General features: G+C 38.1%; 2 protein-coding genes and 1 pseudogene across 2 annotated transcripts; all 3 read left to right on the forward strand.

Moving 5' to 3' along the window:
* Positions 1-1,658: 1,658 nt before the first annotated feature.
* On the forward strand, positions 1,659-6,899 carry LOC141433001 (uncharacterized). Its single transcript, XM_074094840.1, has 2 exons — positions 1,659-2,217; positions 2,908-6,899. The coding sequence occupies exons 1-2, from the start codon at positions 1,659-1,661 to the stop codon at positions 6,897-6,899; spliced, it is 4,551 nt and encodes a 1,516-aa protein (XP_073950941.1).
* A 13,502-nt stretch (positions 6,900-20,401) lies between these two features.
* On the forward strand, positions 20,402-30,613 carry LOC141432365 (beta-mannosidase-like). The gene is made up of 11 exons (XM_074093906.1): positions 20,402-20,542; positions 21,372-21,517; positions 22,420-22,613; positions 23,295-23,550; positions 24,122-24,314; positions 24,610-24,735; positions 25,402-25,576; positions 26,154-26,727; positions 27,581-27,710; positions 28,572-28,957; positions 29,679-30,613. The coding sequence occupies exons 1-11, from the start codon at positions 20,443-20,445 to the stop codon at positions 29,910-29,912; spliced, it is 2,514 nt and encodes an 837-aa protein (XP_073950007.1). The 5' UTR covers positions 20,402-20,442; the 3' UTR covers positions 29,913-30,613.
* Positions 30,614-55,940: 25,327 nt separating this feature from the next.
* Positions 55,941-57,257, forward strand: LOC141432366 (uncharacterized; annotated as a pseudogene).
* Positions 57,258-62,389: the final 5,132 nt, after the last annotated feature.

Below are 62,389 nucleotides of genomic sequence, written 5' to 3' on the forward strand. Positions count from 1 at the left end.
TAAGTTGCTAATTATTAAAGGCGTTCATTTTACAGAAATGAAATCCTTGCGAAATCTAAGATTTACCAAGTTTTCGGACTTGACTTCAGTAGTAACAATACAATGCAAATATTCTTTATTTCTTTTCCAAAATGTCAAAACATTTATGGCAAAAGGATCTGGTCCTACATCCTTCCTCAAATACTAAATGATTTTCCCAGGGCTACAATTGATAAAATAACTAGCAACCCTAAGAACATAAAAAACATAATTAAGAATTTACTTATTAAGGGCAACTCATAGCCTACCAACTAAAATCTTTAAAAATAAAGATTAGCTAGAAATATCATGTAACTAATTGTAAAATTGTTATGAAATAAAGTTATAATTTTTTTTTTATTGCACACCACAAATCAGTACAAAAAATGTATAATATAAACACAAAATCGTAGAAAATATTTTTTCAGTACCTGTCCAATAAGCAAATTATTGAGTATTAAGATTTTACACCTCTCCATTTCTTCCGTGGATGTCGTAAGAGTCGACTGAGGATATAGGTTAAGGTATACCGTAGGCGACAGATTATTGTACCTTTTTTGTCAAACTTAAAGCCAAAAATTGCTAAAAGTGGCTCCGAAGCGGTAACGTTTCGTGTGCTCTGCCTACCCCATTTGGGAATACAGGCGTGATGTTTGTGTGTGTGTAAGATTTTATGGATGCGGGGCATTTTTAACTTTTCTGAAATCTACTAATACATGTTGACTTTTGTATGAATTTAACACTTTTTACCCGACTGCGAAGAAGGAGTGTCTTCTCGTAACTACTCAACGGCTAAACTGATTTTGATAAATGATACGTCATTGGATTCTTCTTAATGACGCGAGTGTTCACGGAATATTTAGTTTATTTAATATCCGATAGATGTCACTGGGATCGAATTAGATGGCGCTATCGTTTGGTTGCCTCAGATCCTATAAAAGGAAGTAGTTGTTTTTTGTTCAATATACTTTGCTACGAATGTAAACTGTATGGAGTTTCATTACATGAACCCTATAGTGGACCTCTTCTTTTTGGATTGTACGGGCATTGTACATGGTCCTTCGAACCGGATATACGGCAAGATTTACTGTGTCCAACTGCTGGCCTACGGTATCAAGGGGCGACGGATTGTCGTCGAGGATACGTCTTCGTCACACAGGAGCAACGAGTGCGAGCGAGAGAGGATATCATCGTGCCCTGTCATCGGACGTCATCATAATCAACCTGAGGCTGAGCGGCGCACAAGTGACGTATAGTGCAGTGTTTTAAATCTTAGAAGAAAAAACTGTGAGTACTCTATGGTTTATTTGTGAAGTGTCATCAGTCAAGCTTGCATGATTCATAACTGACAGCTATCAATTGACTTTGATTTGTTTACAACATAATTGTCAAATATTAACTTAGAAAATAATTGGAACTTTAGAAAAATGGTTAAGATTTTGCAAGTGTTAGAACTAGAAGTAGACTTAGAATAATTTAAGAAAATTTGATGAGACGGGGAATCCATGCCCGTTTTCGGTTAGAAATTTAAAAAAATAAAACACTTGTAAAATTTTACGAATTTTAACGGGACTTAGAAATTTTGCGGCGGTGTTTCAATTTCACTTTGGATTTTAATTTGGCGAGAATAATCATCAACAATGGAGGCAAAGATTAATGTTCAGTTGGATGTTTCTAGTCGTATTAACAAGGCTTATGTCAACTATAAGAAATCACCGAAGGATCGTATTACTGTACCGTATGTTGATGCGCGTTTAGAGGCTTTAGAAAAGTTATGGCAGCAGTTTTCGTCGATGCATGAAAAGTTAGTTGCAGAATCTTCACAGACTGAGTTGGAAAAATCTGTGTATGTCACCCAGGCGATTTACGACGCAACTGACGAGTGTTACCTCGATTACAAATGCGAACTTAAAACGACATTAAGTACTTTAACACCACTGCCATCAAGCGAAAGTTCACCTCAATCATCGTCATCAACGAGTAAAACTATGCAAGTTAGACTGCCAAAGATCACCATCCCTGTGTTTTCGGGGCAATATTCGGAATGGATTAGTTTCAGGGACCTGTTTGTGTCTCTTATTCACGATAACGCAGACATAGATGATGTGCAAAAGATGCACTATCTTAAGGGACACCTCAGAGGCGAAGCGGAGCAACTACTGCGTCATATTCCTATTACTAACAGCAGTTACCAGCAATGTTGGACTTTGTTGAAAAACCGATACAACAATAAACAGTATTTAGTAAATTGCATATTGAATCGTTTTTTCAACCAAAGAAATATTACATCAGAGTCCTCCAGTGCAATTAAGGAATTGTTAGATGTAACCACAGAAACTATGAACGCTTTGTTAAATTTAGGAATTGACACTGAGTCGTGGAGCGTGATTGTCATTTACATTGTAAGCCAGAGGTTGGATCCTGAAAGTAGGAAGCAGTGGGAAGCCAAGGTTAGCGCATGGGTAGCTCTTTCCGATCGATTGCCTTCAATGAAGCAATTTACGGATTTCTTGGAGACAAGGTTTCATTCCTTAGAATTTCTGGATCCAAAATCAGGTGCATCTTACGTACAAAAACAGCGAACCTTTATTCCAAATTTTCACAAAAATAGCAATCCCAAACCTAATCCAATTCACATGCTACATGTCAGTCAAGTGTCTTGTGCATATTGTAAACGGGATCATAATATTAGAAGTTGTAAGGATTTTATAAACAGTGATCTCAACAGCAAGCGTAATTTTGTCCAGACTCACGGACTATGTTTTAACTGTCTAGGAAATAACCACTCGGTGAAATATTGCAAAAACACTACATCTTGCCAAATTTGCAGAGGAAGACACCACTCACTATTGCATCCAAAAGGGGAAACACACTCAGCTGATCCAACAGGTTCACATCCATCAGTTGAGAATCACGGAACACCACTAGCAGGGCATGTGTGCAAAGTATCAAACCAGGAGGCGGGGCCATCAACGGCCACGAGCATCAATAATCATTTTGTGAAAGGAGTAGCACATCAGGTGCTGCTAGCCACAGCGTTAGTTAAAGCTGAGTCACAAAATAAGGGAGAATATCAGCTCTTAAGAGCTCTCATTGATCAAGGGTCTCAAGCATCATTTATCACAAGAGCTTCAGTTCAGTTGCTTGGACTAAAAACAACAGCGGCCAAGGGAGTTATATCAGGATTGGGTGGTGAACAGAACCTTATCACAAGGTCCATGGTAGAAGTTTTAATCACTTCACGCCTCAATCCTGGCTGCGTGTTGCGAGTTTCAGCGTACGTTCTTGACAAACTTACTTCATACTTACCATCGGCTGTAGCATCAATCACATCATGGCCGGAGCTGGAACAGCTTAAACTGGCAGATCCGGAATACCATACTTCTAATAAGATAGACATCTTATTGGGGGCGGAGGTCTACAGCACCATTATAGAAAATGGAATAATCAAATGTCCCTCAGGGTCCCTAGTAGCACAAAACACCACCCTGGGATGGATATTAAGTGGGCAACTAAGGTCAAATGAAGATATATCCTGTAACGTCGTAAACATGCATACTCAAGTAGATCAGCTACTTAGATCTTTCTGGGAAATAGAAGCCGAACCCTGCAACAAAGAAAAAATTCTGTCAGTCGAAGAGCAAAGATGTGAAGACTTCTATGAATCCACAACCACGCGGGACGATCATGGGCGATATATTGTAAGGCTCCCGTTTAGGGATCAAAATCCAGCCTGTGCGGATGGCCATTCAAAGAAAATCGCAACGAAGAGGTTTAGCTTTCTGGAACGGAAGCTGGAGCGGGATCAGCACCTGAAACAAAGATACAAAGAAGTGTTAGATGAGTACCTAAATCTGGATCATATGATACAAATAAATCACAGCGAAGGTGAACAAGCAACGAAGTATACGTATTTACCACACCATGCTGTAATACGAGAAGATAAAGAGACTACTAAAGTAAGGATTGTGTTTGATGCTTCGTGCAAGGGTACGAATGGCGTGTCATTGAATGACGATTTAATGGTGGGACCAACTCTGCAACCAGAGTTGCGTCATATAATAATGCGTTGGCGAACATATCCTATTTGTTTTATAGCGGACATAGTTAAAATGTACCGTCAAATAAAGGTGAATGATGAAGACTCAGAGTATCAGCGCATTCTATGGCGTGACAATCCAGACCAAGAGATAAAAGAATACAAGTTACTCAGAGTAACTTTTGGAACATCAGCAGCTCCATATCTGGCAGTCAAAAGCTTGATTCAGGTAGCAAAGGACGAAGGAAAGGACTTTCCTTTGGCTGCTGAAAGGGTCAAGAATGAGTTTTATATGGATGACCTAATGTCTGGATGTGAGAAAGAAGAAGAAGCAGTTGAAATTTACAAACAAATGACAGAGTTATTAAGAAGAGGTGGATTTGAATTGCAAAAGTGGGCAAGCAATAGTCAAGCGTTATTGGAACAAATACGGGATGCAAATTCAAGAAAGGAGGAGGATAAAAGGATAGAGGTCAAGCAAGAGTCAGTAAATAAAATATTGGGACTTACCTGGAGTAGAAGCCTCGATGAATTTGTATATGCAGTTCAGCTGCCACCGACGACCGGACCTGTAACAAAAAGGAAAGTTATTTCGGATATATCCAAGCTGTACGATCCACAAGGGTGGATAGCACCGAGCATAATCAAAGCAAAAATATTCATACAGAAGCTATGGTTGGCAGGCATTGATTGGGATGATGAGTTACCTCCACCGTTGCTTGAAGAATGGACCGAATATCGTGAAAACCTATCAGAACTTACCAAATTTAGATTGAAACGTTGGGTGTGGTGTAGCTCTGACGCAACGTTAGTGGAACTGCATGGCTTCTGCGATGCGTCAAATTCAGCTTATGCGGCAGTCGTATACATTCGAGTGATAGACGCTGAGGGAAAGGTACATGTTAGTTTGATCACAGCCAAAACGCGAGTAGCGCCGATTAAACAAATATCAATTCCTCGATTGGAATTATCTGGTGCAGTTCTGCTGGCAAAACTACTCGACGAAGTGTCAAAAGTATTGAAGGTACCAAAATCAAACTTACATGCTTGGACCGACTCTGAAGTAGTGCTGGCATGGTTGAGCAGCCATCCTAGTCGATGGAAGACATTCGTTGGAAACAGAGTCTCGGAGATTCTATCAGTGACTTGTCGTAGTCAGTGGTCACACGTACGGTCAGAACACAACCCTGCGGATTGTGCTTCACGGGGGATTAAGCCTTCAGAATTTGTGACCTATGATTTATGGGTAAGAGGACCATCATGGCTACAAGATAAAGTAATTTGTTACAAGAGTTTCACAAAGCCATTAGACACCAATTTGGAAACCAGATCAATTAAAACTCACCTGGCTGACGTAGTTGAGGATCAGTCGAGTGACGAGGACGTCTGGTCGAAGTTTTCGTCGCTCACGAAGTTGCTGAGAGTTGCAGCTTATTGTAGAAGAATCCTGAAAAGACAAAACCATACTTACCTCCTGAAAGAAGAAATAGAAGATGCGTTAGTGATTATGATTAGAAAATGTCAAGGAGAAGCGTTTAGAGAGGAAATTAGCAATATCAAACTAGGTAAAAATATAAGCAAAAAAAGTATACTCACTTCACTGAGTCCTCAGCTAGACGACTCAGACTTACTCCGAGTTGGTGGGCGGTTGCATTTCGCAGAAATTGACAACGACGCAAGGCATCCAATCATATTGCCAAAACAATCATTCCTAACGGAACTCATAATTCGAGATGCACATAAAAAGTCATTACACGGGGGAGTGCAGTTGATGCTTAATTTGCTGCGGTCGAAATATTGGATTATAGGGCTAAAAAACTTAGTGAAACAGCAAATTAGGAAATGTGTCATTTGCACAAGATACGCAACTGCAAATAAAAATCAGTTGATGGGACAACTACCATCGCCGAGAGTGACCATGAGTCGAGCATTTCAACGTAGCGGTGTAGACTACGCAGGGCCCATTAACATAAGGGTTTCAAAGGGTCGCGGCAATCGGGCATACAAAGGGTACATATGCTTGTTTGTTTGTATGGCCACACGTGGAGTTCATTTGGAGGTCGTGAGTGACCTGACGGCTCAGGGATTTTTAGCAGCTTTTAAGCGGTTTGTTGCACGTCGCGGTCATTGTAGCGATTTATACAGTGACAATGGTAGTAATTTTGTGGGAGCAGCCAAGGAGTTGCTAAACTTATTTAATGACGAAAGATCAAGGTTTTTGCCAGAAATAGCTGATTGGCTAGCCACGAACGGCACCCAGTGGCACTTTATACCACCCCACGCGCCAAATTTTGGTGGTTTGTGGGAAGCTGGCATTAAATCCTGCAAATATCATTTGAAAAGAATCATCGGCAATTCAACACTGACATTTGAGGAGATGACGACAGTTTTGGCTCAAATTGAAAGTTGTCTGAATTCACGACCAATGTGTTACATACAGGACCAAGGGGATCCAATGCCTCTAACTCCAGGCCATTTCATTATAGGGGAACCCTTGCTAGTTGCGCCTGATCGTAACTATGAGCAGTCAGCGGTTGGTTCGTTAAGACGGTGGCAATTCTGCCAACGTATGCTACAAGACTTTTGGCGGCGTTGGTCGCAAGAATATTTGACACGGTACATGCAAAGGTACAAGTGGTCGCGTGTTATTCCTGAACCAAATATTGGAGATGTGGTGCTTGTTAAAGAACTGGATTTACCCCCAGCTAGGTGGCTGTTAGGCCAGATTGTAGAAAAGCATCCAGGGTTGGACAATATTACGCGAGTTGTGACGTTGCGTTACAAAGGCTCTTTAATAAAGCGACCAGTGTCAAAACTTTGTGTATTACCTGTCTCAGATTAGAAGTTAATCATATTGTCATATTGTATAAGGAACTTTATTAGAAGATGTTTGTTCTTTTATAATGATAATGTCGTTTGCTGTAAAGGAGGCTTGTTTAAGAACAGTTGTTCTTGGTGGGCGGCATGTTCACGGAATATTTAGTTTATTTAATATCGGATAGATGTCACTGGGATCGAATTAGATGGCGCTATCGTTTGGTTGCCTCAGATCCTATAAAAGGAAGTAGTTGTTTTTTATTCAATATACTTTGCTACGAATGTAAACTGTATGGAGTTTCATTTCATGAACCCTATAGTGGACCTCTTCTTTTTGGATAGTACGGGCATTGTACAGCGAGTGACACCGGATAGGTACATGAAATTCTTAAAAATCAAAATGGCGGTTTTTTGCCTCAAAATTGTAAGTTTTCAAAAAGTGTTTTTTATTCAAACCTATCGAGTGGGGTATCAAATAAAAGCTAATAATTAGCCCATTCTAAATATATATAGGTTATGATCGTTTTAATATACCATTTTCACAGACCCATTTAAATCGTGACGCTCAAAAATTCTTACCTAATGGGTCCCGACTGTTGAACTTTAAGTTAGCTAGTTAACAAAGTTCTAGCCCACTAGATTTGTTTTCTTCTTTTTAGTATTTTTTAAGGCACTCGGGTTTTTTGATTTTTTAAATTTATTGTTTACACTCTTTATTGACGCAGTCGCATTACAGCTAGTATGTAATAAAGCCAAAAACCAAGTGCCTGTGTCTGAACTGTAAACTTTAAAGTACCGTGCTTGCGTGTGTTTAACAAACTATTAAGAGCAACTGAACAAGTAGGTATACGTCTTCAGCAATCACGTAAAATACACATATCATTCCTTAACTACCGTGATTTTGCAATAAACTATATTGCAGTTGAAATTGCAGTACTTGCGTATCATACAATAATCATATGAGATCTCGGTAATGATTCGTGGATTCTTAACTGGATGCTAACCGTATAGTTGCTTGTCGGTATAGTATAGTATAGTATTTATTTATTTGCCAGAATTATGGTGTAGGTACATGAAGATGATAGTACAAAAAATATAAATACATAGCAGCACAATTCACCATTACATAGGCATGCAAATAGATTCTAAGACACATAACACTAACATAACACACATTAACATTTAAATATGTACAATACATTTAGGGGCTGCTGCACCATCCATTGATTAGTGACTGACGGTCAAATGTGATGCCGTCTCCGTCTATTCGAACAAAAAAAATAGAGACTCCATCACATTTAACCGTCAGTTAACACTAATCAATGGATGGTGAAACAGCCCCTAAATGTTAAATGAGTACCTATAATCGGGCTAATTTATGAATTTGGTTGTATAATGTGAAATCACTTGTAGTACTATACGCTTGCGATCATTCAGAAATCAATATGGACGTTTATTTTTATTTTTATTCGACTGGATGGCAAACGAGCAAGTGAGTCTCCTGATGGTTAGAGATCACCGCCGCCCATAAACATCTGCAACACCAGGGGTATTGCAGATGCGTTGCCAACCTAGGGGCCTAACATGGTACCTATACAGGTACCTATCTCAAGTGCCAGTAATTTCACCGGCTGTCTTACTCTCCACGCCGAAACACAACAGTGCAAGCACTGCTGCTTCACGGCAGGATTAGCGAGCAAGATGGTGGTAGCAATCCGGGCGGACCTTGCGCAAGGTCCTACCACCTGCAAATGATGGATGTTAGATGTTGCAGGTTGCTTATTTCTATTTATGTCTGGGTGAGCGGTTGGTTCCGAAAGAATGTTGACGTCTCTCGATGAGAGCGAAACATAGATGTCGCTAGTGCTGCTGCATAAATAGCGTAGTAGAAATTAGCAACCTGAGATATGTATGCATAGGAAAAATTCGTGTCTAAATTCCTGTCCAGCGGTGGTGTAGGGGTTATAGCACGCAGCACGGATTGCTGAGGACCTGGGTTCGATTCCCAGCGCTGGTCTCTTTTTCTGGTTTTTCTGTGCATCCATGTCTCAGTTTGTATTTTCGATATGGTTTCACGGGATACCCGTAAAAGTAACAAATTTGGAGTTGAAATAAAAAATACAAAAAGACTCCAAATAACCAATCATGAAGGAAGTTATGAATCATACTAAGACAAAGTTCTTTGGTGGGTCATTGCTGGTTGAAATGTATGTGAGCTGCAATCATCAAATACAATTGCAGTATGCACGCAGCTGTATGCGTTTATTGGCGGGTGGTAGTTACAGCCATTATGTTCAGAAATAAGTACAGGATAAGTATCTGAATGGAGTGTACCTATGATTAAAATCGTGAATGCGTGGGAGCCCGGATATAGGCAGTTTTATTAAAAAAGAATACTACAATACTTACATTTTTACTGCAGCTTCCCAGGATAAAATGTAGCTTTTTTTTTATTGCCCATTTGTTTGCTTCAAATCTTGCAAGCTAATTTTTATCCACTTCCAACGGTCGGATTAACTTGAAATTTGGTACAGTCGAGTTCATAAATTTGTGAGCAAAAATTTGATCAAAAATATCTGAACTCGATTCTATTCTTAACGGCATAGAAACGTGTTCAGATATTTTTGATCTATTTTTGCTCACAAGTTTATAAACTCGACTGTACACATAATTTAAGTGAAACAAAAAATGAGCAAAAGTAAGCAAAACAAAACTTGTATTTGAGAGTTGCGGGCAACCGATGGATGCAAGTGGCGAGAACCCTTTGTTTAGCAATGGACGTCTTCCAGCTGATGATGGTGATCAAGGGGCGGAATTGTCATAGCAAACATCAAATGTCAAGATTAGAGGGATAGACCATTGTGTTCTATCGACTATCGATGTTTAATTACCAGTTAGCAGGATATGTAATGAAATTAGATCAGTAATGGGGGAGGTCTTTGCCCTGCGTTGAGAAATAGGCTACCAAAAAAATAGAACTGTGTGTTTGTTACAATTTACATATAAAACCAAAATAGAAATGTTAAACAGTGTAACTGTCAGTAGATCCTTCATTCAAAATAACAGAATCGTAATATATATCTGTACTAATTATATTTTCTTCATCTTGTCCGTAGTAATAAAGAATCGTCATTATTTTCTCTACGTGAAATGTCATGTGTGACGTGACGAATAAGGAGATGCAAGTCGCTTATTAAAGAGGTCAAATGTAAGCAGCTAATGTCTAAGAACGGTAACATGCGAAGAATCGATAACTGGAAAAGTCGATAACACACAATGGTCAATCACTCTTGACTTTTGATTTGTGCTATGAAAATTCCGTCCCTTGATGGTGATGATGAAAATCAACCACGAATGATATCAAAAGTTGTTTTCTAGCGAATGGCTGACATGTGACACAACACTTATAATTGTCAAACGTTGACTTTCGATTATTGTCACACGCCTACGTGAAAACTTAATCGTTTGTCGACCCTACCGGAACGCAGCACCTATGAAGGGAGATGCCATAAGCTTTATCTATATTATGTGGCGCGCAGGAAAATGACCTAAATAGATATCTGTTACAAATCTCTTAGGGATATGATCAAATCACGCAGGATGCTAAAATGGCAAATCCATTTTATCATTTGTCTAGAAAAAACAGTCATTTGATCAAATCGAGTCGAGGATTAGTGTAATTTTTGCTTCTTTCTTCGCAATTTTTTTTTTTATTGTTTTTACTGTATAATTTTGAAAATCGTGTTAGGTTCTTATTTGAAGTTATTTTTCCTGTTGTGCTGATTTTCTCAAAATTCAAAGGCAACTTGGTTTTTTATTTCAAGATCAGTTTTAGTGATTTGACGAAACGAACTCGCAAAGTCAACTTGTTTGTTATTTTAGTTTGATAGGTATTCATATTTTACTATGTAAGCCTTCTAACCCTACTGAGGTCCAAATCTAGGGCATCAATCATCATTATTCGATTCATATCCAGGATCGCTACTAGACTATGCGTTCGTCGTTGCCAGTCAATACTTTAGCAAAGGTGAAAGTGCGCATGACCATCTCCGGTGATAAGGACTTTGTCAATCCTACTTGAAATTGAGAACACTCCATGTTATTCATAGCTACAAACAGAATGATATGCCCACAGATACGTTAACCTGATAGATAATGCAACTTTGCGTGTCGAGATACATGCTTTATTTTTCAATGTTTAAATAAATATGGTCATTCCCGTAAACTTATCGTCTAAAGCACGTACGAACACTATTGCAATAACCATTTCAAACGGTGGTAGAAACAGAAAGAAATCGTGAAAGCCAAAACAAAGCAAAGTATTGGCTGTTTGAGTTTATCTAAGTCACTCGAAGTGAATTAAAAAAATAATTACTCTTACTCCCTAGGGACTAAAGGTACTCACTTTACTCGCGCCTCGTAAGGCTATATTAACCAACTTTTAGAGCATGAGAAGTGAAAAATTGTTATTTTTTTCATGTTCATTTGTTTGCTCCTTGTGTTTATAAATAGATTGCTATAGTATATTGTGTCTTAAAGGCGGTAAATAAGGAATTACGAACGAGGGTCTATTACAAGCCCGAAGTCGAAGACTGAGGGCTTTAATGAGTCGATGTTCGTAATTCTAGTACCGCCCGTGCGACATACAATGTTTTTCATTACATTTGCGAGTAAAATTTTATATTTCTAAAATAAAAAATTTAATTCTTCCAAATTATTAAGGTATAGCGCTGCCCTCCCCCTCCCGTAGCATGCATCTGACGTGCGTGTGCAGGTGGGCCTGCAGCAGCAGCGCGCGCAGCAGTATCAGTACGGGCATTGACTCATTTACCGACCTTGGGCTTCATGACAAGAAAATTAGTACGCGTAATGAATCATTTACCAACCACGGGTTTCATGACAAGCACATTAAGGTCAAGGGTTTTATATGGGGGGGTTGCAACCTAGGTAGGTACGTGCAAGTGTGATGAAAAAAAATGTTAGTTTAAATCAAACGCTTTCTTTATAACCCTGTTCCCAGGGCTCAAGATTTTAATTACTTACCCACTTACACATGAGCTTTTACGAGTAAATTTAATTAAAACAAACCTTTCCACTAAATTTAATAAGACAATAAATTAGATCATGGAAATCCAACGAAACCGAAATTCATATACCGAAAATAGATTGTTAATTAATTAACTGTTTGGTTCGGAATTGACTTGTTTAAGTTGAAATTTCACGTGTTCTATTCTAATATTCCCGATTACGAGTATTTATGCTTAAATATTAGCGTGGCAGCCTAGTGGTAACCTATCCTCTGTTTTTCGGAATTTATGTGCAAAATTAAATTCAAATCATTTGTTCAGTAAACAGGCCGCAGTGGGCACTTTTACACGTAATTTTTTAAACTACCAGCGCTTTCGGAAAGACCATCATTGCCAAGAAGAATGCGCCGCAAGAAACTTGGCAGAAAGTCATTTTTTCAAAATAAAATAATTACAAATAAAATACTTAAAAACTACAGTATACAATTAAAGAAAAACATTACAAAACTAAACACTAACTATATCTACGTTCAGTGGAAGTGTAGAATGCTTCCACCATCATAAATAAAATAAAATAAAAACTGAAATATACATTTCAGGTCAAATAACCATTAAGCTTTTGGATTCCGAGCAAGCTCACGTCTGCCGCCCCCAAAGTTAGCTCACACGCACTCTTATCATGCTCTGAAAGCAGAGTGGTACCGAGGACATGGTTATTGCTTCCATTCCCCATAAGGTCTATGGGATCGTCTTGGGAACTTTGACGTCGCGAGCCTGTGACTAGAAATTAAACTAAAAATATACAAGTTTACAATCAATAAGCTTAACAATATACAGCCTTATTTAAATATAGCAAGGGGATGTATAAAGTCCCTGAGTTAATAATAAAATTACTGTATACTTAGCAAGGGGATGTAGAAAGTCCCTGAGTTAATAATAAAATTCCTAATCTAAATAATTCAGAGATGTTATGTTATGTTGATTAGATTTGAAATTTACCACGAGCTTTACGGTGGAGGGAAACACCGTGAGAAAAAAAAACTTATACTTACTATCAGGACGCAAAGACCCACAGTGGATCTTCAACACCAGATTACGCCACGCTTTGCGATCTTGAGCCAGCTCTTGCCAGCCTTCGACCCCGAGGGCCAAAAGGTCTTTCAGGACCTCGTCCCTCCAGCAGTACCTGGGAAGACCAACTCTGGGAAGTAAAAGAAAGGGCCGATCGGTATTTAGGTATAAGTGGGAGCTACCGCCCAAGTCCTTTCATTCTGTGTGGAAACCTGTGCCTTGAAGTGTTACGTACATGGGCTGAGATGAACTTATGCCGGCGGATTCATGTTGTTCCAGAACACCTTCCTATTAGAATTTTGTGAAATTCATCCTTATTTCTTACCTTGTCTGCAATATAAAGGAGACTACTTTGTAAAACAAAATAGCTTTTCAAATCCTAGCAATTGGCGCGTTAGTGAGACAGTCAGTTAGAATTTTAATACTATATTATTTAATAGATATTCAGTATTCCTTAAGTAGGAACCAAAACATAGGTTTTAGGATAAGATTATACAGGAGAACATACAGTAACAATAATGTATATATGGCCTTACCTGTATATATACATGTAGTAAATTCTACAATAATCTGTACAGCCATTTGTTCTTCCATGGTACCGTTGAGTACAAAGATATATGAGACTTGAAATAAATACATAAATATGTATGTATACAGTTTTACACCTTAACTTAAAATTATTTTTTACTTGACTGTGCATTATTATGAGCGTACCTAAGCAATGAGTAAACATTAAATGCTGCTGATTATCTTTATCTGTCAGAAACAATTTCACCCGCCACTACAAAGTCAAAAAAGAAACCAAGTCAAAACAAAAACATAAGCTTTCTCTTACGCATCGTTGTTAAACCGCGTGATTCTATTATTTGAGGACGGACAAACAAATGACGACTGACCATTAGTTACGCATCGGACTTAGTTGATACGGAACTGACTAAACCACCTTTTTATGACTCCTTATAATCGGTGACTTTCAAAAGGGCCTGTCAGAATCATTTGGAAGCGAAAACTAACAAATTATCCACCTTAAGATAATCTCAAGTGAGCTTAGATTGCCATGTGATTGAATACGATGTATCATTAATTTGTTTTTTTTATAATGCTGCCTGTTTTATAATCTCCATTTTCTCGGGCGGTGTGGGCAAAGGCGCTGGTCGATAAAACTCGTGATAGTCGTAAGAGAAAGACCTAATTTTGTAAAGTAATTGAATGGTAACATGTCTCTGTCTGCCTCGATAATGTGCGAGCGAGATTAAAATGCCGCCGTTGAAAAACAATTACTTTTTAGGGCTTATATAATTTCACACAAATTACTTAGTTATTCACAGACATTGTTAAGTTTGTGTTAGCTCAACGTTTGTTTTTTCCAGTCACTTTAATATTATTTTATCTTTGCCAAACACAAAGTTAAACCAGAATTAAAATTACAACGCCAGCTCCTGCTTGTAACAATATAAGTACTTCTAGATATGGTGAGAGGTTAAAATTTCTTATATTAAGACGATTCAGCACTTACTCTACACTTTAAATGTTCTCTCAGCAATGAAAAGCAATGATTTTGACGAGAAACAAGATTTTTGGATTATAGTGACGACCAGATATCTAAGAAGTAGAATTATTTTTTACGTATTATAATGGAAGAACCATAGTCTAAAACCTTGAAAAAGAGTGTAATTTTTTAAGAGAAAACAAAAAGACCATAATACCTCAAAAAAAGGTGCTTTTACGAAACCTAAATTCACTACTGTAGAACATCTTTAGTGTCCTGCTCTGTCCACAGTTCACAACACAAATTATCCGTTAATTAGCATGCACATAAATATGTGTCCTTATAATAGTTTCTATTAGGATCGAGAGTGACATTTTAATTCCTTTCTTCAGAATCCTGGCCGTGTTGTGTCACATTAAGCCGTAAAAGTAAATTAGCCATTGAAACGATTGAATTTAAATCGCCTCGTCCTTTTAGTTTAAGAAATTCCATGAAATCTGCAATTTAGACCACCGTCTGAACTAAAACGATATTATTTCCTACAAAACCGATTAAGTGCGTATTTGAAACGTGTTTACGCAATCACGGAACGGTTAAATACTACCTGTTGTCCGCACCCTTAAATGTATATAAAGTGTTCATTAAATAACTGAAATCCAGAAAGTAGTTTGCTTTGAATCGAGAGTAGAATCGATTACACTTAACTATGTTTCAAATCAGTTTGTGTTTTCATGTCCCTTTTTATTATGTCCAGTTTAAAAGTTACGGATAGGGACAAGATGCGCTAGTTAAATGTTTAGCGAGGTTGCATACTATTTAGATAATTTAATACTGTACCCTTAGTGTTAGTTTTCGGTTACAAAATACGTCTCGATCGCGTTCGCGTTAAAATCTCAATTTGTATGGAAACACGAACATCGCAAACGTTCCGCTAGAGGCGAAAACTTACACTAAGGGTATTGGTCGTATTAGTGTCGCTTAAGAGGGTCGCTGGCGGCGGATGGATGCGAGGGGCTGAAGACAGAGTGTTATGGCGCGCCGTGGAAGAGGCCTAGGTCCAGCAGTGGACTGCTATAGGCTGATGATGATGATGGTTTTTTAGTGTCAGTTTTATTTTGTTATAATAACGTCGAAGTGCAAACTGACAAATACAAATTATGAGTGTAGAGTTAGAAATAAGTATAATTACTAACTTAGCGAAACACGCGAATATTTTTTGAAATAATGCAAGTATTCGAAAATAAATGCAATCAAGGTAACTTAAAATGAAAAAATACTTTAAGGGTGTCTGAGGTTTTCAGCAAAATTGTAGTCTTCAGAAGTACTTACTTTCAACAGTTACGCTAAAGCGAATATAGGATCAAACATTCATGAAGCGACAGCATAAAGCTTTGATACTATGTAAAATCGTTTATATGAGTATGTACCCAGACTATCCAAATAATAAAACGTCCCTGCAATGTAATAACGTTTACCATGAAGCTCAACGTTTCTCCCATATAACAAAGTGCTAAGAAGATTGCCAAGTTTACAACACGCATTCATGTAAATTTATTCGGTTTAACAACGGGCCTATACTTTATTTTCGTTCTTTATGTTACTTGTATACTTTATTTACTGGTCTATAACTAATTTAGCCTTGCCTACGTAAACAGTGACACAATAATCTATATTTTCAAGATGAATTAACTAACTAAGATTACATAACTGAAATATGTACTCTCTTTCATTGCATTCTTATCAAATCAAGCCTTTCGAACCCAGCCGATACGGACTTATATTGGAATTTGACATGGATTGTACATAAAGTCTACTGTCGTAACTCTTTTCATACTCGGCTGGGTTCGAAAGGGTAAAAGAACCTAAATCTAGACACTTTTGACTCTTATTTATAGCAAATATTTTTAATGTGATGTTGATAGCTTAGTCTGTATACCTATACTTGGTTTCTAAGCTTGGTGTGGATAGGTATTTGACTAAATGTAAACAAACTTCAGCTGCCAGCTTTGGTCCATTCAAGGATTTTAAACATTTTACTTATCTATCTTTGTAATAGAAACTAAACTAGTGTATTTCAATACAGAAGTGTAAATGTTTAGATAGTTTAATGGGGGAATTTCAATATTTCAGACACCAATAAAATTGACGTTGTTTTGTTTATTACATTTAGTTAAAAATACCTATCCAAACCAAGTATAACTAATATCATTTTAGGCGTATTGATTTTAGCTGACTGTCCTAGTGCAACACGATTCAGAAAACAAATACTTCACCCCAATAAACACTGCTCGACAGCCGATAACCTAGTTTATGCCGCGACATGCCTTGGCGACCACCCAAACTTCGTGGCTACGGAATACTGTCCACCACATTTCAAGCGAAGCTATTTTTACAGACGAAAGTATAATAATGTATACAGTTAACCACTGTTAACACGATATAAACTGGGTATGAAGACTGTTTTTCTGTCTAAATAAAATCACCTTACAGTTTTCAAACTGTTGAGACTTATTTCAAGCTACCAACATTGTAAAAACACAGTTATATAATAAAGCTTATTTCTATTTCTATTTCACTTACTGTTCGCCTATCTTTAAGTTTTCCTTTCCTGTTTAGGTTAGCTTGAAAAGATCCCTTTTAGGGATAAGTTCGCCATTGTACTCTTTTGTTTTGTTGTTTTCTTTTTGTATTATTTTTGTGTTTTATGTACAATAAAGTATTTACATACATTTACATACATTCACCAATCAGTTACAATGTATAAGTCGCAGGGAAATTATCAAAGCAGAGACTTGAACAAATGTACCTCTAAGGATGCGTTTAGACGAAGCACCGGAATAATTTTCACGTACAAAAAACGTTTGAACGTACAAAAAATCGTATGCGGGATAGGGTCCTTAAGAACAAAATTGATCATGAAAACCAGCCGAGTGCATATTGGGCCACATGCAGTTTAGGATACTATTATTATATGCAGCAAATATTCACAATTAAGTTTTAAATTACAATTTTAGTACCAGACAATTTTTCATGTCGTGCCCACATTGCGTACATTTTGCTTAGGAGCTCTGCTAACATTGGATAGTCATAGATAGCTACAAATTTGTAAGTAACCCTTAGCGCGTATTTCTGCCTCGCACTTTGCCGGTTTTTCAAGGCTGTTTATAGAGTTTTTAGAAGGTACACTTTAGTAGGTATCGTTTTTATTACTTCCGCCATCGGGGATTTACAGGTTAGGATTTTTTTTTTTTTATTTGACTGGTTGGAAAACGAGCAAATGGGTCTCCTGATGGTAAGAGATCACCACCGCCCATAAACATCTGCAACACCAGGGGTACTGCAGACGCGTTGCCAACCTAGAGGCCTAAGATGGGATACCTCACGTGCCAGTAATTTCACCGGCTGTCTTACTCTCCACGCCGAAACACAACAGTGCAAGCACTGCTGCTTCACGGCAGGATTAGCGAGCAAGATGGTGGTAGCAATCCGGGCGGACCTTGCACAAGGTCCTACCACCTGCAAAAATATAGATACATAAATATAGATAGGACCTATGCTGGAGGAGGGAGGAGATCATTGACTGTTGGGTATTATTATATTTATTAATACTAATAAGTAAGTTTACAGGATTTCCTCAAATTCTTCTCGAATATTTAAGAAGCTTATTGGGTTAGTTTGATTAAACGCCCCTGTAAAGGTTTTCCATCGGTATTTTTGAGTCATTGTTGCCTTTGACGTGATAGACTTTGAACATCACGTACAATTTGCCAGCCATAATTAAAATACACACTTTCCATTGACGTTCAGTCAAATGAACCCAAATACCTACTGAAATTTTCCGAAAGAATTCGAAGACACATTGTAACACCAAAGGAAACTTCCCTATACAGTGTCATTATCCAAGCCTCATTTGGAGTGGGATCTCGGTATCATTTTGCCGCATATCAAAGCCTGAACGTATCGTTTTAAAGTCCTTTGTAACTGTACACGTCTAAGTCATGCCAGTCCCAAGTTGACTCCCAACACCATCCTAAAAATGATATCGGACAAACCCGACTGTCATATAATGCTACACTGTGCGGGACTACATTCCCCTGCCAGCTCAATACAGTGGTAGCTAAAATTATCATTTCTTTAGTTATAAGTATGTATGTGTATGTTACTAACCTCTTCTTAAATGTATTTACTAATATATTATGTGTTTTGTTACATGAAATAAATGATTGAATTGAATTGAATTACCCTCATCTTGCCTCTGAGATATTGTTTAGGATTTTTTACATCAAGTGTTGTAGCTTTTGTTTCTTTTTTTCTGTCCAACCCTCTTCCCAGTTTAAATGAGATTGAGCCTTTTGTTTATTCAAATACTTACTTAATGAAAGACTGATTATCACATTCCAGAAAAACAAACATAGACTATGCCTATCATTTGATTATGATTACCTATACTATGCCGCATAGTGGAGTGGACCAATCCCTTTATATTACGCTAAGGTCCTACGATTCAATCTCAATTGTTAATTGACAATGTGTCAGTCAGTCTATTGTTTTTCTGGTGTAGGAACGGATGAAACAATGTTAAGAACTTACTGAATCAACTGTACATACTTAGTAAAGTAATGAGAGAAGGCAATAATGTCTTCTGCTAACAATACGTACTTGACATGACTTGTAATAGTTGGATACTGAACAGTGATGGGCAGGGCAGGCAATTATAATATCGACTATGGACTGATTTCACGACTTAGGGTTTAAAAAATCAATCGTTATAGCCAGGTTAGAAATGTCGATAGTAATTTTCATACATTTTGACGCTACTTAATCCTGATTTAACAATTGATTCGGAGTCATACCGGGTGTGGCCTGTAATACGAGCAAATAATTAAAACATAGATCGTACTCGTCAAGCTGAACAAAAATTAGTTCAGCGACTTTTAAAAATAATAACTTTTTTAATTTTCATATCGAAAATACAAACTGAAACATAGATGCACAGAAAAACCAGAAAAAGAGAGCAAAAAAGTAAAAAAAGTATCAAAAATTGGAGTTGAAATAAAAAATACAAAAAGACTCCAAAAACCAATCTTACTTATTTTAAGTTTATTCGAAGAAGCAATGTAAAGCAAAATGCTTGATGTTTGATAGCGTGACAGGCGACGTCAGTTGTGTTCTAGGATGGCGTACACTGATAGCAGTATTTAATTTGTATGAAAAAAGGAAAAAAGACTCCATTATTTTTAAAAGTCGCTGAACTAATGTTGTTTAGATTGACGAGGACGATCTATGTTTTAATTTTTTGGTCGTATTATAGGCCACACCCGGTATACTCAGAGTTAACTCTTAAATTTTTGCATTATAAGATATTACCTCTGATTCCTCTGTAATACGTTTATCAATAAACATGTGCAGAATTACAGTTCTTTTGCTGCTTTTTGCTTTGAAGTAATTTCCGTCGGTCTGAAAAAGGTGACAGTTGTAGCTGTAAATAGAAGTAAGTCAGACTCGCCTTGGTACGTATAAACGAAAATAGTATATCCCACGATCTTGAAATTGCGTTAGAAAATACGGTACTCTATTCATCGATATCTTGCGTGTATGTTTATCCAGCACAAGCTATACAGAAACATGCACTTTACGCGCCAATCAATCCGCTGTTAGTTTTGACCAAACAAATGATTGACCAAAACAACTTTAGCTCTTTGACAACAGACGTCGGTATCATGCAGACGTACCTCACATTAATTACCTTTTGGACTTTAGGCAATATAGGCTGTATTACGGTGATCGATCTATCTTCAAAGTCAAACGTTACTTGGTCATTCGTGAACAAAAATGGATGCAAGTATAGTTTTTAACCTTTCACATATTAGAAGTATTATAGCTCGGTTAAGGAAGTTTGATTACGTCTTTTCTAACAATTTTATCAAATTACAGCTGTCAAAGGGTCTGGTTCGGTTCCTGGAGGCATATACTCGGATCTAATGAAAGCGGGTATAATTGGTGACATACTGTCAGGCTTCAACGACGTCGATACGAGATGGGTTGCTTACGATTCCTGGACTTACACTGGACAATTTACAAGTAAGAATACTGACTTATATTTCTAACAAACTTAAATTAAGTATTTTTTTTTGAAACAAAAAACCATTTATTAAATAGAAAATTTACAATGTTATATTATACACATTACCTAATAAACTAAAGATAGGATTAAGTATTTTATATTTAAAACTTACGACCCTTTTTGCAAGTAGTAGTCCCGTGTCTGTTCCAAATTAAAAAAATGGCATAACGTTCCTATCGGTTCCATACACGACTTCATGCAAGATTTTTGTAAACACACTCAAATCTGCTAAACATTATAAGCATATCCAATCTTCTTTAAACGAGCAACTCTTGTATTGGTTTATATTTATTTATTTCGATGATCTCGCAAACGGCTTCAACGATTTCGACCAAATTTGCATCAACATGGGCTAATAATAAATCTTCGCACATGACATCAAAAACTGTCGTAACTCAAAATTTGGGGCTTTTTGAGTTAAGTATACAGAAAAATCGTGAAAAAAATGCTCGATGACGTGAATGGCATGTTTTAAAACATTATGTTTATGTTTTAGAGTTTCTTTTTGTGTAAATTTCACGAGAAATAGATAAGATCCGTTATTTCGATAGGACTGCCATCAGCATGATGGTTCTACAGTTCATGTTTTACATATTCTCCAATAAAACACGATTTAAGAAAAAAAGAAACCCGGGATATTTTCGGTCACCCAGGTAACTACTGACAATTAAAAATTACATTAGAGATGAACGATACTTACTTTTTTTAACCTTTCTGTACTAGGTACGTATGTAGTTACAATCTTGTCTGTTGGGTATTATCTTAGAAAACTTTTTCTCATTTTAGTAGAGGAAGTTCCGGCAACAGGTGTAGTCAACTTGGTGTTGGAAGGCGTGGATACGGTATCTACGATTGAAATGAATACAAGATATATCGGCAGCACAGACAACATGTTTGTCAGATATGTTATTGATGTCAAACCTTACCTTAAGGTGAGATTGAATGAATGGCTAATTTACAAGCGCTTTAAACGTAAGTTATGCGAAGAAACTAAACGGTGAGTTGCTCGTCATGAAATAGATCAGCGATCTCATAATAAATGTCCTTTTGTTTGTACTGTCAGCATCAAAAGTAGCTGCATACTTGTGTACTTTGCCGTTTACAGCAACATAGGTATAACAGCATACAAATTTGACAAATGTGTTAATGCTCACTGTACATGCTTCTTTGTTGATTAAGGTCAAATCTTGCAAGTTGAATTTCACCCAGGTTCTGTGGACATTTGGCATAGGTATATACAAAGGTAACTTGGATGGCAATTAAAGTGCAGATGGTACAAAAGTATAGGCAGCAAAAAAAATTAAACCGCCGAAAAAATTAAAAGCAAAAAATTATACTTAAACCTTTTTTGTTTAACCTTAATCTAGGTACCAGTTTGAAATCAATGCCTCAGCACTAGCCAGGAGGAGTGGACCTGTAGTTGTCTTCCTGATGGGCTTCTATCACTCCTCCTGGCTCGTGCTGAGCTAAGGCACCGGGCCGGAGTGATTTACTGTCTCGATCTGTTTCGATATTTTCGGACGAATGCATGTGAAAAACTATGAAAAAGATCTGATTCCTCCGAAAAGATTGAAACTAATCGGACCGTTCCTGAGTTGAAACGTTTAATTAATAATCTTATCAATACATAAAAAAAAGACAGTTGGGTTCAGTTTAATAAACACCTTGTATGCAGCTGCGCTGAAACTTCTTCTACTGCGCTAGTACTACTAGTACTTAATTATTCGAAACAATTAAACGAAAAACAAACCAAAATTTATTGTATAAGCTTGTGCCGTTTGATTAAATAAATAAATAAAAACTGCCAAACTGCCATTTCTAAATCTTTTTGTAGAATGGCGTCAATGAAATAAAAGTGATCTTCGTTTCGCCGGTTGAGAAAGCTCAAGCGCGGTCGAAGAAATATTTCGCCGCACCCGCGTGTATTCCGCCCTCGTACAACGGGGAATGTCACGTCAATCAACTACGGAAAATGCAAGCGTCATTTGGGTGGGACTGGGGTCCTGCCTTCCCATCAGTGGGACTATGGTGGGTCTGGCTTTGTAACAACGGTTTCTTGTGCCGCATCAATTTCTCATTCTAGCAACTTTTATTCGTCACTATTTTGAAAAAAGCTCGTATTTCAAAATTGATAATCTGGCAAGTTCAGTGTGACATCATCATCTGCCGGAAGACGTCCACTGCTGAACGAGGCCTTTAGAACGGCGCAATGAACGCTATTCGCCACTTGCATCCACGTACCAGCAACTCTCGCGATGTCGGAAGCCCACGCTACGTCTTCTGGTTCGTAGTTGCCACTTCTTTTCTCCCCCAACTGTTATCTGTTCTTCGAGCAACGCGGCCCGCCTATTACCACTTCTTCTTCTAGTCGTTGACTAATAGTTCTTTGGTGAATTTCCGCATTCCGGATGCTATCGCGCAAAGAAACTTCGAGCATAGCTCTTTCTATTGCTCGTTGCGTGACTCTGAGCCTCTCCAAGAGGCCAACAGTAGAGGACCACGTTTCAGCGCCAAAGGCCAGCACTGACAACACACACTGGTTGCAGACACTAGGTCTCAGTGTTTATCTAGATTCAATTTAGTTTACTACTGATTTAAGATACGAGCTTCTTTCAGAGTAGTAACACATTGTTCTTAGTAAACCATGTATTAAAAGAATATAAACTCAACCACAAAAGAGCTGAAGTGTAAGTAATGGTTATATTTTAGGAAACCCGTTTACATCGAAGTCTATAACACTGCAATAATAAGATCAGTGACGGCCCATACGAGCATCGTCGACGACCATTGGCTTCTAAGAATAGTTGCGTATTTAGAGTTCAATAAAGGAAAGCAAGTCCACGGGTATCTTACAGCATCTATAAGTATGAACAACAACCATACTATCGGAACAATGAAAGTTATCGAAACCAATCTCACAGATATCGGAAGTAATGAAGCGGAACTCAATATGACTATCAACAAGGTAGGTACTCACCTCTTTTAGTTTCATATAATTTTTACTTATAGTTTCACCTAGCCCGTCCGTCCTTCCGCGTCTTATGGTAGAGACGTCTCTATGGTAGTGTCTTATATATCTTAGTGGTAGAAAGCTAAAGGCACCTATCTAAATTGAGTGACAATACAAATCTCTGGCAGTGAAATCTTGGTGCTCTGGCTACAACCATCTTCGCAGGACGGAACTCTTTTAACGGTTAATGGCATTGGCTTGAAACTTGGTATTTTATATGATTTGGATGAAAATGCAATTACAGGCAATAAAAATACAGTCAGCAAAAAGCCTATCAACAAATGTTTTTTTTTTAACAGAAACTCATTATTTTACATGCTTTTAATTAAAATATAGGTCAAATAACTAACTCACCTCCACAGATCGGATTAATTTTAAAAAATTAAATATATCTGTAAGTTGAATGACAACGCAAGTAGGTACACTGTACAGTAAATAAAAACAAGAGTCGGCAAATAAAGTTGAATTGAAAATTCCATTCAATTTTTTTACATATCAACTAACAATTTTGTGGTTCCGATTGCAGAAATTCATTAACTGTTGGTGGCCAAATGGATTTGGGGAGCAATCGCTATATAACTTGCACGTGGCTTTCATATCTACTGATTCAAATGAAACATATGTTAAGCACCAACAAATTGGATTCCGCACTGTAGAATTGGTGGAAGAGAACACTTCAGTATTACCTGGTCAGAGATTTGTACGAAACAATGCCTCCAGTAAGTACTGTGAAGCTTTGTATGAACGAATGATATCTGGACTCATGGGTGTGTTTCAGTAAAAGCGATTTTTTTCCCGTGCCTAAACAATGTGTCATGAAGATCGTTCAATTATTTTGCAGTTTTTATGACTTTTCTGTAATTTCACGGAAACTTCGTACTTTTCCGAGTAATGTTTCAATTATTTATGACTTTTCTGTAATTTCACGGAAACTTCGTACTTTTCCGAGTAATGTTTCAATTATTTATGTATATTTTGATGATGGTGATAATGTCATATTAATGTCCTGTGCAGGCAACAGTAGCGCTGGTCGCGGACACACCTTTTATTTTAAAGTAAATGGTTATCCCATCTTCATGAAGGGTTCTAACTGGATACCAGCTCATATTCTTCCTGAACTCGGAGCCGACAAAAATACAGGTAACAACATTTTACATTCGGTAACTCTTGACAAGGAGTGCAACTTTTTTTAAATTGTATTTTCTTACGTACTACAAACTATAGTCCTGTCTTCATAGAGAGCATATTTTGAAGACTAAAACCCTAAAAAAGACCGCATAACCCTGTGGTTATGGGGTTTGAATATAAATGTTTGCACCCAAGTCATGGATATAATATGTTATACATTTAAACGAGCAATTCTTGTGTATACGTACGGAGCAAACTATAGTGTGAGATTCAAATGTATGCAGTACCGCATAACCCTGTGGTTATGGGGTTTGAATATGGGCACAAATATGTTATACATTTAAACGAGCAATTCTTGTGTATACGTACGGAGCGGCAAAAACCTGGCCTTCAAATGTATGCAGTAATGGGTAATTTTGTATCTAGAGTGGGCCAAATTTTGTGCCGCTGAGTATATTTATCGGGGATTTCAGATATGGCTCTAACGATCGATCTATGTAGCTTAATCGGCCTAGCTAGCTCGGTAACGTAAGGTCAGGTAATATATATTACTCTGTAGACTCTCTATACAGTGTATAGTATTTCTACAAATTTTCTCATTATATTTATTGACTTGAAGATGCTTAACACAAATCTACGAAGGAAAATCGGCATTAAAATAAAGTGTGATGTTTACAGTGGATAGACTACTGCTCTCCGCCCGCGAAGTCCACATGGCCATATTACGCGTCTGGGGCGGAGGAGTGTATGAATCAGACTACTTCTACCAGCGCTGCGACCAGCTCGGCATCCTGATATGGCAAGACCTTATGTTCGCCTGCTCTATGTACCCTACTGACTTCGAATTCATTAAGTAAGTTTCAAGATCCATCATAATTCCTCAAGAGATGTGCGAGGGTGTATGTGAGGAGGACGAGGAATATGTTTGTCATGAACAAATAGAAACGCTTCATTTACTTATATCTGTTCTTGCTCAACTGAGTTGTTTCTACTAGAGCTGCGCTGAGTAAGTTCAGGACAAACACATTTATTACATCGCATACCTACTCGTACATCTCTGGTAGAAACGCAACCTAAATTTTAGTTTATCTCCGGCCTGTACACATCCCACTGTAATTCTCACGCAGGCCCAGTGCGGATTGGGAACTTCCCACTTACGACTGAACTGCTGTGAAGGTGTATCCAAGTTTTCCTAACGATGTTAACCTTCACCAAAACGTTCATGGTATTTTTTCAACTTAATTGTGCACGTAATTTTCGAAAAACTCAAATAGTTGGAGCCCTGGTCCGATCCCAGGTCAGGTCAGACCAAAGAACATGGTTCAACCACTTGGCTACTTACGGCTTTTTGAATTTACTATGGATTACTATAGGTAGGGCTTTTTTAAACCACCATGGCTTTTATGTTATTTACTGAATTCAAATTACAGCTCCGTGAAGAAAGAAATAAAACAGAACGTACTTCGTCTGCAGCATCACCCTTCAATAGCCTTATGGGTTGGAAATAATGAAAATGAGGTTGCTCTGCGCCAAAATTGGTACAACACCAAAGAATATTATAGCTTTTACAAAGAAAATTATATAGAACTATACGTGCACACAATAAAACCCATCGTCGAAGGTTTGGATCCGGGTAGACGCTACATTGTGTCTAGTCCATCGAATGGAAGACAATCAGAGCTAGAAGGCTACATAGCACATAATCCTTTCAACTCAAACTTCGGAGACACACATTTTTATAACTATGTTTTAGATGGCTGGAACCAGAATATATATCAAAAAACGAGGTTTGCCTCAGAGTATGGGTATCAATCTTTACCCTCGTTGTCCACAATGAGCACCGCGACACAGAACGTATCAGATTACACGTTGAGTAGTAGATACTCGTTCTATCGGCAGCACTTTCCAACAAGATATGCCAATATCGACATGCAATTAATGCATCATTTCCATTTACACCCCTTTGACCCGAAACATTTCGAACTATATATCTATTACAGTCAAGTAAGTTCATTGTTTTTACCCGACTATCAGAAGAAAGGCTATGTTTTCGCTACTGTTTTCGAGTAACATTACTCGTTGTGGGTGGGTGTGTGGAAGGAGACAAGTCCTTGAGTGGCGACCACGAGTCAGAGGACGAAGCGTTGGCAGACCTCCCACTAGGTGGACTGACGATAGCTTAAGAGTTGCGGGCAACCGGTGGCCATGCAAGTCGCGAGTTGTCGATCATTGTGGCGTTCTAAGGGGGAGGCCTTTGTTTTGCAGTATACGTCTTCTGGCTGATGATAATGATGATGATGATGTATGTAGGTATGTCTATTTCTTTGGTAATCTCTCAGCTTAAACGGCTGGAAGGATTATAACAAATGAGATGCTTTATGTCGTAGTAACATAGAGTATAAGGGTCCACGAAAAAGAAATGGAGGGAGAATTAATAAAAAAAATTGTATTGTAACAATATGAGTATCGAATGAAATCTAATACGAGTAATTAGCTCATTCTAAATATATAGATACATGATATAATAGTTTAAGCTATCGTTTTCACAAAATATCAGAAAAGTAAGCAATAAATAATAAATTTAATAAAAAATCCAAAAACCTGACTGCCTTTAAAAACTAAAAAGGAGAACAACTCAAATGACAGATTTCGCATACAAAAACTGTTCTTTGATTGCGATCGCGAGCGTCAGAAACATAAGGCAATACGGCCTCTGGTCACGATTCTGAATGGGTCTCGACTGTTGACTTTTGAAGGCAGTCGTGATTTTGTTTAAAATTTATTATTTTTATCATTTGAGTATTTTGTATCAAACAATACATTGGTATAATTATAAAACGTTCTGTAACATTCGTAGATATCACAAGCAATGTCGATAAAGGCAGAAACAGAGTTCTACCGACAAAGCCAGGCTGACTGGTATACCATGGGTGCTATGTACTGGCAACTAAACGACGTCTGGCAAGCTCCAACTTGGTCTAGCATTGGTATGTATGCTGTGTGTACCACACCGTGTATTTCTTTATTTCCTTTAACTTCGGCATATGACTTAGTTTATTGTTAAGGGTCAATCAAATTTTTAGTGTACCTGTGTTATTCTGTCCCGTATCTCAGGAGACATCAGTGGTACGGTCGAGTTCTTAAACTTGTGAGCAAAAATTTGATCAAAAATATGCGAAAACGACTATTGTTAACGGCCTATTGTTAGTTTACGAACTTGACCGTACACTTTCTTATAAAAATGTTTGCAATCTATACTATTGGCATGCTTAGGAATTGATCCATGAAGGAATTGCCTTAAAACTGTCACAACTTCTTAACTTTTAGTCGATTTGTATCCCATAAAATCATACATTTAAAAAGTTATCCCGGAGAGATTACCTTGGCAACAAGCTACATAATAAAGTTGAATGACTCAAAAATGCCCGGTAATTAATTTTATGGCCAAATAAAAAAAAATTGTGCATGCATGTCTTTTCATACATGTAATAACTTCACAGTCATTGATACGAGTAAAGGTCAAATTATAAAATTTACAAACTCGACTAGTGACACTGACATTGCACATAAGAGAGATATTCATAAAATATCACTTTTTAACCTTCTTTTGCTAAATATGTTGTGTGAATTAAAACACTTTAGCTGCGAATACTAAAAACCGTCGTAAATTAAAAACCTTTAACTATTTCTGCAAGTAATTAATTATTTTAATTCTTGATTACCTATCCTTCAAACAGCAAGAGTTAGGTCACTAGTGTTTTCTAGTGTTCATGTTCTCTTAAAATTTTTAAATAACAAAATTTCTTAATTTTGAAATGAACAATGTTAGATATTATTTTTATTTACAGAGTACGGAGGCAAATGGAAAATGCTCCATTACTTTGCAAAGACCTTCTTTGCCCCAGTTTTGGTTTCACCCCGACGACTTCAATCAAACAACGTCGATATATACTTACTTAATGACAGACTTGTTCCTATAAATGGTGGAATTGTTACTATAGACTACTTTAACTGGTCCAGTTTGACGCCTATCAAATCGGTGATGTTCGCCGCTAACGCTGAGCCGCTTAGTGCCAAGAAACTTCTTATTAATATTGAACTCTGGAAAGAGAGGTTAGATGAGATATTTTTAAGGTTCTCATTGAAGGCAGTTGGGGTGACTTCATCACCTGACAACTACTTATTTCCCGAACGGCTCAAATATGTGTCTGGGCTAATGAAACCAACTATTCAGGTAATATTACATACAGGTATTATTGTGTTACATGCTACAATGAGGATTTCTGTGACAGGCTATAGATACTTCGTTTTTTTTAGCATTAGAAAAAGGGTAAACAATCTTGAAGTCTTTTTATTGAAAAACGTTTAAAAAACTATTACTTATGATACCAAAAGTACAGATGTGCAAGTTGAGGAAAGTTTCAAAAAAGTTGGAAAAGTTTTCAGAAATTTCTGGAAATTTTCACAAGAAATATACGAAATTAAAATTTAAGAAACGGAAGGTTTCAATCCCCATACAAAATTGTGAGAAGTTTCCGAAATTTTCCTATACGAAAAATTCCGCAATTTTGAAAAGTTTTTTTTGGCACATCAGTAATCAAAAGCATGTAAATGATCATAAATGTCCATGCTAATTGTTACTATATGCTGTAAGTTGTTTTTCAAAAGTCTTTTCGATAAAAAGACGTCAAGATCGCTTAACCTACCTTCTCTTTCTAATACTAAAAAAACGAAGTCTGGTTGACACTAGTATCGTAGTAGGTAATGTCCGCTTAACAACTTCGTCTTCTGCATCACGTTTGTGATTGGTTTAAGGGTGAGTTTCGATCAGAGATGTGCGAGGATTGTGTTGCTAGAAATGTTTTCGTCATGCACCAATGGAAACGCTTAATTTTTATATCCTATTCCTTCACTATGTTGACAGACAGTGTTCAATTGTTTGTTTGTTTTCACAGGTCAAAGTGTCGAACACTACAGAGAGTTTACCGGAAGGGATCCGATACATCATAGACGTTATTGTGGACAGAATCGTGCTTTTCCTGTGGCTGGAAAGCAGTGTCCCAGGGGGACACTTTGTCGATAACGGTTTTATTGTAACAAAACGTATTATTTCCGTACATTACTTAAACCAAAAACATGTTGCACCGCAGCTATTGGAGAGGTCTATTAACTATAGATATTTACTGTAGATAATTTGACCGTAATTAAATTAAAGTTATCATTACAAGCGGATATGTGCATATAACGATTGAATAGGATCATCTTAGCCAATAACATTTGTTTGCGTATCTATTAGAAACACATGCATCGATTGTTTTCAACAAAGTCAAAGCTTTTGCACATTTCGCACCTTTAAAACAACAAAGACATAATTGCATTTTCTTTCCAAAAAAATATTTTATGATAGAGAATGGTTGAAAATCGATCAAAAAGATTTTTTCTGCATTTATAAACCCATAAACCTGTAACATTATCTGTGCATACCATGTTGGAGCAAATAAATGACTGATTAGGGAAGGGGGGGTGAAATCGGATAGCGGGTAAAAGCAGATAGCTTGCTATTTCACATTTCTGCTATCGCTGACTCGCTTAGATACGTTAGGCAACACGGGCAGAGGCCGCTTAGTGTGCGTGCAAATGGCAGTCGGCGAAGTACGTCGTGTTGCGTTGCCGTTGAGAAAAAAAGTAAACAAAGGTTATTGATGTAATATTTCTACTTATTTCATCTCGTATCAAATCACTATCAGTTTAATAATATGCATGATAATGATTTAAGTCGAAATAGTGACTATTTGAGTAATAATTTATAATTTTATTTTTTAATTCGACCGTGAAACTATTGCGTTATTTTTTCCATTTGCAAAATCAAGGCCATTGGATAGAAGCAGACGGGGTGAAATCAGGTATCCGGTTTCCTCCGGATCATCCGGTCATTTATTATATTACCAATTTAAAAATTCCTTAATATTTCCTTGTAACAGATGAGTTTAAAAATGCCGCGAAATTACGTCAAGCATAGAAATGGTATGAGAGCAACAGGGATCATCATTTACTGGTCAAACGCAGGATTCTGATCGATTAAACGACTCTAGCTAGGCACAAAACACCATCACCTCAGCCGTCTTGTTCTAAACATCAAGATGAATTTGTTGTCACACCAAAAGATATAATGTCCATTCCTCACACTGGAGAGAAATAGGAAGCCATCATCTTGCCGGGTTAAAACTGACATATTAACTGCGAGTCTTCTTACAAAACTAATTATACAGATTAAAACTAACCACAAACACCTTCACTCAAGGGAAAAGAAAGAGGAAAAAATCAATAGCTTTTAAAAATACACACAATCAGAAACATAAAGAGAATGTAAATGAGGATGATACTGAATGTCTTATTTGTGATGAAACATATAGTCGTACAAAATATACGGATGCCTGGATTCAATGTACGGTTTGTCTGAAATGTGCCCACGAAGGTTGCACCGGGTGTACTTCACAGGAATTATTGTTTTTCGTATGTGTTGACTGTAAATAATTAGCATCTGTTTTCACCCACATTAAAATTATGGTATCTGGTTATACCCTTACACAAGGGTGTTATCGGATTTACTAAATTTAAGCAAATGTTGATTGATCTCTTAAGTAATAACTTGATCGCGATAAGTTCGTGCCAAATGATAGTCAATTACTAGTTGACTTTGATATTAGATATTATTGAAATATATCTTAGTGTTATAATTAATTATGCTTCTTTTTTCTTAACTATCCTGTTACCCCCTCCTCCCCTACTGATGGTCTCGAATCGAAATGGTGAAAATGTACATTTACGTCAATGTTGCATTATAGGGTGCGATTTATTTATGCTCGAGTTACATATGTAATGTAATGTAATGTAATGTTAATGTTTTGCTCTATTTGTCGAGCCTTATTTTATTACTCTTCTCTACCACTCAAAGGTCCCTTCAGGGACAGTCCGCCTTTGTATGTAGGACTTTTTTTGTAATCGGTTTGTTCCTTTTTGTACAATAAATAGTATAAACAATCATAAAGCTTTATAGAATTTAGTCTTAAAAAATACACGTACATTTAAGTATGTAATATTTTATTCTTTGTACCTCTATATATAAATAGATATACGTCAGACGACAATTTATAGCTAAACTGTAAACTAATTTACCGTACATAATAATAAAATTGTAAAGTCTAGTAAGTACCTATCATAGTCTGGTACAATGAGTTTGAAATATGTATACTTGGTACGGTTAAGTTGTAATTAAGTACCTAGAATCCTGTCTGAAAAACTTGATATATTTTAATAAAGGTAGGTACTACTAGAAGAAACATTCATGTTTCATTAAAATTCTTTTTAAAGATGCCGCTGGCGTTTGAAGTAGAAATCGTTCAACATCGTTCTTTTCGTGTAGTTTCGGCACGGCGGATAGTTGGACAACATTGTTTACTTAGTTCAGTGCGATGCAAACTTCCAGTAGGTAATAATAACCACGTAGAAAGGACTCTGAGGATTCCATTGTACCCAAGCATATTATTGTGTACCTACCATGTTAATTTTCATCACACTTGCTCGTAATCAGTTACTTACCTTTACCTTATGATTGTAATTTAACTTTATTTTACTTTTACAATTAATAATTTTATTTGTTCTTATTCTTATTTTTCTTGTGTTTTATAATCTATGAAATAAAGGTTTGTCTTCTGACGAATGTGATGAAAAACATTGTATATTACGAAGCTTGACTCCGAAAGGCCTGTCTTCAACTTCGGGCTTTTAATAGTCTCGTTCGTAATTCCTTACTTACCGCCCTTAAGGTAAAATGTACTATTAGTAGTAAAAATAATAGTAAAATTAGCAGTATTTTGTACACTCTGAGCTCTTCACCTCTGCAAAAGCCTTGTAACTTATATTTTACCTAGTTATATGTACTTACTTAATACCTTACTTAGGTACTAACTTCTAATGGACTTCTGGCAAGCTAATCACGTTTCGGATGTTCACGGTATATCAAAAAGTACGCAACGCAACGAGTGTGAACGGCGGTACACCACGCTTCCTTGTGTCCACAGTACACAGATTGCGATCAGTAAATTACTAATAGTTTTTACCTAAAGAAATAAATTAAAAGTCGCCGAATAACACTAGATTTTGTACGGGACGTAGACCGTAATTACATTTAACGAACTCCCGTTTAACCTCGATCATAATCATCCTCTTTTATGCATGCATGGCCGATAGAATTATTTTCAGAAGGGTGTATTGCATCCCACATCTGCATCTGGTATCTTAGTTTTGTTCAATGTATTTTAATAAAATAAAACCGTCTAGGTACTTCTTCGCATCCAACCATCGTCAAATCTGATGAAAACAGGTTTAATCTCTATCTTATCATACAAATTCATCAAAAATATTCTGTGGATTGTGCTCCGTGGGGTCGCATTCTTTGCATCCATTGACGTGTGACGTCACACGGGGCAACACCGCTTGACCCTTTTAGGAGAACATTGAGTTGCGACTTAAAACCTTGTTGAAGGTTTCAGAGTGTTTAGTTTTGATCGCAATACGCTAACAAACGTAAAACTCTGTAATATCAATGTTAAGGTGTTGACGGGCTTTAGTTATCCGACGACTAAGTTAGACGATTAGTTGCAGTTGTCTCTTGAATAAGTGTGGTTGTCAGTGTTGAATTAAGATGAAACCTATTGGAAAAAAAACCGTACAGTATTACGGTCATGGCTTTTTGTGATTTTAATGGCTATAATGTCCGTCTGAAATGTTTTTTTTTCAAAGACAGTATATAAGTTAATTAATCTTCTGACCAACTAGTTTAATTAGCGTTAGAAGGATTTACAGTATCCAAACAATTTCGGTTTTTTTTTACTTCGTGAATATATATGTTTAAATCCTGTCTTTGTAGGTATGTCAGTCTCATTTCAATATGTTTGTTAATAAATAACCTTTGGTCCATGTGGATTGTGATGCTTAACTTGAGCTAAATAAATAATAGTATCCTCTTCATGTCTGAAACCCACTTAATCGCACAGCACTCGTAATGTCTTCTAGAATTCTTTTACTTCAATACCATTTATAAAATTCCAAGCATCATCATTCCGTTAACGTAAAAGTCACATAACAGTACCAGGCCACGGCACAAAAATGAGAGAGGTCAAGAAATTTGGGTCAAACGTCATACGAGGTGCACTATTTACGCCGTCCGTAAATTCACCACGACTTACAACGTGCGAGAAACAACTATAAATCATTGTCGCAATTTGTCCGACATAAAACGTATATTGTATGTATCCCGATGCAGTTCAGAACTACTAAGTTAACGCCACAGTCCACACACGATGTTCGGAGAAGGTGACCATAAACAAGCAAGAATGTGAATTGTTCCCGCGGTAGCGAGGGGCGTGTTAGGAACCACAAATCATCTCCGAACATGTGCAGTACACGGCACGTTTTTTTTTAATTTATCGATTTCTCCAACGGACCTGACGAACACCGGCCACTAATTTTTTTAATGGCTTCGGAATATTGATTAGATATAAATAAGGTTAAGAAGCCGAGACAGCTGCGTTTTGTTATTCTGTTGCATGTAAATAAAAACGTAAAATATTGATAGTTACATAGCACGAACAAGTTGATTTAGGTAGTGGCTATACACAAGTTTAAGTCGTTTCTAATAAATAGATGCGCTCAGACAAAACAGAAATAACAGAACGAGAGAAATGAAGACAAATATTTTAACGCTGTGGTTTCTCAAACGATAAATTGAGAAAGTCAAATCTAAGATAACCTCGTTTGTTGACAAAGAAAATCTATTACTTACCCCACTCTGCCTTTATAAAATCATCCATCAAAAAGTTAAGGCCATCCTGTTTAAAAATACAATTTCCGGGCGGAGGTAAGGAACTAAATTGACTTTGAGAACATCGACCACGGACGTCGGAACTATTCGGGCTCCTCAACAATTCATTAAATCTCAAAACAACGCGGGACTGTTTTAGATCAAAATGTTCCCGTAGATTTAGGTTGTGTTTCTCTGTCATAAACAGGAACTTTAGGTCAGGTAAACATTATTGCCGAAACTGGCAAGCTCTGGGATCTTACGTAATGCCCTTAAAACGAATGGTGTGTACATCGCTTGGTACTTAAACAGTGTTGACCTTTTTACGATGTTCAACTGTTATCTACTGTTTTATTGAGATCTGTATCAAAGAGAGAAACGGTTTCGTTAACCTCACTTGGAATTAGTACCAAGTGAGCTTTTTATAGAATCCTTCCATTGTTAATTTACTGTTGAATTACTACCCGGGGGGAGTATGAAATACAAACAAACGGTCGGAACACATAATAAATTTTATTTGCTAACTTTATTTATTTATTGTTTTTATCGCTTGGAATTTCAAAATTCTAATATATTATAGTTTTTTTCCTGAAATCATATTTTACCTTAGGTAAGTACTTTACGTTCTTGCCAATCTGGCCTTAAGTTAAACAGCTTAGGGTTGTTAATCGTCACCCAATACAGTCGCAAAAGTCCGTCACAAATACTGGTACCATCGCTACCATCGTCTACTAAGTATCCAATGATTGTATTGACAATCAACACCCCACTTTCACAATGGTTGGAAATTCGAATCTGTGCTCAATTTGTTGTTGGCAACACCAACAACAAGTTTGTAATCTGTGGGTTCCCCCACTCTTTCTTTCTGCTCCTGTCACCGTACGATATACAACCAGTAAATTTGACCATTTCTTTAATCCTCTAATTTCTCCAATATACCAATAAATCAAGAACCAGAGTTTTCTTTCATCAACAGTTCACACAATTCCCAACATTAACAACAAAAGTCAGTCGCCATTAACATTGAAGCTTCGTTCTTCTTCGTGCTATGTGCATTAACCAGGGATTTTTAATTTCCCAAAAGGGACTTATAAAACTACCGTGAGACTCACTTATATTAAATGAAACGTGGGTAGTTGTGCGCCGGTAGTTATTATTTTCGTCGGGTAGAGCAGAGCGGTAGTGTGCAGTGCGAGTGTTGCAGCAGCCGCCGAGTCGCGTTGCTCCGATAAGAAGGGCTACGAATTAGCCCGAAACATGTCGAGCTAAACTCGATTTACCTAAGACGTGAGTTATCCGGATTAATTTCATTTAATATAAACGTTTTATTGCTGTGCGGTCAAAATCGCAGCTAAGTCGTCGAGTGTAAACCCGACCGCATTGAAGCAAGATTTTTTAGTACTTACTTTAATTCCAGATCTTATTATTTTAAATCCCATGTCATAACAAAGATATCCCAATAGCTTCTTTTATGCCGGCGTTAACAGTATTTTTAATAAGGTTCAGGATTTGCATAAGATTTGCGGATATTTTTTACTTAAATTTGAATAGAATGGTTGTATCATAAAGACCATCTCGTTTTGTAAAGCAAATTAACGTGCGTACGCGGCTTTCCTCGCGGGATAAGTTTCTTTGGAGGTCATTTTAAAAATTCCTTTTTGTTTAAGTGTAATATTGTATGTACATGTACACCATACTTTTTTTCGTAAGGTGACCCGGTATTGTAGCTGGAATGAAATGAAATGAAATTTATTTTATTTGCAAAGCTGGGGGGATATTGTATCTCAGCCGTCTGATGGCGTCCTTACGACGCCATGTTCGCCATGTTCATGTGTGTTGTGTGAAGACTGAAGACAGTCTTCTAGCGAACACAGCGTAAATTGGCCGAGAAGAACATGGCGTCGTAAGGACGCCATCAGACGGCTCAGATACAATATCCCCCCAGCTACAATAGCTCCGGGTCACCTTATGTATTGTATATTGATGATAAAATTTTAATGACACAAAAAATGTTCTCTGGGGAATGTTTCGCGACTACCTACTACTACTTGCGACTTGTAATGCAAGTGGAAGTCTTTGTCTATGAACTAAAACAATAGCTTTGCTCACCCGCGACCTTATGATAGCTACGTTTATGCAAGATATGCTTGTTCACGCAGTTCCTCTACCTCCACACTGTAAGAACTAAGAACACACACCATCCATCATCGCCACCACACTACATTGACGCATTTCGAATTAAACCAGAGCTCATCTTCAGAGCAACACAACCGTACACCATGCTACCAGATGTTACATTAGTTTAACCTCCGCAAAGTAACGCCTGATTCAGTAAATTAGTCTGTGTCTAATAAAATGAGTTAAAAATATACTTCCTCTAGTATTACAAGTCACAAAAGATGCATACCTGTACAAAAAGCATGGAGTTGGTAGAAATGCAAACAATGACGATTATTTATAGAATAACCATTGGTCATTGACATGCAAAGTTTATTAAGTAAGGATTGGTATTATAGCATCTAAAGTCACTGACATAGCTGGAAAAATATCAAATTAAAGTGTCAATGGGCAGGCTATATCGCTCGCTGGGGGAGAAAGGTCTTCGAGTGGCGACCACGAACTGGATGACGAAGCGTTGGCAGGCCTCCCACCAGGTGGACTGACGACATCGTGAGAGTTGCGGGAAACCGGTGGATGCAAGTGGCGAGTTGTCGTTCATTGTGGCGTTCTAAAGGGGAGGCCTTTGTCCAGCAGTGGACGTCTTCCAGCTGATGATGATGATGATCATAACACCTACGAAACGTTCGATGCGTGTCGCGCTTGACAGTCTAAGTTCTGGGACGAGGATTTTTTTCCATTATGAAGTCCTCTGACCAGCTGCGAAGAAAGGCGTCCAGATCGTCCCGCCATCGACGCCTGGGTCTGCCACGCCGCCGAAGTCCGTTTTGTGGTATCCAGTCTTCGCAGCTGGTCAGAGATCGACCTCTACAGGCTTCTAAATAATAATAATGAAGTCCTAGACTTTTCTTTTAACACATTCCCCGTCCGGTAGCCCCCAATGGGGGGCCATGAAGCTTTCTTTTCAGGAGTCCTTGCTTCCACTATTAGTTCACGTAAGCTTTCCAAAAATAGCTTACAGCACATTAACGGCTGTATTGTTTAATATTCTGACGCGATCGCATATTTAGACCATCTCTTTCTACCATTATCTTCTACCGTGTGACAGAAAGAAGTGGTGAAAATGATTGTGATTTCAAGTTACACAATATGGCCTCGCGGGTTTACCTAACCACATTGGCAAATTAAAACTTGATAAGTATCTGAATGTGCTTACAATTTATGCAAACATTGTTGACCCTTTAAAAATAACAGAAGCGCACGTCGTCTTTCAAATGAGATTATTAAATGCGTGTTTACTTGTATGCTGAAAGGATATGCTCGGGTTAATGCATTTGTGTTATTAACATATCTGATACTCCATGAGTAAACAAATTAATTATAATTAAAATTTGATTACTACGATTATGAATATGCGTTTTAGGGTACCGACATGAAAGGCCGATGTTAGATTTCGTTAATTGTTAAAATATGCGTAATTTTGAAATGACCCAACTTAGATACGTAATATAAAATAACAACAATAAATAGGTAAATATTTAAAAAACAAACAAATTAACAATAAATGTTATTTATTTTACTGGTAGGTAAGTGGAGGTACTTAGACTCACGTTACGGAAAATAGTATTGACTTTGCAATATGACATAGTAGTGTGGCAAATAGGAATAATCAAAGATAAGCGCCAAATTCCAAGTCAAATTAACTAAGTAATGTTTAAATTTCAATATCTGAAGCAAACAAACAAATATATTATTAAATAAAATAAAAATTCGCAAAAAGAAAAACTCATTGTAGTTAAAAGCTTACCTAACTATATACCTACCTAAGCAATTAAACAACTAATTAAACAACGGACACACATAGCGTCAAACTTATAACACTCCTCTTTTTGCGTCGGGGGTTAAAAGTCTAAATATTCGCACATCAATATAAAAACAGTGAAGTGAACCTATATTAAGGTTAAGGTTAAGGTTAAATTTGTTATATTCGTTTTATTTTCAACCATATTCACTATAATAAAGCTGCAATTTATGGGTGAGAATATTCCTTTTTTCGAACGTGCCGTGCATGCTTGTACGCATGGAGTAAAAAAATAACTACTTAACACGTTGAAAAAGAAATTCTAAAATCTACATTGAAAGTATCCCGAACAAAGTCACGCGCTTCGACAATCTTCTTGTTTTCAAGTTATTACCCCCGACGCAAAAAGAGGGGTGTTATAAGTTTGACCACTATGTGTGTCTGTCTGTCTGTGGCACCGTAGCTCTTAAACGGGTAGACCGATTTGAATGCGGTTTTTTTTATTTGATATTAAGTTTTCTAGCGTTAGTTCTTAGCCATGTTTTATCAAAATCGGTTTAGCTGTTTTTGAGATATTGAACTTTGAAGTGTCAAAGTCGGGGGTTTTCCAACTTTTTGTTTCGATTTGAATACGCTTTGTGCATACTTTCTGGACCGGAAAGGTCACAGTGGCAAATAATGCGGGATTCTCTCACTTTACGGATCATGTCCACTAAACACATCGACATTTACCCACTCTGCCGTTATGGGAGCGTCATTGTTGGTGTTTCGTCAGCTACTCCAACCACCTACTAAACTCTTAAGTACTTAATCTTGATAAATTTTAAAACACCTGTTTTCCCAACGAGGTCAAATTATTATACTTTAATAGGCGCTTGAACATGGTAATCAAGTGACAAGACCTTTACATTAATTTTCTTATTTCCGAATACTGCTAACTCGGTAAAATCAAATTATACGGTAAAACTGAGATTGTAATGCTGAATACTGGAGCCATTGCATTACATTGCTGTCTGACAGTAATGTTTGCGTAAATGTTTAAAGTTAGAACAGTTTAGCGCTGCGGTGCTACATTCTGTTTCTAATACGACTTCTTATACTTGTACAAGTGACTGTGGTCAGTAAGGTTGAACTCAGATGAACGTAATTTTTGGAGTCGCGTAATTTTGGTTTCATACAATGTGTACGAAAACACAACTACAAAATTTAAAAAAATACGCTCGTTTGGCTCCACCCTATCATCCCAGCCTATATACGTCCCACTGCTGGGCACAGGCCTCCTCTCAGAACAAGAGGACTTGGGCCATAGTTCCCACTCGGGCCCAGTGCGGATTGGGAACTTCGCACGCACCATTGCATCGCTTCGCAGGTTTGTGCAGGTTTCCTCACGATGTTTTCCTTCACCGCAAAGCTCGTGGTAAATTTCAAATGTAATTCCGCACATGAATTTCGAAAAACTCAGAGGTGCGAGCCGGGGTTCGAACCCACGACCCTCTGCTTGAGAGGCGATAGGTCAAACCACTAGGCCACCACGGCTTCACCCTAAAGCCATTATATCAAAATAATGTCCAATGCTGCTATAGGCCTTGCCAAGAAATTCAACGAGGAACAGTTTATTTTTACCAGCTGCTCATGTTTCCCACAATAATTATCAGATCCTCCTTGCACCCTCCTTGCGTGGCTTGATCTATCAACACTTCGCCTTTCAATGCGCTGTCGACAACCATTATAATTCTTCTTAAAGCGTGCTTGAGAAGCTACGACCGTAGTTTTTAGTTCTCAGCGGCATAATTTCTGATTGAATCTAGTAGAGATATTCCAGTAGTTCTTCCTGGTGCTCTTTGAATGGCCTTATTAAAGACTACTGCCATGCTCAAGTTTTAGATATAAAACGTTAAAAAAAATGTGATAAAACGTTCACGGTATATATTTGCGACAAGATATGGCTTACCAAACCTGCCCAGCCGACCCTATAATTTACAAAGGAAGAAAAAATATTGTTTTAAAGTTATTAAAATAAATTCAAGGAATACATTAGTTAGACCTCGATCTGAAACTAACCCTTAATCCTCAGCACTGCGTCTGAGACTTTAATAAAACGTCCATAAAACGTAGCCTTTGTGAGTTGTAAAGAACGGGAGAACAAAATAAAGCAATTTCCTCTCCATCGCGATACAATTTAGGCTACCTTCATAAAATATAGTACCCTATTAAACAATATTCTGATAGTGCTGTTGAATAAAACCTTGGTTTTAATATGGATTGAGCGATAAATTCGCTTGTAAGAAAACCTCTGTTGTGTGATGGATAGGCCTCCCAAGGGTAACACTTCATAAGTTTACATGAAACTCGAATAGGTACCCATACTTAGCCAACAATGCTCAGCTAACAATGTTATGTTTGGATTGGAATGCAATATCATTAATGAACTTAAAATATAGGTAGTAGGTTTATCACGTGAGTAGAGTAAGTACGTACTAAGTTTTTTTAAATGTGTAATAAGTATTCGGACATAAGCTGCCGAACAACTACCAACCGATAATGACTTTTTCAACCTGGACATTGGCGGAATCACCGAAATCGATGGAGCTATATTTAAAAAAAAACTTAAATTGAACGAATGTATTATATGATTGGTTATTTGGAGTCTTTTTGTATTTTTTATTTCAACTCCAAATTTTGTTACTTTTACGGGTTATATTTTGACCAAGCCTTAAATACAAAGGAAAAGTCAAAGTGGCAGATAATTAACTCTTTATTCTCAATGATTCTGCTTCTGAAGTTTGAAATTAAAAAAAGTCCGGTGGCTTCCAGTGGGTTATTAAATAAAACGTATAGTGTGGTTTTCAACCTCGAGGTTATTATCGATAATAATAATATCTATGGAGATAAATATGATCGTCAACATCATCATGTCAGCCGAAAGACGTCCACTGCTGCCACTGCTGGACATAGGCCTGCCCAAGGCTCTCCACTCAGACCGGTCTTGTGCTTATAAATATATATTCAAAAAATTAAATTGATTGATAGAATGTTTAAAATATTCGTCGGTGTATTATGGACGTGTGTATACTCGTATGTACGTGTATTTGAATAAACAACATGCCTTTGTGGCAAAGCTAATTAAGATTTTATCTAGAAATTACCTAATGAAAACGTTACAATCTAAATAATTTACATCAATATTAATTTCAGTGCATGAACTAGAACCAGTTATCTTGTCACTCTCTGCTATCACGGGTTGAAATCAGCTACATTTGTGCAACACCTAATACTTATTTATCTTCATGCTAAAATCCAACTCCTCCACGTCCACCAAACCCAACTATCTATCGTATACCAATGTATTGTATGCACACCCAACTATCATAACACCACACGGTCTAGGGTGCTTTGCCGTTTTACACACATAAGAACACGTCAAACTGATGCTATACAAAGTGTATATGTCCATACCATACCCCTTGTTTGTTTACATACAAAGGTACCGGACGAAGTTGTGACATAGTATTAATATGCCTACACCTGTGGGTGTTATTGCTGCAATCTATCAGAGTCACACATTCTATACATGTTATACAAATTGCTTACATGTCTAGCTTTTAAAAATATTCATGTCATTAATTGAATGTTGGTACAGAATTGCTATCGTAATTGAAAATATTTTCTTTTGTTTTTGTGGTACAGATGTAAAGTTGAATTTACGTTACGAAACTAATATGTAACTAGCGCTACTTTGCGGTGATTGATTGGTCACTTGTAACTCGGTGACTTTGTCAGCCCCGCAATGGAATGCTCGTTGCGTGAAATTAGTTGTAGACCAGTGATTCCCAAAGTGGTCCAGGTGCACCCCCAGGTTTCCACGGGAGACTTGCTGGGGGTCTACGTAGGCGTGAACAAAAAATGGGGGTCCATAAGATGTTAATGGGGGTCCACGAAAATTTATCTGCTTTTGATAGTAAAGAGCCAAAATGTAAGCATAGTTTTTATAAGAGCCTACCTACATTGTTTTAAGTACCTAACTAAGCAGATAATATTTTAATAAGGCAAGCGACTGGACAGAACTCAGAAGCGACACAATTTTTATTTTTGGGCGACTTTAAGAATGTGGTAGAAATGTAGCAGCAGGGGGTCCACCGAAGCCAGTAAAATTTTGAAAGTGGTCCACGAGAAAAATAAGTTTGAGAACTACTGTTGTAGACCTAACCTATGGAGTGAATTCAGGTTTAGAGCGAAGTTTAGATGCAGAAGCGTCCGTTACAACCTTAGTTTTGATATTGTTAACCATCGTCATGACATCTTGCGCTTGCACGACCAACGGCAAGGGATCTGACCCAGCTTTACTTCTTGGGAACGAACGGGTTAGATTATGACTGTCACAGTCTGACGAGCGCAGCCATGCCTTCACGAATCACATAGCTTTCTTCTGCTTAGCATAGAGTTTATGTTACTTTGTCGAAAATACAAACTGAGACATGGATGCACAGAAAAACCAGAAAAACAGACCAGCGCTGGGAATCGAACCCAGGTCCTCAGCAATCCGTGCTGCGTGCTATAACCCCTACACCACCGCTGGACAGGAATCTAGACACGAATTTTTCCTATGCATACATATCTCAGGTTGCTTATTTCTACTATGCTACTTATGCAGCAGCACTAGCGACATCTATCCAGCGCTGGTCTCTTTTTCTGGTTTTTCTGTGCATTCATGTCTCAGTTCGTATTTTCGATATGGTTTCACGGGATACCCGTAAAATTAACAAATTTGGAGTTGAAATAAAAAATACAAAAAGACTCCAAAAAACCAATCATATGTTACTTTGGACTATGCCATAGAATAGATCAAAGAAGCAAGCAAAAGCTGAGGCCTTATTGTCTAACGCACTTGGAATCACATTGGTTTTCATTATCTCTTTCTGTAACACGGCATAAGACGAGGATAGAAAGAGACATTGAATGCGATTGAGACCGTCAGCGCGTTAGACAGTACGGATTTTAGTGATCCTATTTAGGTAGATTTTAACGCTAAGCCTGGCAAAATGGAAAAGTTAGCATGGAACTTTTCGTAAAGATCGTGTTGACTTTTTGATGAATATAATAATATGTTTGTGTGGAAAGGGTTAAATATATAAGAAAGTTTTAGTTAGTTTACTGACCCGTAAATATGATTCTGTACTTCTAAAGGTGATATTACCTTTGATATCTCCTGAATATTGAAAAAAAATGTTTCCAAACTTGCTTCGGGGTTGTAATAATTCTTAGCTTAGGTATTTCTTTACGTTGTAATGTGATAATTGAGGGATAGGTATAATATGAATAATATCGTCCCATGTAAGTATTCGAAGTTATCAAAGCAACCAATAAAATTCAAAAGGGCGAATGACGATAGGGTGACACATTCGTCCTACTTACCATAATTATCTAGGAATCTACCCAGATGGTAATGCTTAGGTACTTCAATTAAAAAATCAAAAAACCCGACTGCCTTAAAAACTTAAAGGAAGAAAATAAGTCTAGTCGTCTAGAGCTCTGTCAAGAAGCTCATTACAGGTTCAACAGTCGGGACCCATTACCAAGATTTTTTGAGCTGGTTACGATTTGAAAGTTACAATCCGTCCAGCCGTTTAGGCTGCAGCGAGGACCAAAGAAATGGACATACATACCCACATACATACATACATACATACATACATACATACATACATACATTCATACGCTCGAAATACATAACCCTCCTTCGGGCAGTCGGGTAAAAAGTTGGAAAACTCACGATATTGTCACTTTAAAGTTCAATATCTCAAAAACGGCTGAACCGATTTTGATGAAACATGTCTATGAACCATTGCTAGAAAACCTAATTTCAAATTTAAAAAAAACGCTTTTAAATCGGTCCACCCGTTTAAAAGCTACGGTGCCACAGACAGACACACACACACATAGCGGTCAAACTTATAACAGCCCTCTTTTTGCGTCGGGGGTTAAAAACTCATTGCATCCACGGTGGCACGAAATCATTCGTGTGCGAACCCGACTCGTACTTGGCCAGTTTCCATACCTTTTCTGGAGGCACTATGGGACTTGAACGTTCATTGAACCCGTCCAATCTACGTGTATGAAACTATAAAGTTCATAATCATGGCTACATTACTAGATTACTACTCGTCTTTTCAAGTCGAAAGTGGTACCTTACAATCTACGTATTTGCATTTCCCTGCTCGATTTGAACCGCGGTTGGCAGCGGCTGTGTTGACACCGTCACACTCTGACAATGGGTAAAGTAAGTGCTGGCTAAACAAACACAATTTACTCGACTAATATTTGGTGTGAGGTGGTGATGAGAAAGGCAGATGTGTGAGTTGTATTCAGAATTTCTATGAGTCGCTAAATTGCAAAGGTTTTAGAAGTGTAGGTTATTGTCATGGTTAAATTATAACGTTTTATGTGACTGGTAATTGATCGGAGCTGGTAATGGGCCTATATATTATTATATTGTCCGCATGGAATTCACGGGAAGTACCCTGTACTGTAGGTTTTGATTCCCTTGCGAGTTTCGAAAATTTGCGGAAATTTGCAGCATAAACGGCTTAGAAGTTTGATTTTTTCACAGCTCCAAGGAACAGTAGACCTCAGTATTTGATATAAATTTCAGCTTGATACCTCCAAGCGTTCCCGAGAAAAAGGGTCTTGATAGACAGACAGACGGACAAAAAGTGATCCTATAAGGGTTCCGTTTTTTCATTTTGAGGTACGGAACCCTAAAAATATACTAATTGACCAGCACCCCTTTTTGATGGCTAAAACCATTGCCTAAAGCGTGTAAATTGGTCTTTAAAATTTGAGAAAAGCCAAATCTCTATGCCTTATTTAGCATAGGGAAGATGTGGACCAATTCCATTAGATCTTCATTCAGCCAACGTGCTCTATCACCGTTAATTAGAAACCCAACAAACCTCGTTTATTACCAGAGTACGTTTTAAAATTTATGGCTTAATCCAGCGATTCGATCAACAAAGGTAAACAGTTTAATTGATAATTCACATGTCGATGCAAGTCCCTGATTATTTTGAATTAATTATTTGCTTCCACGCCCTCGCGAGTTCATGTCAGTTAAACGTCGTAAAATTAATTAAAAATCATAAACGTTCGTTCCCTTAATTAAATTGTGTGCCTACACAGAGACAAAGATACATGGCACATACATGTGTCTCTATCTCTATTATGATACTCGTACTACATAACATCAAGACAGTTTAGGTTCCAATATTATTACTTTTTATTAGCTCAAAAAAATCAAAGGTAATAAATAAAAACATCGATTATGTAAGCTGACCAAGTGTGATTGCTAATAAAAACAAATAATATTAGAAAGATAGCAGAGGAACATCAATTTTTACGTCTTTCCAACTGATTTGGAAGACAGGAGTCATAGTAGTTGACGTGGTCACTATCAATTGGCGTATGCAAGCAATTAAAATTCTCTGTTGATTGGTCGGATTCCCTAGCTAGTGATTGATTTGGTGGAGACGCGGGATCGAATGAGGGCTATCGCGTATGAATTTGCCGCTAGAGGCGCTAGTGTAGCGTGAGGTCTCCGAAATGTCAAATCTCATAGTTTTGGGTGAGCTACGCGGGCTTATTTATAATTAGAATAATTTTGTAAATATTTTGCATTACCTGAAATTAATTATGGCAATTATGCGTTACGGGGCAATGAATGTCTGTGTTTTGAGACAGTTTTGTCTTTCGGAAACTTTTGTCCTCCCTTTTTTCCGAAGAAAACGGGACTACGCAACACTGTGGTTGCTCGATATTTTTATGGTACGGTTTTAAGGTGTATTAAATATGATTTTAATCTAAACTTTGTTTTCACGCCCGTAATAACAGACTTTGAAAGCCACACTATTAAACCTCACGCAACAGTGGCGCCATCTAGAAAGACAAAAAACGATAGCCCTCATTGCGTCCAGTGACCAATTTTTCTATATTTTTTGAGCGTATTATTAAATGTCAATCTTAAAAATTATGGGTGAGAATCTCTATAATTTGAAAGATTACATAGAGGCATCGCATTCAGGTATAGAAAATAAGGTTTAATTCTATTACATCACAGTTTTTATTTTGCCAGACAACGCAGTGATCTTTTAATAAAGTCTGAAAAGCTGTAATCGTCTCTTAATTGAGTCAAGCTACCATAACATTTTATCAGTCTTGTATCGCCAAAAGTGCAGCGAATTAAATGAATATAATTATAAATAATATTATGATTCAGAAAGAAACCTTAACCAAGCGTGAACGTCAGACCCCCATTCAACCAGATTCTGATGGCGATTGTAATTTCAATTTCACACTTCAGCAATTTAATGGGTAATTATTTTTTCGTTCCTTCCCATTTCGTTCCGTGCCCAAATAATGCCATATAGGACTCTCAGGCTGTGCTATCTATCTGTCATAAGGCTGTACCAACATCATCATCTCAGCCGTAGGACGTCCACTGTTGGACATAATTAAGCCTCCCCTATAGACCTCCAGTTGCTTCGGAAGGCTTTATATTTGAATAGAAATAGACAGACACTTGTGTACAACTATTATATTATTATGTATGGCCGTTGTAACAACAAAATGTAATAATCCTACTAACTTAGACAATTTGAAAAATTCCCGACATTATCATAAGTTGGAAGTTGGAATACCACCCCACCATACCTATTATGCCTATTCATTCCTCAAATGGCCGGGGCAACGCATCCGTAACTCAGCTTATCTTATGGATGTCCATGGGCGGCGGTGATTGGTTTCCATCAGGTGACCCGCCTGCTCGTTTTTCCCCCCTATCACATAAAAAAGTGCCTGAACCGATTCCAATGGCACATAGCTAAGAACCACTGCAAGGAAACTCGCTTTCACGTAAAAAAACGCATCCAAATCGATCCATCCGTTTGAGAGCTACGATACCACAGACAGACAGAACAGACCGATAGACGAACAGACATTGGCGTCAAACTTATAACACCCCTCTTTTTAAGTCGGGAGTTAAAACAAAATAAAGTTTTAAATATTTATAGGTCATACAATAAACATGCATTTTTTTTACATTTGTGTTTGATCTTAATATTGAGCTAAATATTGCTTAGTTGATTGTTGAGTCGATATATTATAATCAATTTGTAAATACCATACAATTAAAGAGATCGAGATTAACACTTTGCCAGCAACCAATATTGACTTTTAGTATAATAATTCACATTACTATGACCATAATAACATACCCTACCACTGAATACACATGAACTATTATTAAATATTATTATCAACATACTGTGTGGTCTGTTTCCAAACAAAACATTTTAAGACGTGTTTCAAGACTTGAACCTTATCCTCAGCATCATCGCCTGTCAATTTAATTAAAAAAGAATTCATTTCACCGGTTAAATCTGATGAAAGGGCTTGTTAACCCGTCGTTTCGAACTCATTATCACGATATTTCATCGTAACGAGCGAGTATAAAAGACCGACTAAGTATACAGGGGATTATTCGTAACTGGTCGCGCCTTGTATGGGATGGTGGCAGGTGCTTTATAGTGTCGAATAGCAAAACACAAAAAGGGGTAAGTAGAATAATTACATAACTTTGAAATGAAATTAAATTAAATTTTATTTGCTGTAATTGTAGTACATTATAGGTAGTTATATGAGGTTTTTTGTTTCATACATTTAGACTGTATTAGTCATGCAAATATTATTTTTGATAAATGCATCACATGCTAACAATAATGACTCCCTAGTTGGTGTCAAACGATTCTAGTTGACATCATTCATACATCTTTTAAACTTGGTCTCGTCGTGACAGATTCATCAATGAAATCTCGGTATTATTCCGAAAGCGATTGAAACTGATCGACGCTCTTAACTTTGATATTGACTAGATAAATTAAATGACAATATAACTATTTAATATTATTATTATTTATTTATTTTGTGTCAATGCATTCGGGTTGCCTAATTTTTTTACGTGACGTCCGTGGTGACGTCAGTGATGAGATGACTAGCAGTGGCGAAGCGTCCATAGAACCCCATTCCCACCGGCTTACCCAATATTTACAAAATACGACAACAGGACGCAAATTATTTATGTATGAAGGATGTGGGTGCTCTTTATTTCGGCTTTACCATGGAAATATCTGACGCGCGAGTATGGCAGGATTACCAGCCATGGCTACAGCCAGCCATCATTTAGCTCCACCCAAGGGTCACGTCGTAGAGTCTCGAGGGTAAAACCTACGGTAGCGGTACGTACTATAATTAAATTTCATTTGATTTTGATAAGTCTCTGTACGAGTATCAGCATTATCATGTTAGGATATTCGAAGTAACGCGGTACATTTACAAGATGTTAAATGAATGTTTTCTTGTATTTCTATTATGAAATGGTTTATAAGGGTCACGAAACGACATACTGGACCAAGATTACAATAATTTGATAAATTACCGAGAGATATCTTCAATTGTTGGTAGATGGGATCATAAAACACGCTGTCTCACAATCGCAATATGCAACAGAAGTTCGATTTTATTCACTCACTCTTTTGTTGAGCCATGACAAGATTTCCCACAGAGTCTGGGCTTGTTGAAATGTCTTGAAAACGGAGAAATGCCATTCATCCAAGTTTTGGCAAACACAATTGGAAAACAACGTCGCGTTGCATAGTAGGAGTTGAATCTGGTTGAAATACCTACATACCTAAATAAATGAAGATACATACGAGTACGAGATGGGTTGCGTTATAGGTACGTTAATACTGCGCTTAGTATGCTATTTTGAAGCTTGGTTGCTGTAGGTAGTATTTACAACTTTTTATTTAACTTAATTTAACACAAACTTTTAACAGAAATATATTTTTTTTACCAGAACCTTAGTGAAATTTTTAAAAGAAAATCAAATAATGGGCCGAAAGTAAAATAATTTGCCGAAGTTGCCTTCAGCCACTAGTTTCACCTGTTGGGACCATACTTCTGTGGCGTTGCTAGCTTTACTCTACTGATCCTCTCGCTCTCCTGTGACAAAAATGTAGAAGAATTATTTGTAGCGTAGTTCCCGTAACCGGTTTCATGTGGAATGGTCACTTTCACACAATTCATTCTTTTCAATTCCAGATAATTTGTTCAGCTATCCATATAAAAGGACTTTGGGGGTCTCAATACGGGGTAACTGATAATTATACACTACATACATATTAAAAAAGTTGATGCATAAACCTTTGCGAAAATCGTAACGCAACAGCACAAATTCTTTTTTTTTACTCTTCACAACAAACGCGCGCCTGCATTGTTTTGATCAAACTGTCATGGCATCGCCGACCGCATGCCAAATCATGGCGGCGAGTGTCAAAGCGCCATCTATTAGCGATATCTAGAAAAATTGATTATTCTTCTTACCCGCATTATGCGTTTTTTGATTACCACTCATTTAGATACCTATATTAATATTCAAAAAACGATTGAGTTCTACCAGTAAATATATATAAAATACGAGGGTGCGTGGTCTAACCTGATACTTAAGTCGAAATAATAAAATTTACTGTTGAAAAAAAATCGCTATGTAAAACATCTACATTTAAAATTGCTACTAATTAGATCGACTTGGATATCGGGTTTCACCACACACCCCTATGATATCTGCTTGTGGCATTTAGACAACTCAAAAACATTATATGTTATGGGAACAACCCTATTATAGGATATAATAAACGTCTTTGACCATCCTGGAGGGCTACCACGAAATTCGAAAACCGTAGTTCGTATCGTACCGTCCCTCTCACTCTCGTATTAAATAATATCAACGTCGGCGGGAAGGCAAGCCACAAAGTTCGAATTTTGCACTTCGTAGTTGGTACAGTCACCAGCATTGATATCTGCCACAGCGGAGCGTGCAAAAATATCTGACACGTCCTTCCGGCCCTAGAAAGAGAGTCGTATCAGATATTTATGCACGCTTGTTGTGTCACATTGGTGCTGGTGACTGTATCTATAGAGCTTGATCCGAACCACTAATCCATTTTAACGAATGCGAGTTGAAATATTTCTGGAGTTGGAAAGGAATAGCCGTATTTAGCATAAAAGGTGCTTATTTCAAGCTTCGTTCTGCCTTGGAAGAAGGCTAGCAAAATTAAGTGTAAATTACGTCGGTTTAAATAGGCTTTAAAAAAGACAATCTTACTTACCTAATTAATGAACAGGACAGGTTTGAATTGCCCAAGTATTTTTATGCAGATTACCCAACAGCACAGGAATACTGACAGTATAATGTATTTTAAGCGACAGTAAGTACTTACATTTATTTTAGATTATTACCAGCTCTACATACAAATACATAGTGTGCGGTCTAGTGTGTGATTATTTAAACCAGTACCCCCTTAGTGTAAGTTTTCGGTTACAAAATACGTCTCGATCGCGTTCGCGTTAAAATCACAATTTATATGGAAACACGAATAGCGCCTTAGCGGAACGTTTGCGATGTTCGTGTTTCCATACAAATTGAGATTTTAACGCGAGCGATCGAACGTATGTTTTTAACCGAAAACAACTAAGGGTCAGCTATACTTACTAAAAAGTAGACTGAAGTGTAGCGGCGTCAAGTCGCCTAGCAGCGCGAAGTCCTTTGTAACTACTGGCACTCGTATCACGAACTACCCGCAATTTGGTCATCCCACTATAGTTCTATTAAAGAACTCTATTCTAGTACTGTCAATGGAGCTAGTGCGGGTAGTTCGAAGGACTCGCGCTCCTAGGCAGACTTGACACCCTACACTTCAGTCTACTTGTGACCACGGCCACTGTAATGTGGTTGAAACGTCGAGGTAAATATTACTCGTGTGTTTTAGCATGATAAGTCCCGTTTGTGTTATTTTGACTATAACTGTCAGCTAGTATACATGGGGACCTTTGGCATATTCCTCATTAAGTACTTATGGCACATAACAATTACCTATCTAGTACTATAACAAAAGTAACAGGCTAACCCAGTGGAAATCGACTTTGTTATGGCACCACACCACTGCTAGACAGTTAGTTAAAGGTAGTTCCGCTAGAAGTAAGTACCCATATTTTTTACCAGCACCAAACCAAAGACTCATCATCATCCCAGTCAATATACGTCCCACTGCTGGGTACAGGCTTCCTTTCAGAATGAGATGTATTGGGCCGCAGTTGCCACGCGGGCCTTGTCGATTGAGAACACACGCGTCATAGAATTCCTTCGCAGGTTTCCTCACGATGTTTTCCTTCACGCAGGGTGTGGTAAATTTCAACCGTAATTTTGCACATGCATTCCGAAAACTCAGAGATCCGAGCTCGGGTTTGAACCCACGATCATCTGCTTGAGAGACCATAGCTTAAACGACGATTTTTTAACCCAAAGATTACATCATTATTCAAAAGTTCAGATAAATCGGTGTAAAACTTTATCGCACGATCAGTTCCAGATAACTGCGGGCATTAAAATTCCATGGGGTCCCATTAATTTCCCGATGACGGGGCTCCTGCCCCTTTAAGATTGGGAGATAGTCGAGCGGAACGGAAAGAAAGGATTGTCGGGGAAAAGTCAAACAGGCGTGCGGTCAGGACGATCTGCGACGTATTCTATACTGTGTTATTTTTGATATCCGTTAACTTTAAGCGGACAAGCGGAAAATAAATGCAATCATTTAACTTGAAATGAAAAAAAGATTTTTGGGTGTCTGAGTGTTTCAGTTATTTAATTAACACCTTGTATATGATTAAAGATGCCTCTACTAGGTAGGTAGTGCAGCAGCTCTTTTACCTATATAATTACCTATACACTAGCCTAGCCTATATACTACTGCCACGACTAACCTAGAACTAACTACTGGTGATGCTACCTTAACTACTGTAGTTTGCTTTCATCAAATAAACTATGTATTTATAAGTAACCGGATTGTTTCTGCTATAGTATCAAGCCATTTCAAGAATTCGTAAGTTAGAATGCTGTCGAGCCGACGTCGGTTAAATTATCATATTATCGCCATTTACTTAGGTTTGCTAAATTTGTAGAAAGCTTTTGCTTTTTTAAGATGTATTTATGTTCATGATTAACATTTAAATGTTCTAGTACTTCCTATTAAGTAAGTTGATTTTTAGTCATCATCTGCATTTTGATGTATGATTTGATATTGATAAAAGAACAGGTTTAGGCATTCTTCATTGAATTATTAAATACATATTTAAAATATTACCTTTAGTTGTTCTTTTAGTAGGTAATTCGTAGACTTCGATGAAATTTATAGAATAACTAACAAAAAAAAGAAATGAAAAATCACGATTGTGTGTGAATATAACGACTGAAAACGATGACAAAATAAAGAATGTGATTAAGTGCTGTTGTGTTGTGTGGAATTCAGATTGTGCAGAATTGCGAACAGGATGAATCGCTACTGTACACAAATAATGACTGTGCACAATGGCGAATGTGGTGAAATACTGTGTGGAATTCAGATTGTGCAGAATTGCGAACAGGAAGAATCGCTACTGTACACAAATAACGACTGTGCACAATGGCGAATGTGGTGAAATACTATTGTGTGGAATTCAGATTGTGCAGAATTGCGAACAGGAAGAATCGCTACTGTACACAAATAACGACTGTGCACAATGGCGAATGCGGTGAAATACTATTGTGTGGAATTCAGATTGTGCAGAATTGCGAACAGGAAGAATCGATATTGTGACTGTACAGTCTAACTTTTTATTTATAAACTACAGTTTCACTTTTTACGTATTATTTAATTTGTGCTGCACTCTCCTAGATACACACCAAAGCCATGTATCATGGATTCATCGTTATTTCAGATAATCTAATTATGTACCAGATTGATCTATCAACTTTATGGAATAGGAGATAAAAGTCGTTCTTTCTCACGATAGACATTAATGACCATTCATCAAAACTCGTCTCAGGCGCATACCACCATATGGCTAGGTAGCCATAAAGCGCATCTGTTTTATAATCAATATTGCACCCAACAACCAAATTCTTTAACACTTTATGTAATTTAGAAAGAAAAGTAGTTTTCCTGCATTGTACCAACTGTCAATTGGGTTTTTTCCTGGGTAAAAAAAAATATTATTCCATTAAGTCCGCCAGTTAGATTATCAAAAAATTTGGAACACGTATTTTTATCTTTTGTTCAAAACAAAAATGAAACACAAAATGACAAATATGAAGCGCGTCATAGTTTAGGAGGGGGCCCATGAAATGACGGGCGACATTTTTTAGCATGGCGTGACGTAACGCTGAAATCTTCATTACTTGATTGACAAAAGCTGACAAAAGAAAAAAATTCGTGTCGAATTATTTGGGACTGACCTATTAAGTAGATCTCATTTAATATAGCAATGATTGGTAGTCCGATATACTTGTGTTTCTACCGCCATAAGTATCCTTTCGTGTATTTGAAAAAGCACACCGACCGCGCAAGGATTTTAGACAATAACCTTTATGAAAAACCGTGTAAGAATAAAAAAAACGGTTTTACAATCTTCAAGGAATATGTAGCCAAGCTTCAGGTTTCTAGCTTCAGGGGTTTAGGCTGTCCGTTGTTTATTAGTCATTCGGGGAACCAGGAAGGAGACTCGCCCCGATTTATTTAGAAATATAGCGCGTGCAAAAAATTATCCCCGTCTCCCATTGTAAAGCAGCGTTGCGGCGTGGTTGCGGCTTGCCACACCATTACGTTTAGTGGGGCCAATTTATATTATTCGATATTTATTATCGATTCTTTTTTCCAATATTTTTTTCTGTGCATCGAATTTGTGTAAAAAATGTTTCTAGAGAGAGCTCTATTCATCATACTAATATTATAAATGCGAAAGTGTGTATGTTTGTGTGTTTGTATGTCTGTCCGTCTTTCATGTCGAAACGGAGCAATGGATCGACGTGATTTTAGGCATAGACGTAGTTTATGGGCCCGAGAGTGACATAAGCTACTTTTTTCCCGGAAAAATGCACAGTTCCCGAGGACACAACGCGCGATAACCGAATTCCACGCAGGTGAAACCGCGGGCAAAAGCTAGTATGTAATAATTTCCATGATGATGATGATGAATCGTGTGATTGAACAAGCCATTAACTCCTTACTTAACATTCCTTAACTCCATGTTTACCATCAACCTGTGTTCACCACCTTTCGACGCTGCACCGGAAACAATAAACTGTGATATACATCAGAAAGTTAAGTCCAACAAGTAATTAGGGCTATTTATGTTGCAGGATAAATAAATCATTGATTAAATACGGTAATAAGACAGTTTAAAAATAAATTAAGGTAATTGAGCTTATTTTCTGTGAGGTAATTTTTTTAGGACGTAATCCAATGTAACAATGGTATGACGTGGCATTTTTTTCGTATGCTGCACATGTGCGTTCGGAAGACCTAAGTTAAGATAGCGGCGCAGGATGAAATTCACAAAAACGCATATATGCGTTAGCGTCAGTAAATGCGTTAATTTTGTTTTCATACCCAACATGCAACTGACGAAATGGAAAAGAGAAGTCTGGATGTTTCTGTCCAAATTGTCCACATTTATAAAAAAATATTCCAGCAATCTGCCCAAAAAATACATCCCAGCCTATACACGTCCCACTGATGGGCATAGGCCTCCTCTCAGAACAAGAGGGCTTGGGCCATAGTTCCCACGCGGGCCCAGTGCGGATTGGGAACTTCGCACGCACCATTGAATCGCTTCGCAGGTTTGTGCAGGTTTCCTCATGATGTTTTCCTTCACCGCAAAGCTCGTGGTATTTACCAAATTTTCAAATGTAATTCCGCACATGAATTTCGAAAAAAAAATAGCCCAAAAAATATGTAACAATAAATAAAGATTTTCGTAGAATGACTACCATAAAAATTACTCTTTCACGTTAAAATGGTTAGATGGATTTGGATAACATTTGGTATGCAGATAACTGGATCTTGAAAATAAAACATAAGCTATTATTTCTTCCGATATTCCCTTGCGATTCATATAAAACACTTTAAGCATCAACAAATGTATGGAAACATTTGTCACTCACAATCAACAAATCCTGAAATAAATTCAAACTAAGTGCTCAAATATTCTGAATTCATTTTAAGACAATGTATAATCTCAACGTTAATATCGAGTGCTGTCCTTTAAACTTCCAAAGTGAGCAAGGTCGCACCATTAATTATAATTGATCGCTCTACATCGAGTTCTGAATGAGAATTAATTTCGAAGAACAGATTTTCAGAACAATTATAAAAGCAATGTTAAGAAGTCTTTAATTACTGAAAAAAGAAATTTTCCATATTGATTTCTTAGAAGTTTTTACTGGGAAATATTAAAAAGTATTTACGATTAGAAAGCCCAATTACCCTCGAAACGTTACGAGAAGTACGCGCCTAAATATTTTTTGTCATAATAAAAATAAAACAAAAGTGTTTTCGTCTCTGTTCCTTTAAGTGATTCACAATAACTTTCTAATTAACAACATTCATTGTGCGCGAAGTTTTTAGTGCAGTGTTGTAAAAGAAAAACCACTGTTAATTTTTATTGACCTAGTTACACACTTTAAACTACCCACAACAAAAAAAATAAAAATAAATAAATAAACTCAGCTATGTCCACCAAGTGCGCGGCTTGTGCTAAGTTTACCGGGCGTAGTGGAACCGTCGTGTGCCCAAAATGCAGCGGCCACTACCACTGCACTTGCGTGGGGGTTCCTGCCGGCGCGGTGGTCCCCCGGGAGTGGAGCTGCCCGACGTGCAAGCGGGCCCGGCCGCGCGACAGCCACGCCGACACACGCCGAGACGCCGCTGCGCGTTCCGCCAGCGCTTCGCCCGCTGAATCGGTGCCTCCCGCCGCTGCTAAGGTCTCGTCGGATGCTGGGACGGTGGACTCGCCGGTGTCACTTGGTGATGAGATTCATCTGTTTCGACGGGAGCTCCAGGCCCTGAGACACGAGCTTAGGGAGTTCCGCCAGGAGTTCCAGGATGTCAGGGCCTGCATGGCAGACATCAATGCGAAGGTGGATGCTCTGGAGGGTCGCGTCGATGCTGTGGAAAAAGCGGTCGTCGACAGCGCAGCGTCAGTAGCCACCAAGGCGATGGAGGAGGCCATCGCGACCCTCCAAACGGAGCTGAACGAGCGGGACCAGGAGCTGCTGGTGAACGACGTGCAGCTATCCGGCGTGCCGGAGGAGTCAGGCGAGAGCGCGGTCGGGCTGGTCGTGCGGGTTGCTGCCAAGCTGGGCGTGGAGCTGGACGCGCGGGACGTGGTGTTCGCGCACCGCACGGGCCGCGGCGCGCGGCGGGCCGGCCGCGCCCGCTGGTGGTGCGCCTGGCGCGGCGCGCCGTCCGCGACGAGCTGCTGCGGCAGGCGCGCGTGCGCCGCGGCGCCACCACGGAGGGCCTGGGCCTGGACGCGGCGCCGCAGCGGTTCTACGCCAACGAGCGGCTGACGCCCGCCAACCGCCAGCTGTTCCAGCGCGCTCGAGACGCGGCGCGCACCGCCACCTGGCGCTATGTATGGACCCGCGATGGCAAGATTTTTGCTCGCCAGAGGGATGGACAGCCGTGTCACCGCGTGCGTCGCCCATTCGACCTGGATATTTTTAGGTCCGAGAGTGGCAATCGCAGCGACGCTTAGTTGTTTTTATTATATTTTCTGTATTTGTGCTCGGAAACACTGTAATAGTGAAGTCACTGTAGTAGTATTTCTGTTTTATTCATTTTCTTTTCTATTTGTATTTTAAATAAGTTTTGCTTTCGTGTCATGGCTTTTCTACGTGAAAGTTTTTGTTTCTTTGGTGGCATTGCGGATGTGAATTTTGCACTCATCCACGCACTGTTAGGTAGTTCACTCTGGAACGATATAATTAATATTCTATTTACTTGTATTCACATTACACATACACTTCTCACTCAAGCAACCAATTGTGCTTACGTTACATTTTTTATATTTATCTCAAGTTTCACTTTACTTACATGTATACAGCTGCCCGCTTGTTGTTTTTGTTCCGTAGTTTATTATTATTGTCATGTTCCATTTTAAAAACTTTAAAGTTGGGTTGTATAATGCTGGATCCCTCAGTACGGGGCACGACGAGTTGACTGAAACTATAACTGACACTGACGCAGACGTGGTCTGTATCAATGAGACTTGGCTTCGCTCCGGGCAGGAGGGTCGTGCACCCACCGTGCGCGGTTATCGTTTGCGACACGTGCCGCGGCCACCTGACGTCCGCGCTAGAGGAGGCGGGGTGGGGTTTTATTTACGTCGAGGCATGAACGCGCGTACACTGCCGCATCCTCCGGCCGCGATGGTCGAGCAAATGTGGCTTAAGCTTACAATTAATAGTAAGCAATTAATAGTAGGCACCGCGTATAGACCTCCGTGGCTCAGTGTTGACACTTTTTTTGACGCCATTACTGACTCAGTTACATCGTTTACCAACTATGACCGCTTGATTTTACTTGGGGACTTTAACATAAATTATTCCGATCAAAATGACAGTAAATGTTAACAGTTGATGCAGTTTCTGACTACACTTAACTTGACGCAGTACGTAAATGAACCGACACACTTTACTAGCCATAGTGAAACGACCATAGACCTTGTATGTACTGACGCTCGCGTTGAGAATGTGGAGGTGAGGCATGTTCCGGAACTCGGTGCTCATGCCTTTGTCACAACCGAGTTATGCATTAAAAAGCGAAAACAGACACCAACCATGATCACTTATAGACCCTTAAAAGACATAAACTTTGTTGAATTCTACCGTGACCTTGACGCAATGGACTGGAGCCAGATTTATCGCCTTGAAAACGTTAACGAAATGGTGAGACGCTTTAATGACCTTCTACTGGAACTTTTTGACAAACATGCACCGGAGAAAACGCTTGTGATGAAGGAGGCACCAAAACCATGGCTCACCAGTAATGTGAGGCTTATGATGAGTTTACGAAACGAAGCTCACTCAAGGTTTAAGCGAACCAAGTTGGACTCACATAAACAGTACTACCTGGATTTGAAGCACCTCGTCATTGCAGCAATACACAACGAGAAGCGTGCCTCTTTCGAACAACATATCAATACACAACTGACAGTAAGACTCTCTGGAAAAATTTGAAACGCGCAGTTCTTCCAGAGCCACAAATGCAAAACGACCTGCCTACACATTTTAATGACCCTGACGTAATAAATCGCCATTTTCTTAACGTACCAGGGCAGTCAGAAGTGGCTATTTCAGACTTGACTTTCTACGAATTTCACAGACATGGAGACTCGACTTTTAAACTTACAACAACGACGTCGACGACGGTCGCTAAAATTATTGCTATGATAAAATCTACAGCAAAGGGACTGGACTCGCTTTCTATTGACATGCTTCATTTGACATTCTCAAAGACTTCTGACATTCTGACATACATTATTAACAAAAGTATTACAACTAATACTTTTCCAGAAGATTGGAAAAACGCTCGAGTGACCCCAATTCCTAAGAAACCGAATCCCGCTGACCTATCCGATCTCCGTCCTGTCAGTATCCTCCCTTGTACATCGAAGATAATGGAAAGGGTAATTTGTGATCAGCTCTCGGAATACCTAGAGAAAAACAGCATCTTGCCTAAACTACAGTCGGGTTTTCGCAAGGGTAGATCGACTGCTACTGCGTTACTCGACGTAGTCGATAACATCTTACAGGCGAGGGATGCTGGTAAAAGTACCATTTTGGTTCTTTTGGATTTTTCTAGGGCTTTTGATTGCATCAATTTGCCCTTGCTATTATCTAAGATGTCATATTATGGTTTTGAGGCTACGGCGATTAAGTGGTTTGACAGTTACTTGTCCGGCCGAGCACAAGCGGTTGAGCTGCGGGGAATGCATGGTGGTGCTTTGCGGTCCTCCCTTAGCTCGTTGAGCAGAGGAGTGCCGCAAGGCTCGATCTTGGGTCCACTGCTCTTTATACTTTATAGCGCCGATATCGTTTCTAGTATAGAGAGCAGTAAATACCATCTTTACGCCGATGACTTGCAGCTTTATGCATCTAGTTGCCTTCAGATGCAGTCACAAACGTGGAGAACATTAATGCAGACCTTGATCGCGTTTTCTCTTGGTCGAGGAGGAGCTGTCTGGCTCTTAATCCCCGAAATCCAAGTACCTTATATTTGGATCTAAGCATCAGATTCGTAATACTTTGAAAAATCTGGCTACCAGGGATGTTGCTATTATGGGCGAATCAATAGAAAGGGTAGATGTAGCAAGAAATCTTGGGCTAACTATGGATGGTGAGTTACGCTTCGAGAGCCATATAACTCAATCAGTTAGCAGCTGCTTCTATCGCCTCCGGATTCTTTACAATATTCGTGACTACCTCAGTGTGGATTTGCGTGTCCAACTGTGTGAGTCACTCGTATTGTCTAGATTGAACTATTGCGATGTCGTTTATGATGGTTGTATACTTGGTAGTTCTAGGAGATTGATTCAACGAGTTCAAAACGCATGTGCTCGTTTTTGTTTCAAAGTCCCTCCTCGGTCCCATGTCACTCCGTACTTGAATGCTGCTGATCTGTTAAAAATGCACGCTCGCAGGCGCTTGCACCTTGCGACCCTTTTGTTCGGTTTAGTGCGGCACAAGACACCTTCGTACCTTTTTGAAAAAATCACATGGTCAAAAAGTGTGCGCAGATTTAAGGCTATTGTGCCTCCGCACAGGACGGCGGGCGTTTCGAGGTAGTTCAGATTCGCGGGTTCAGGCGTCTAAGTGCTGGAATGACATACCTCCTCCTATACTCGGAGTGACTAGCAGGTACACCTTTGGGCGAAAGCTTAAAGGCTATTTGTTGGCATTTCAAAAGCTATAATTCCATTAATTCTCTCCCTTCCAGCACTATTACACAAAACTTCTTTTTGTTTCGGTTGTTAATTTCATGTTTCCTTTTAGCTCGCGTACCTAACGGTGTTGTATATTTGGCAAGTGAGTGTATAATAGTTATAATAATTGTTTATGTACTAATGTTAATGTCTTTCAAAGCCATAAAATAATTAATATGTTTCATTGTTTACAAATTTTCTATTTATGTAGTCTTATGTATAGTAATAAAACTGTGTAGTATATCTTTGTAGCGGTCCGAGGTCACCAACGGTGCTGGCTGAAAATCAGCGCTGGGGTGTTTATTATTAACGCTTCAGTATTATGCTGAGCCAGTGTCCGATCACAACCGCAATGACACATACTTTCCTACGTGTTGTCTATTTGTACTTAATACTATTGTTGTGTCTTGTGTTTGAATAAATGTATTTTCTTTCTTTCTTTCTTTCTTTCAATTAACAACGCTCAGCTCCCGCAATCGAATTTACTGATATACGTTTCAAAAGATTACATACCATGACAGATAGACAGACAGAAGAACGGACACGTTGTTTACTACCTTAAAACTGACTGATGAACCCCTTAATAACAATGGTGTGGAGAAAACATTTTTAATAGAGAATCCGGTGTGTCCCGGAGATTGACAGACCTGTTAGTTTACTTTATACCTAGTGTCATCACGTAGACGCGTGATTTTGTCAAAATTAGCCATTAATGACACTTGTTAACAAGACCACGGCACTGCGTCATCGTGAATGGACTCTACTACTTATATAAGGTACTTCATTCATTATATACATTATATACTTTCATGATCAATTTCACAATGATTTCTTTGGCAAATGTATTGGACGTTAACATGACGTAAGTAGCACAAAGGTTCCACGTACGCGATTTTTCTTCGACCGTCGTTGGTCAATACCCCGCAGCAGTATACACTTGACTTGCTATTGCACTAAGTCCTTAATTAACCCATTTTAAAAATTGAGGCAATCTGCGGAAAACCGAGTTGTTCCCCACGCCAAACTAGTATAGGTAGTTGACTTTATCAGCCAACGAGGGAGGAAAAGAAGCGCCATTTTATGGCCTCTTGACCCTCGGCAATTGAAGTCATGGTTCGCTGCATTACTTAGCGCTATTTAACTCTGTTAATTATTCTAGAAAACGATTATATGCATCGATGGTAATGGGGTGCAATCTGTTGAATTCGTAAATTGTATAGATTACGCTACCTGGCTGCCCCTCTTCTGGACCCCGCTCAATATATTTGGCAATGGGACAATTTCGGCCATAAAAAGACGCCTTTGTAGGTTACAGCGACATGGAAGAATATATCTGATTTCTAGCGTGTAATTGCATTCCTTTTCAACCAAGATACTCCTAACATGTAGAGCGGGCTAAAGACAAAGATCTTTGTTCTAGATAAAACCCTCCTGCCGTGGTTTGTCTTTCTAAGTTTAGTACATCTAGGTTTCTATAATACGGAGTAGGCCTTTACTTTAAGAGTACCTAAGTCGCCCTGACGGCCGCGCGGCCGCGATAGGATTCGTATGGTATATTGCTGGCTTTATCATTCTGACGTAAGCATTCACAGCCGTCCTCCTGTGTCCTTCCGCACCCGGACTCCGTATTTGACGTAGCACTAATTATTCTGGTTTGAAACGAAATTGCGATTACAACCTCTTTTAAATATTTATACTTTGAATCATTAAAAAAGTTAGTTATTTAGGTTTTTTTTTATATGCTTTTTTAGGAAAAAAGCCCAACCCCAGAATCTCGCGGATTATGCTTATACATGCCCGCAGCCAATGAAAAACTACGCACTTTTTTAGATTAAAATATCTACCATTACTCGTATATTAAACATCAGTTTTGGGCGTTATCAAAAAAAAAAGTGAAACCTTTCCTTTTTTTTGAATTTTTGGAAAAATATGGTTTTTCCTACTAAGTGTATGAAAAAAACGTCGCAAAACTGTCA

The sequence above is a fragment of the Choristoneura fumiferana genome, chromosome 11 (genome assembly GCF_025370935.1).
Source record: "Choristoneura fumiferana chromosome 11, NRCan_CFum_1, whole genome shotgun sequence".
NCBI lineage: Eukaryota > Metazoa > Arthropoda > Insecta > Lepidoptera > Tortricidae > Choristoneura > Choristoneura fumiferana.

Bases quoted from the DNA above. Each gene is read 5' to 3' on its own strand.
- LOC141432365 (XM_074093906.1), top strand. From the start codon at position 20,443: ATGAAAGCGGGTATAATTGGTGACATACTGTCAGGCTTCAACGACGTC. The intron at 24,315-24,609 runs GTAAGTACTGTG...TGTCCTGTGCAG, and splicing joins TGTACGAAACAATGCCTCCA to GCAACAGTAGCGCTGGTCGC. The intron at 24,736-25,401 runs GTAACAACATTT...TGATGTTTACAG, and splicing joins CGGAGCCGACAAAAATACAG to TGGATAGACTACTGCTCTCC.
- LOC141433001 (XM_074094840.1), top strand. From the start codon at position 1,659: ATGGAGGCAAAGATTAATGTTCAGTTGGATGTTTCTAGTCGTATTAAC. The intron at 2,218-2,907 runs GTTGGACTTTGT...CTGATCCAACAG, and splicing joins TAACAGCAGTTACCAGCAAT to GTTCACATCCATCAGTTGAG.